The following is a 72,089-nucleotide window of genomic DNA, read 5'->3' as shown; positions in this document are numbered from 1 at the left end:
TTAACAACATCTAATTCCAAAAAACATCATATTGTTTCCTTTGTCAGGACAATATTAGAAGAAGGGTGAATGAGTCTAATCTCTGATGATCTGAGTCAGGCTATTATTGCAGGTTTAATGGATTTGGTTCACCTCTAGCTTCATATTTTTTATAGCCATATTGTGATTTTTTTTTCCTTTACAAAAGCTTGGGATATGAGCAATAGAGATATTCCAGACATCTCTTATGTTTTAAAAATGACATACCACTTTTCTGAATGTTGGCAGTTTTCACTCCTTTACAGATCAGCTCAAAGATTTTTGGTTGCTGAGGGATTCTCTGTGCAATACAGTCCCCACAATGTCCCCTGTCTTCCATGCTGTGAGAGATCTCTGTCTTCTTTGCTGTCCCATCCCAAATCTCCAAAGACAACTGCAATACACTTGTGAAAAGGGGATTTCACGCTGTTCTCCTGCTGGCCTTTGGCACATAGCTTGCTTTGCATTTCACAGGGAAATGAATTTTCTGTGTTGGTGTAGTAAACACTGTCTGTCTGGGATTCTCATCTACTTTAATAGTTCCTACATATATTTTATAAATTTGTAGAAAGTTATCTTTTTCTTCAATATCCTGGCCTATGTTGACTTTGTCCTTTGCAAGAGATTATAGGGTCTTGAGTTCCCCCCTCCCCAGGAAATGCTAATGGTTTTTGAAATTTTGTTTGTTGAATAGTCTTACTCATGTCTAAAGAGCTGACTGTTTCTCTGGTTAGGAAGAGCACAATGTCTCTTCCAAATTTCTTTATTATGCTTTTGGTTTGGTACTCATGTATATTTATTTCTAAAATTAAATTTCCCTAAAAAGTCCAGACTGAGATCCACCATGCTTTGAGTCTTCAGGTAACTACTGTTCAATTTCACAAAGGCAGTTTTTAACATACAAATCTGAGTATGAAGTCTAGTAAGTATTTAGGGGTTTGTGCAGTCTGAACTCTTATGTGCATGTGTTTGAGAAGTCTAGAAAACATGTGGAACTGTTCTCTTTCTGGGCTACACCCCCTTGGAGTTTTCCTTCTGACTGCTTAATCCACTGGCTCCTACATCTACTATGTACAGCTGATCCTGCACCTCTGAGATAGCCTGGACCTCTCTCCTTGACTCAGCAAGAAGGTTGAGGGAGTAAGAAAGAACCTGAAAGGAGAGCTAGCTAGAGGAGAGGAGAGGATAAAGGGATAGAGACAGAGAGGCAGAATGAGAAAAGCCAGAGAGAGTAGCTGAAACATTGGGCAGAGGAGACTCCAGAGAGAACTGAGGCAGGCTTCCTGGCAGAGCAGGAGGCTGGTGTAGAGAGCTCAGTAACTCTGTTCCCATGTGTCCTCAGGATCGTCTGTGGAGAAAGTCAGCCTGCGAGGGAGCGTGGGAGGCTGGCCCTGTTCCTGTAAGTTATTTCTGGATGCATTATTCATATTTGATAAATCATTTAGATGCAGCTACTTTATTAGCTTATAAAGCACATTATATGGTTTTAAATTGTTAATACAGGCTGTTGTGATGCATATTGTACCTCAGAAAAGCCATGTATCACTTTAATTCATAGCCTCATTATAAAGCTTGTTACAAAGTGCTGCATTATTGCATGAAGGATAGTGGAGTAACGTTTCTGCAAGAAACCTGAATGTTTTATTTACACCATTGGTGGCTTGGTATGGCCCATAGAAATGCATGGGAAGATGAAACTGGAGCATATGTTACACTTTTTGAGGGCAAAGACTGAACCATTCTTTCTCTAGACTTCTTTTCGTCTAGATCTAGCAACTGCTTCCAGTCTTGTTTCTGAATAATAAGTATTTAGAAAAGTCTTGCCTGAGCGATCACTTGCTTGGTGACCTTGGGTACATTGGCTTGCCCATTTCTTGGCAATACCTGAAAACATTGGTACAAGCCTGAGTCCAGCACCTGTTTCATACTTATTCATTAAAAGACTATTCTCATCACCTGTGTGCCTGGCCCTGTAGTAGACATTGAAGATAAAATGTTTACCAGCATTTCATGAAGTTTACTAGTGCTTGTAGAAAGAAGGAGACATGGAGTGGATTTGTGCTTGAACATTGAAATGGACTAAATTTTATATAATTTGTACAGGACAAGATAGTATACTTGAAACAAACAAAAAATGTATCTACTGAGTGATCAGTAGACCTTTATTCAAACTGGAGATCAAACCATCTCATCTAGGAAGCCTATCTTAAGAAAAAAGTGGAAAAAAACAAAAAGAAACACCTTAGTTTGAACCCTCATTCACTTGTTGGCTGCTGGTCTTTGGACCAGTCACTTAATTTCACTGGAACTCAGTTTTCCCATCTGTAAAATGAGAAATATTGTTGCCTTTTTCACTGAGTCCCTGTGTGTATTTAAGAAACAAATGCTTCGCTGAGACCCAACACGTTGCAGGTACTCGGGAAGCGTGGTTCCAATCATTCACTAATCGAAAGCAGAAGTGGAGGTGTTCCTCAAACACACCTGAACCACACACAGGTGTATGTCATGGCCTTCCCAACAGTAATGCATCAAAGATGAAATTATTGAGGCTAGTATTAAAACCTCTGAAAATAAAAATTTCTCTTTGGAGGATGTATTTAATATAATCCAGCTGCGTAGCCTGTGCCTTGGCATCTTTTCTCCCTCTTATGAACTTTCTGCCCAGGTTAATGGAGCATAAAATAATGCTCTCTCACTCAAAATCAGTGGAAACTCTGGTCATCTGGTGGCGAGGATTCATGATGAAGGGTAGGATGGTGTAGGCTAGGAGAGGGAAAGTCATGTGAAGTGTGAATGTTAGTCCCCAGGACGGAGGCTGATGAGCCCACAATAGGGAGCCAGTGATAATCCCTGAAGGTGTAGAGAAGGTGCTCCTCTTTTCAGAGCTTGACTTGCAAGTCATATGAATGTGTGTATAGAGAGAGAGAAGGGAGTGTTTGGTGCAGAGGCTGGATTAAAAAAAAAGACTGGTGTTAATAAGTTTAGATGATGGAACTGCCTTACCATCTTCTGGATTCTGCAATTTTTGCTTCCCCCAAATTTCCCTGAAATCTCCACCACTTCCAACTTATGTGGGACATCAAGGTCCCCTGTGAACACAGTTTTCCCTCCATACTACAGACGAAACAATGCCACCTGCGAGCTATCTTTAGGAAATAAGTGCTCCTGTACGTTTACTAAGGGAGTCTAAATAAAGCAGAGAAAACTTTCAAAAGGAAAGAAGAAAGAAAAGTAATACTGAATGATATTATTATATTGAACTTCGGAATTGGAATAATGCCTCCTTTATACGTATGGAAAATGTGCAATAGCATTTGCCTTTACATTTATTGTTAGCGTAAGGAATTACAAAATGTAGATGGCTGCACCCCAAGTAACCTGCATGCTGTGACTTCAGCCTTACTAGAAATAATTTTTCATAATTTAAGAAACACTTTTCTGAATGTTGAAAACAGGGAAAAAAGGCATCTCGCATATTTTAGAGTTAATAACATTCAATGTTAGCAAGTCATTTACATCAAAAATAAGCGTAGGAAAAAGAAGAGAGATACGTGCAAATACTTTTTTTTTTTTTAGATGGGATCTGTGCTAACAGGTGAATATTCAGACCAAAGAAACTTTTTCATCTGGTAGCTTTTGATATCTGAATCTATGAAATAGAGTAAGGGAGAGAAGTACAAAAAACCTAGCAATGCCCTCAGAAAAAGAGTTGCTAAAATTGACTGACTTTTCTCTAACTTTTTTATTTACAAAACTAGCACCTGTACATAGTTTAACTCTAATTCAAAAAATGCTGGCCTTGTTATTATGTAGGAGGCAAATAAACAATGAATTACTCCATTCCTTTCACTTGGCCTTAGATATGGCAAGTCGGAGGAAAAACCTGCAATCTTATGTGAGGGAACTCACGTGCCATGTAGAAACCATGATGTAATTAACAGTCTCAGTCTTTAACTGGGTATTTCTTTCTCCCTTGTCTAAAACCAAAATTCTTAGGCAGTGCGTGTCCTCCATCAACTCTAGGACCATATTTACCAAATTCAAGGAAAGCATCTCAGGAGTTAGCAGGAAATGGCTCTTATGGGTGTCCGGGAAGCTGTTGGAGGAATGGAAAGGCCTTCATTCAGCTTGTGAACCATGTACCATTTTTCAGTCTTAATTCCCTTTGCTTGCTCCTGTTGTTTAAGAAGTTGGGGAATTGGTTGCTGCCTGCTGCCCTACTCTGTTGTCAGGTCTCTCTTCCCTATAGGAAAGCAACAAAGCAAAACAGTTTCCCGGGTACCTCTTTTTGCTCCAAAAAATACCCATGTAAGCTCCTCTTAGATTTTATTAATGAGGACAGGGAAACAGGGTAAGAAGAGACATAAAGCACACACGACTGTGCGTGCAAACACACACACACACACACCCCATGCGCAATATCCCACGTGCACGATATCCTTTCCCTTTATGTAGATCTTTTTAGCATGTAGAGTCGTTCTATAGATAAGATTTCATTGGGAAGGGCTCATATTACTTGCATTCTATTTTATGCATCAGGACATGGAGGGCCCAGAAGTCTAAGAGATTTACGCTGCAGCTAGAAATGGTGGACCTGGAACTGTTATTACTGCGTGTCTCTTGGCCACCTGCCTCCTCCTAACACAGCATGAGCAATACTTAGAAATGCTAGTAAGAGCTTCTCCAGAATGTGATAAAATGTTAGTGGGATGAAACAGGTTTCTACATCATTATTATCATGTGTAAGCATTTGCCCTTGCCAAGTAAAATATTAAATATATCTACATGCATATGTTGGAATTTGATCTTAACAACAAACTCACAAGAAAGGCATTTTCCTTCTACTTTTAGAGGCTAGACTGTTTATTCTAATTGTCCGTATCTGAACCAAGTCTCAAGTCCTCCTGTTTACCTCTGGCATCTTTGCAACCCCTGTCATCGCAGGATCTGTGGAGCACTCCAGGGATGGTGGGCGCGATCATACTGCTGCTCTTCTAGGAATGATCTCCCCTCTCGGTTACTACCGAGAGCCGCGCAGTACAGACTGCATGTGGGTGTGTGGCTTCCCCCCCCCAGTCCTCACTATCTCCTGATCTTAGACAGTAGTATGAATCACTTTGACCCTCTTATATGAGGTCAGCTTGCCATATAAAGTGATGGACCACCATTTCCTTTTGTTTTTATAGCTGATGTGCACTTTTTTTTTTTTGACACAGAGTCTTTGTCACCCTCAGTAGAATGCCATGGCATCACACCTCACAGCAACCTCCAACTCTTGGGCTCAAGTGATTCTTTTGCCTCTGCCTCCATAGTAGCTGGGACTACAGGCACCCGCCACATTGCCCAGCTTTTTTTTCTGTTTGTTTTTGTTTTTTGTTTAGCAGTCCCAGGCCAGGTTCGAATCCACCAGCCCTGGAGTATGTGGCCGGCACCCTAACCACTGAGCAAGCTATGGGCACCTCTGAAGGGTACTTTTGGCCAGATAGCAGTGAAGTGTCTGGAGGAATGGGTGCCTTTTGCTCATTTGCACATATGGTGCTACTTAAACGTGGGGCTGGTGGTGTCACCAGTTTTACTGCCCACTCTGGGGCAGGAGCCATGATACCCCGCCTTGCTCCGGCATTATCCTGCTTCCCTTCTCAGTTAGCTGAAAGGTACATCATTGTTTGTTCCACAGAGAAGATCCACAGTCTAATTATTAGAGGTTGTAGACACATATTGCTTTCTACAGATAACTAGATTTCATGTTTTAGTCAAGTCTAAACAAGCAACTTGTTCTCAACAGGACCGATTGCATTGCAGTTGTCAAGTCTATACATTTTCTATATTTCTTCTACATTTAAGAAAATATTTCATAATAACCCAATTCTCTATAGTATTTGTATTGACTCTTGAACAAAAGAAAAATTAAAAAAAAAAAAAAACATTTCCTTCATTCCTTGACCAGTGGTAATGTTTTTTTACATCGTTTTTCCTATTTTTTGATAATTGACTATTTTAGCATGAGCCTATTTTCTCCTCTCTGTATCATTCCTTGGGAACATAAGTTGCTGTACTCTTTAGATAAACATTCTGAAATGGAGTCATCATCCTGTAGTATTAGACAAGTACAGTGTTTCTATTTTCTTTTTTGCTATTATAAATAGTGTGAGCATCTTTTTGTACATTTAAAGAGTATTTCTTAAGATGGATTGTAAGAAATGGAACCAATTGGTAAAACCGAAGTATGTTTAATGATCTTGAAACACAGAGCTAAACTGATTTACAAGAAACACTGTGTTGTTTTTTTCTCCTAATACAATCATTACAAAGCTCCTGCCATACCACACGATCACCAACCTTTAAACAATGTGATAGCAAATAAGTATCCACATGTCTTAACACCCATTCTTTCTTATTTTTGAGAGAAGACATTCTTTCACGTGTTTATTAGCCATATTACATTTGTAGTTCTGCTTTAAATAACATTGGTTCATGTTCATCGTCCATTTGTCTATGACTGTGTTAGTGTTCTTCTTGGCGTTCAAGGGCTCATTACTTGTTCATGACATTTTTTTTTTTTTTTTTTTGTAGAGACAGAGTCTCACTGTACCGCCCTCGGGTAGAGTACCGTGGCGTCACATGACTCACAGCAACCTCTAACTCTTGGGCTTACGCGACTCTCTTGCCTCAGCCTCCCGAGCAGCTGGGACTACAGGCGCCCGCCACAACGCCCAGCTATTTTTTTTGCAGTTTGGCCGGGGCTGGGTTTGAACCCGCCACCCTCGGCATATGGGGCCAGCGCCCTACTCACTGAGCCACAGGCGCCGCCCCATGATATTATTTTTTGGTTGATAATCTATTTAAAATATATTCTTGAGTTGGAATGTTAAATTGTCTTTCTTTTATCTAAGAAAATACACAACTCTCAAGTTATCACAGAGGTCAATGGCATATTTAATTAGGGTTGATTTTAGAATGGATATATAGCTTGAAAATATTTTCTCTCATTCTCTAGATTGTATATTTACATTGTCAATTATTTCTTTTGTTGTACAGAAAATTTTTATTTAATGAAGTCCCACTTCTCTGTTTTTGCTCTAGCTATATTTGCTTCTGGAGTATTCATACATTGTTCACTTAGGCCAGTGGTTCTCAACCTGTGGGTCATGACCCACAGGAACTGTGTTAAAGGGCCACGGCATTAGGAAGGTTGAGAACTACTGACTTATACTGATATGGAGGAAAGTTTTTCCTATGCTGTCTTCTAGAATTTGTATGGTTTCATGCCCTTCGTTTATCCATCTTGAATTATTATTTTTTAAACTTTTAATTTTTACATGTACACGTGTTTATTAGGTTTCCATTTTTTGCCTTCACAAAATTAAAAAGGCTTAAAATTTAATAACAATAACAATGTTTAAGATAAGGACTAGGAACAAAAACCTCGTAAAGAACAAACGAACATAAATACATTCAGAAAAGGAATCAGACAATTGCTACATCGAAATATTAAGCAATCATCATCATCATCATGCAAAGAAAGTAACGTTCACATTGTCAAATAAGAGTATGTCTATTATAGAATGCTTTGACTCTGAGATTCAGTATGGAGTCATCAGTTAACTTCTTCTTATTATTTTTTTAAGTATCAAAAATAGATAACCAATATTTATAAATAAAAGTAAAATATAATTTTGAAAAACAGATCATGCCAAATCTTACGGACAATAGAAAAAGAAGAAATACTTCAAAATCATTCTACTTGATCTGGGTACACCTGATATTAAAATCGGAGAAAATATATTATTATAAAGGGGAAATTACAAACATATGTCACTTATAAATGAGGATGCAATATCCTAAACAACATATTAACAAGTTGAATTAAGTTTGAATTATTTTTTTATATAGCAAGAAATATGGGTCCTGCTTCATTCTTCTTCGTGTGACTGATTTTTCCCATCACCGTTTATTGACTAGGGCTTCCTTTCCCCAGTGCCTGCTGTTTTCTGCTTTGTCAAAGATCAGTTGATTGTAGCTACATGCCTTTATTTCTGGGTTCTCAATTCTGTTCCTTTGATATATGTTTCTTTTATATCAGTACCATCTGTTTTGTTCACTATAGACTTAGTATAATTTAAAATCAAGTCATGCGATATCTCCAGATTTGTTCTTACTTAAGATTTCTTTGGCTATTTAGGCTCCTTTTTCATTCCAGATGAAGCTTGAAATTATTTCTTTCTAAATCTGCGAAATACTGTATTGATATGTTGATAAGAATTGTGATAAAAATCATCTTGGCCAGTATGGACATTTTAACGATGTTGATTCTACCAATCCATGAGCATGGGATATTTTCTCATTTTGTGTCATCTTTAGTTTCTTTCCTCAGTGTTTTACAGTTCTCCTTAAATAATACTTTAAAATATGTGGAATTTGTATGTCTGTGTGACATGTATGTATGTGGCATATTATAACAGGATTATCCAAATAGACAATTTCTCAACCACCTCTACTAAGCAGCCAGCCCTCCCCTTGATTTGTGACTGCTCCTCACTTCCTGGGGTATCAGCTCTCTCAGAGCTCATCTGCCACACTGACCTCTGCCCATTGCACCTCCAGCTCAGGCGCTAACAGGCCCCACCTTTCTTATCTCCAATTTGACTTGATCATCCCTGATAATCAACTGGGGGTTTTTTTGTGTGTTTTTTTTTTCTTTTTTTGAAAAAGAAATTTTTAAATATGCTGTGCATCTGAGGTAAAAATATTATAGCCCTCCTGGATGTTTAATTTCTTAAACATTTCATTGGATTAGCTTTGAACATCTAGGCTTTATTATCTCAATAATAATAATAATAATAATAATAATTCCAAACAGGATATGCAAAGCAATAGTAGTATCCAGGCAGATCAGGAAATAGCTATGAGCTTCTCTATCAGAAGGAGATACCTGGCCAAGTGCGGTGACTCATGATTGTAATCCCAACACTCTGACAGGTTGAGGTGGATAGATTGCTTGAGTTCAAGAGTTCGAGACCTGACTGCAAAAGACAGAGTCCCTATCTCTATTAAAAAATAGTCAAATTGGGCAGCTCCTATGGCTCAGTGAGTAGGGCACCGGCCCCATATACCGAGGGTGGCGGGTTCAAACTCAGCCCCGGCCAAACTGCAACAAAAAATAGTTGGGCGTTGTGGTGGGCACCTGTAGTCCCAGCTACTTGGGAGACTGAGGCAAGAGACTCACCTAAGCCCTGGAGTTGGAGGTTGCTATGAGCTGTGTGATGCCATGGCACTCTACTGAGGGTGATAAAGTGAGAGTCTGTCTCTACTAAAAAAAAATATATATATATATATATAGTATTTTATTTTAAAATGTGTTTATTTCTAAATTTTAGTTAACAAATTATATGTACATGTACATGGGTGCAGCGTGAGATTGTGGTACACATCTGTTACCAAAGTTGGCTTTTGTGGCTCTTATTTTCCTGTGGTATGGAAGGGAGAGAAAAGATACTCCTGTCTAAGCTCCACATCAATTCTAAAGATGGGGGAATTCTCAGACTTTCTTTCCCTAGTCTACTCATTGGAGGATGAAACAGTTTTGCTGTTGGTGAGTACAAAGGACATCCCCAAAACTGGCTGGGTGCAAACCGGAAGGAAGCCGGAGGCGCAGAGCGGGGCCCGTGGCCAGCCTTGAAGCCTGATACACCTGTGCCGCCTCCTTCCTCAAGTTCGCCAGCATTCCAGCTGCAAGATAAACAAAGCATTTATCCCAGTCAATGTTAACAGCCTTTGCTTTGCACATTTGCATACAGTTTAACTTTCATACAGCCATGGGAAGCTCATAAAATCTCTGCCTGTGCTGACCGTTAGGAAAAAAAAAGGAAGGGATTTTGTATATTGCTGTGTTTGTGTACCTACACCCCGCGCCACAGGAACTACAGGAGCCTTTAAAACTAATTAACAGCCCCCTGATGGGGACGTGGTGCTTGGCAGTGATTCATTCTATGTGGGAGCAGAGAGCGGTGCAGAACTTCTAAAGCTGTGAGAAGATCTGAGGGGACTTTGAAGTGCTGTTATTTATGACATATCTCCCACTACCCACTTTTTGGTGGGAAGTAGAACAGACGTATCTAACACACCCCTATCCTAATAGGACAGTAACGGCAGAAAATTCTTCGCTACAAAACTGCTCCTATGGTCACAGCCTCCCAGAACTTTCGGTTGCTTTTCCCTCTCCCTATAAATGTTATTGTGTGTTTTAAAAGACAGGTAAAAACATTATTCCTGTTGCAGCCTGTGGTGCTTCTGGCATGTTTTAAAACATGTGTGACTTTAGGACCTAGTGTAGTTATTGCTACTATAATGATCTGTAGCCCCAGCAATTTTCTTTTCTCTTGCTAACAGAATGATCTGACTCCATGAAATACTAGACTAACAGTATCTTTTCTCTCGGGTAATTTTCTAGCAGCAGAAGCAGAATGATTTGCAGTAGCTAATTTCCTCCCAGAAGTCCCCCAGATGAAGTGATTAAGAGCATGGGGGAGGGCATGGTTGTTGCTGTTCCCACAGATCCAACTTCTTCTCCAGCGCTCCCTTCTCAGTCAAAGGGGGTTCTTACCAACCTGCAATAGCCCTACGGAAACAGGATTAAGTAAGACAAATGGAATATAAATGCAGGAGAGAAGAAAAGCACATAAAGTTTCCTGAGGATGGGCTGAAGATCCAGAGTGACTGAAGGAAACGGGGATCCCATCTGCTTTTCCTGCGCGCTGGGATCCCATCTGTGTCTCCTGTGAGCTGGGTAGCCGCTAGAATTTACCACACATTTTCAATACCACACTTTTTCATCGATAAAATGAGAATTAAAATGAGATCATCTTCATGAGTCCTAGCATAGTGAAGATGCTACTAAAATGTGGAAAAGGTTGAAAATGGACTTACAAATGAAGGAAACTTTGTAGAATTTCAGAATTCTGAAATTACAGAATTATTACAGAATTATAGCACCTTGACCCATTATCAACCACTCCTTCCCTTCACAGTGCCAGTGACCCTTTGAGGCACCTAAGTGAAATCCCAGTGTCTGTGTGGCAAGCAAGCTCTTGGAGTACCCTTGACCTTGGGAGCTTGGTATTCAATGGTGGGCCTGGCTTTTGAATGCCCCCTGATCAACACTGGCATATAACACGCTACTTTTGTGGAAAAGATATTACAAGTGTCACTCACTACAATATAGCTCAGCTTATATAACTAGTCATAAATTCCAACCAAGGCCTTTTTTCTGGTTGGCATGGAGGAGCATCTACAATGAAATAAATGCTTTTAATAATAGTGCTGCAAATGCAATGATCAGTTCATCTCTGAGGATTTTACGAAGAACTTTGGTTTTTATTTGCTTAGGTAGGTTTTATAGTAAAAATTAAACGTATTAATTGATTATATTACTTATTTCATGAAATTCTTATATTGCAGAATTGCTTTGCACATTATTCCATGGCTCCAAAGGCAGAAATCATCCTCGATTTAGATGTATGGAAAGAGTTTGCATATTTTGCCAACATAGATTTTCTGCTAGTTCTAGCAAACTGCGTATGTTTTGTATGCAAATAAATAATATATCCATTTTGGAATACTTTTATCGAAATTCCTAATGATGTATGGGCATTGCAGTTCGGCTGCCAATGTGGCCCTTCCTAAAACCCTAAGTCTTTAGCTGAGGGAGGCGGTACTATAGAAGATTTTGATCAGTTATCTTTTGGTTTGGGTATTATCTCTATGTGGGGGGAGGGGGGCATCTATTTAGTTTTTGTTTGCTTTTATTATTTCGTTCAACTAGCTCGCTGGTTATTGCATTCCTGTATCATTTTGAAATTTATAGTCTATTTAATAGCATTTTTATTTTTTATGATTACGTCAGTCTTTCCCATAAGAGGGTCTTAGGGAATATGTTTTGAGATTCTTTCAATAGCAACCTCATCTAGAAACTACCTAACTGAATTATGAGTTTTATTTTTTTACCAGAGGGAGCTATGAAACAGAAATGATTTTAGATGTAGATTATAATAATAATTTGGAGGCATCTTTATGATCTGTGAGTTTCATATCACTCGCATGCCTAGCACTGTCTGTGATTATTACTGTTCTAATACAGCTCTGCAGAATTTCTATACATCTCCAATAACAATCTATCAGGGGTAGGTGCGAGGGAGCCAGGATACACTTAAGACTGAGTTTTTCGCCAAAATGTCAAAAATGGTTTGTTCAAACTATCCCAAAGGATAGCACAAACTGGTGTTTCTTCTTAGTGATGAAGTGTTTGCAGGAGCTACATCTATCATTAATAGAAGAGGAAAAAAGGTAATTTATTGGGAGCATATAGCGATGTTTTAGGGAATCCAAAGTCAGAGTTTCTTTATACTGGCCTAGATCAAGAACTAGACAGTTTCTGGGGGGCAAGGCATTCTCCTGTTTCTCCTCTGGCACTCACTCATGATACAGACTCAACACAGGTGTACAGACAGATAATAGTGGAATAAGAGGTCGGTCAGAATTAGAGACGCAATATAGAGAATGTCCCAGGATCTATGTCCCCTTCCAAACATTTCACATTTGCTGCCTCATTCAGATGCAGCCATGAAAGAAGAAACTTACTGGGGAGACGTTAAGCAACTTCCTGGAGGTCACATAAACTGGCAACTAATAAAAAGCAGAGTCTGACTTGGTCCCAGCAGCCTGGCCTCAGACCTGAGTTCCATTTCTCTTCTTTCTCTGCCAGCCTGCCTTTTCTTCTTTTGTGTTTCCACCGTTACTGGACTGCCCTGCCCAAGACTGCGCACGTTACCGGTTCAGTCAGGAACAAAGCTGTCTACTATAATTCATAGCATGTAACATAAATACCCATATCTGAGGAGCTCATTCACATGAATCCCAGTATATCCCTTATATCTTCAATCATCACTTTTATTTTTTTATTTTTTAGATCATGTATATTTTAATGCATTTGTGGGGTACAATGTGCTGATTTCGTATACAATTAGGAGCATTTACATCACACTGGTTAATATATACCTCGTCTCATTTATGTAACTATTGTGTTAAGACATTTATGCCCTATACTTAATAGATGCAACACGTACCCTTGCATTATGCACCATGGGTGTGATCCCACCATTCACCCTCCCTCGTTAATCCATTCATGGGTTGATGGGCACTTGGGCTTCTTCCATGACTTGGCTATTATGAACTGAGCTGCGATGAACAATCTGGTGTAAATATCTTTGTTATAAAGTAATTTTTGGTCTTTTGCATATACAGCTAGTAGAGGAATTGCAGGATCAAAAGGCAGGTCTACTTTTAGATCCCTGAGTATTCTCCATACTTCTTTCCAAAAGGGATGCATTAGCTTGCACTCCCACCAGCAGTGCAGAGGAATTCCCTTTTCTCCACATCCACACCAACATCTGTAGTTTTGGGGTTTTGTTATGTGAACCACTCTTACTGGAGTTAGATGATATCTCAAAGTGGTCACTTTTAAATTGATCTAATTTATATTTCTTGAAAAACAATTTATGACAAGATGTATTGCAATGTACATAATTGTAGAGTTTATTTTATTTCTTTTTGGCATCTATTATTCTCCAAATTTAATTTTGATACCAAATAAACATACTAAGGCTTTAGTAGTCTAAAATTCCTCTAAAGATAATAGCTAAAATAAATTTCCTTACTTAATTCTTACAACCAATCTATGGCACAGGATTGATACTATTCCCATTTTAACCACGAGGTTAAATGAAACAGAAAGATTTAAAATTAATACCCCAGTTCACATAGTTAAGAAGTGGTAGACTCCAGATCTAAACCCAGGCTGAGTGCAGGACCTGACCTTTAAATATTACACTACACCAACTGAAAACATTCACATTTAAGCCAGTATTTGTGGACCACCCTCATCTGAAAGTATTCTTGCAATCTCTGGCATGCCAGGGCTCACAAGTCAAAGTCTTTCCATTTGTAATTGGATCTGCTAACTCTCAGAAAAAAGGTTCTCCATGGATTCCCCATCACTTCAGGGATGCCTGGTTGCGATGACCCATCTCTGGGTAGCTCTGAAGGAAGTGTCTCTTAGTGGCTGAGTTGGTGATCTGAAACAAGGCCATCCAGACTGGGATTTTAAGTATGCTTTTTCAAAGTTGCATAAATATGGGCAATGAATAAAACCCCTCTGAACGCTATTTGTATAACTTCAGTGACAAACTCTGTTACTTACTCAGAGTCATTTAGCCTATAAAGGAAACAGCTAGCTGTGAAAGATACAAGACTTCCATCCTTTAGCCTGGTGACCATTTGCTGATCCTTTCTGCCCTTCAAAAACAGATTTTGTGTGTGTTTACCTCTCACGAGGAACAATATTTTGTAAAAGTTAGTAATTCTGAAGTTATTTCAGTCAAAGCTTGCAAAATAAAGTCTATATTCAAAATATACACCTTTTTCTTGGCTTTTGCACTATGGGCCATGTTGGAAAAAAATATAATTAAATGCAAATATTTAAAAATTAGATTTTACATAAAATCCTGTATTTCCAGCATCTCTCCACTCTATCTATAGCTGAACGACATTTCCAAGTCACATCAAGTGGCTAAACTGAAGACCAGGTATGAACCCCTCAGGTCTCTGGAGTCCCTCTAACCCTCTTTTGGGCCTCTAATGAGGAAACAAAGACAGACCAGTATGTTCATTTGTCTTCCTGCTGTGATGAAGCAGGGGTATTTGTGACCCTTCCTGTCTTATAGCAAGTCATATCCTGATGTTGGACTCTGGACGGGGTGGTGCTATAGTATTCCTTTTTTTCTTGATTTCTGATATTTGAGATAATTGTATGTTCATAATAGAGAGAGTAAAATGTTTCTTTTTTCTAGCTAGGTAGAAAAAGTATCACTTAACCGTCAGTCTGCCTGGCCATGATTCGTGTCTGCTAACTGCATTTGATCATGGCTGGGTATATAAACTTGATACCAGCTGGCCAGTGTGGTAAAGACAATGAAGGTGAATGGGGTATCTCTGAAGAGTATGCGGGTTGTTGTATGAAACACAGGCCAATTCAGCATAGGCTCATCTGTCACCAGTGCTTAGAGTTAGGCCGTTAGGGTACCATTGTTTGATTGAAGATGACAGACCCACCCCATCATTAAGTTAACAGTAAAGTAGGGCTTCTTAAAGGAGTTGACTTACTGTTTGCCACCCCCCTCCCATGTAAATATAATTAAATATGAAAGGTGGTGATGGTGGTTGAACATCTGTCTTTAGCTTTCAGATTTTTCACAGTCTGTTGATTAGGTTATGTTTTGTATTATTCCAATGTCCACAGCTGTCAAGTGAAATGGGAGCAGGCCTGCCCGAATCAGGGAGCCGAGCTCCGCAGCAGCTCTTCACGTTCCACGTGGTAATAGCTGGTGACAGCTTCTACTCTCAACAAATTGTTTTCCGTTGGTTGATGGGTCTCAGCTGCTCTAACCTGGGAAGTGATGAGTTTTGCTTTCATTTGGAAAGTACGATAAGATTTGTTCAAATAGAGTAACTGGCTTCCTTGGGTGTTACTGTTTGTTTGATTAAAAAAAAAAAAATTGTGTATGTGTGCACATCCAATGGGACTTTGGTCCATTTTTGACAGCAAGTTCTCATCTTACCAAAGCCTAATATCTGGAGCCTTCAAAGGTCTGTGCTGCTACTGACATGTGGGGGAGAGAGATTGACACTAGGGCAAAGGAGTGTTTCAGACAGTATCATTCCTCCCACACTCTCTGAATGATTTCTCATCTTGACTCAGGAACATTTGTTCTCAGGCTGATACCATTTCCTCATGGCCAATGTTAGCTCACACCAATATCCTTGAGTAATGCAAAACAGTGGTGTGCTAATTAAAATGGTGGGATCTGGAAGCATGGAAGTGCTTCTTTCAGAAGTGTCAGATCTATAGGCTGAATTTCAAATGCAGGGTGGCACCTGTGGCTCAGTGAGTAGGACGCCGGCCCCATATACCGAGGGTGGCAGGTTCAAACCTGGCCCTGGCCAAACTGCAACAAAAGAATAGCCGGGCGTTGTGGCGGGCACCTGTAGTCCCAGCTGCTTGGGAGGCTGAGGCAAGAGAAACGCTTAGGCCCAGGAGTTGGAGGTTGCTGTGAGCCGTGTGATGCCACGGCACTCTACCGAGGGCAGTAAAGTGAGACTCTCTCTACAAAAAAAAAAAAAAAATGTTGCCTGAATTTCAAATGCAGTGAGGATGTGTGCACATCGTGCCAAATGTGAAATGTGAATATGTTTGAAATGAAAAGGTCTGAGAGATTTTCCCCAGGACCTTCATATTTCCTTCCCCTTTCTCTATATCAAAACAGGGTCTTAGAAATTGCTTGGCGACTCGCACTTTAATAAACAATCAAAAATATCTATTGCTGTCAGTGGAACTTTCTGCCACGATGAGACTATAGCATAGGCACCTCCCGCAGCTCAGTGGGTAGGATGCTGTCCACATACACTGAGGCTGGCGGGTTTGAACCTGGCCCAGGACAGCTAAAGCAACAATGACAATTGCAACAGAAAAATAGCCGGGCATTGTGGCAGGTGCCTGTGGTCCTAGCTACTTGGGAGGCTGAGGCAAAAGAATCACTTAAGCCCACAAGTTGAAGGTTGCTGAGAGCTGTGATGCCACGGCACTCTGCCAAGGGCGACATAGTGAGACTCTGTCTCAAAAAAAAAAAGTCACATAATTGTTCTGTCCACATCTGCAGCCACTGGCCACAAATACTTATAAGTATTTTTATTTCTTTCCACTTAATTTAACTTTAAAATCACCACATGTGGTTGGTGGCTACCATAGAAAGTGCAGAAATGAATCATTATTGAAGAGATGTAAACATCTGGCTACTCCACATGAAGTATGTATTTTTTAGGAGGACATAATTATCCTGGCGTTCCTGAAATGGTACTTTTGCCACCTGAAAGGGTAGCACTATCCATTTCTAGTGTCCATACCAGGAGTGGTTAGATCATAGGCAACAGTGAGATCTTTAATGAATGAATGTGCACATGAATGCAGAGTAATAATAAGGATCAGCAAACATTGGTTTGATCCAGGTACCATGAGAATCATCTTTCTATGGAAGTTCTTCTTTCAGAAGTGTCGGATCTACAGGCTTAATTTCACATGTGATGAGTGTGTGTGCACATCGCACCAGGCAGGAATATGTTTGAAATGAGAAAGTCTAAAAGGTCTTTCTTTCTCCCCATCTATGCAGCAGTTCTATGAGGTCCGTATTCTTGCCATACTTGCTTTGCAGATGAGGAAACTGAAGTGTGGAAAAACAAAGGCCTCACTTTAGGCTAAAAAAATTAGTAAATAATGGAGTTTTGTCATCACCTTGGCTCTGTCTAGCTCTAAAACCCATATTCACAATTATAGTCACTATTGTGACCATGAGTTGTGTAGTCAGCTTACTGTAGGGATAATTATGCAGCAGCACAGATCTCCAGGGTCCTTTTCTGTTCTTTCCTTGATGATTATGTTTAAAAGAAAACATTGTCTCTATGTAGCTAGCATAGAGTAATTACTCTACAAAAGGCAGCTGCATTAATTTTTTACTCTCATCATAATTACATGACATTTCTATTTTTATAAACTCTACATGCATATGTGATATCAATCAGAAGCGTCACTGAGTCATAAATGAACCTTATATGGGACTCTGCCCTTAATGTCACCAATGACAAAAATATCACAAAATCATAGTTCTGAAGATTTAAGGGACCCAAAGAGAGTAGCTAAAAATATTTTGTCTTACAAGAAATATCTATTGCTGTGAGTAATTCTGTTCTCCACTCAAAATCAGTAATGGTATTTATGTACATGGTTACCAACATTACTGAATTTTGGATTTTTTAAAAAATCCTATACCTCATTGTCTGAGTATTGCATGGTAAGGCCAGATGAGGGATATCTGTAAACTATATTAAATTATTAATTGAAGCAGAAATTGCATCTATTGACATTTCCACTGAGTATGGTGATTACTTTCTGCCATTCATTCTCCCTGAAATGTGTTTCCTGGAATCCTCACCCATAGGACTGTCAGCCTACACCAGGCCCTGGAGCTGGTGAAAGCTGATCCACTAGTTGTATGAACACGAAAAAAAAAAAAATCTACCACAAAGCACGGAGCTGTCAGCCATATGATCTGAAGTCAATTCAGTGGAATTGATTTGCTTTAATTCTTCAGTATTTCTAATTGGTCCCATGCTGATTATGAATTAGTATTCATAACATTAAATTCAAGTTAACCATTTCATTGCTAATCTTTGCATTATCAATGGACTCTGCAATTTCAGGCCTCCTCAGCTGGGCTGTAACTTCTCAGTAGCCATAATAACACCTTTCTCAATTCCTCTATGACACTTTAGAATGGTTCTTATGACACGAAATATATTCAGTGGGTTTCTAGTAAATTAGCAAAGCAAATAAATGCCTGAGTGGATCAAGGTGCCCTTGAACTCTTTTGGTTCTGTAGCAAAGAATAACTAAAAGTGTGGTCTGCTCTGTGTTGAGATGGAAATAGGAAACTACAACGGGAGATACTGAAGACTCGCATGGCTGGGCAGACTGAGCAGAATGATCTGGACTGGTTATAGAACAGGAATATTGGCTGGGAATCTGAACCTTGAGAAATGTCAAACATAAGCATCTGAATGCGGCAAAGGAAACATCCCCAAACCCATGGGCATGATTAGGGTGAGAAATAAAGATGAGGCCATGAATCAAGGATGAATTCAAGTCTGCCTGTGCTAGAAAGATGGGTTTTGCCTCTATAAACCTAGGACAGCATCTGAGACTACAGAAGTAGGCCACCAGATTCCATGTATTTAGTACACTTTGTTGTGGTAAAAATATAAATGTCTATCCAATCATTTCCTTCATTTAAATTCACATTGATCTGTTAAGACAAGCAGTTGAGATGATGATGCTTTGCTAAATGAGCATATGTCAACATCATGCTAAAGAAATAGTTACTGTGCTGCACTTGCCCAGAAAGGGGGAGAGTGAATTTCCTTTGAAGTAAATAGAGTCTGTAAGAGAAGAGATGCTAGCAGGGAACAGGAAGGAAGGAATGGTAAACCTCTGAGACAAACTAACACAAAGGATGAGCCTGCGGGACAGTGGGCCTTTCTCCTTGTCTGTTTATCTATCGAGGCTTTTTCATTTGTCCTCATTTTAGTTTTTATTCATCCATGTTGAAAATATTACCCACTATTTGTCTGCATTTTAAAATTGCAAACAATTTCACTTTTCCATAGACTATCAATCATGGCTTCAAAATTTCTCAGAATGTTCTGCTCATTAGAAAAAAAGTAGTTATAAGAATATGCTTAAATCATATTTTTTACTAAAGCGTATTTTTTATATTTTCTAAGTGTGAATCCTTAAGGCATTTATTTTCCTTTCTTGGTGTCAGAGATTTACAAACCTCATTCTGTGTCCTCCCTTCTCAAGTATTTAGGTATTTTTAATGTATTTTATTCTTGGATTTGAAAGGATTATTTGACCAAATGCTGTGATTATATATATATTTTTAGCCTCTAAATTTGTCAACATATAGCTCTAGTGCCTTTGCTTGGCCAGACACCATATCCTTTAGTTATTATAGTTTAAAAAATACGACTTATTCTTTGGTAGATGAAATCTATCCTCATAACTGTGTATTTAAAATGAAAACTCATTTGCAATCCTTAGATATTTATTCTTCCATATAAATCATTCATATAGTTAGATATTGTTTTCATTTATTAAGGAAATCATGTCAGGGTTGCTTTCTTTTCTTTACCTTTTTGTTTTTTTCTTTCTTTTTTACAAATTTTACTATATCAATTCTTATCATTTTAGTGTCTTTAATCAAGTCCTTTACATGGACCTCAATAGAGATGCTCATTTTTCTTTGTAGATTCTGCACATTTCCTGAGAGTCTTGAGGATGGTCCCCCATCTCATATGTTGAATTATTAAAAATAATAAAATGGCCCTCTCCACGGGCTTCAGTGTATTTCTCCTCTTGTGACTTCTCAGAGTATGGTGGAAACAACAGCTAGAGTATCACCACAGAAATAAAGAAACAAAGATAATGGAACTGTTTTTCTTTGATGGAAACTCAGGTCCTGTTTTTACTGACACTGAAGGGTGATACTCAACGGGAACAGGAGAGGATAAGTTCCTGAGTAGACTAAGGGACCCGAGAGGGGGACTCAGAGACCACAAATTCCAGGATAGGTAATAGGTTAGACACCACCCAGATTATTTTTGTTTGTTTGTTTGTTTTTGTTTTTCTCCATCTTCTTTCCCCTAACTCCATCTGTGCTCCTTAGGATATGGAAAGGATAGGAGGTTTACTGCCTCCTCACCTATGGCAGCTCATGGAAGCAGGTGAATGACTCAGAAGAGGTGGGAAAGAGACAGAGAATTCAAATAAACCACATCAAAACAAAAGATCTGGTAAAGGCTGTTTGTTCGGCTGATTAGGAAAAAGTTGCATTTTCTAGGTGCTTTTACCAGTGGAGTGAGACTGTGTAACTAAGTTCTGGCCAATGGATGTGGGAAATAAGAGTAGCTACAAATTCCAGGAGTATCCTCAGAGGAAGTTCTTTTTTAGAGACAAGGTCCAGTTCTGGCTCAGGCTGGTCTTAAACTCCTGAGCTCAAGCAAGCAACTCTCCTGGGCCTCCCAGAGTTCTGGGATTACAGGCACGAGGCACCACGCCAGCTAGTTTTGCCATTTTCCTGCGTTTCTACTTATGGTGCGTGGGATTATCATCCTGGCTTCCACCAGATTTCTTCAACATGAGAGGGCAAGAAATTGCCTTGTTAGCTCACTGTTAGTTTGCAGTGTACTGATAAGTGCAACTGAACCCAATTTTAGGAAATTGGCAGGGTGTCTTTTAGAGGATCTACATACACACCACAGCCACCTCAAAACTTATCCTCTTTAAACTTAAACTTTGTGAATACAGAGGGAAGTTTTCAGTTATTGGAGCAGGAAAAACAAGTTTCCCTCCAAGGATAAAACAATCAGATTCCCTTTCTAATTCTCAGCAGCAATATTGAGTTTTTACAAAAGATCTAGGTCTAAAAGTTCAGCAGGCAATAGTAAATGACCAAAATATCGTAACGAAGCATCTTTCACGTTCACGTGTTGGAGAGAGAGGTTCTGAAAAGGGAGGGAGGGAAGGAGAAAGGCAAAAAGAGAAACAGAGCACTTGTCCATAAAATATAATGGGGCTTATGAAGGGCAAGGCCATTGAGGACTGACGTCATTTAAGTAATACACAACAAAGAATTGGCATGGGAAGAAAAGACAATTGTAACCGTAAGTAGTAAATGACTAACACAAATTCCACAGTGGTAAAGGAGAATAAAGGAGAAATCATCTGCTTTCTTTTCAGTTCCAGATTTATCCACCCAATGGGCTTCTTGCTATCCAGCTTGAGCATCTTAAATGCTTTACATATAAAACTAGATTTATGGCCTTTCTCCCAAATGTGGTCCCTTTCCATTGTTGCCTATGGACACGGATGCGTAATCCTGCCCTTCCCCCACTGACTTATTAAAGAAACTTCAGCGATCACTTTTCCTAGGGAACCCAAGTGTTCCTCGTTCTCAGCCGCAGGCACATCTGGAAAACACAGATGTTTTCCATCTGTCTGTGTCTTTCTGTCTCTCACTTTGCTCGCTTTTCTACTCCCCACCTCTTATGTAGACCTGCAATAAAGCAGACCTCTACTTCCTGGGTGGTAGGTTCATGGAGTCACGGCTCCTACAAGGCCAGGGGTTCACCAGGTGCCTGATGGGAAAACTTATTTTCATGACCCCAGTATAATTTTACCAAAATAGTCACTGCATTCGGCCTCATCTGTATTCTGGCATAAATTCTCACTGTGGTTCAGACAGAAGACAAAGAGGCTTACAATTAATCTCCACTCCCTGAATGCACATCAGCATCCATTGTTTCTGCCAATGTGGGTGAAGGACATTTTCCCACCCTCCTGTAATTTAACACTTTGATAAGCTTTCTGAGCCATTTGTCTGAAGTGTGCTTCTTGTATGAAGCATATGGGGTTCTGATCTGTGGTCTAAATACTGAGGTTTCTTTCCATTGGTGGTTTTAGCCAATCTACACATGCACATATGTGACATATATGATTAGCCTATAGAAATTTCAAGGAAATTTTGTGTTTTTTTTTTTTTGTTTGTTTGTTTGTGTTTTTTGTAGAGACAGAGTCTCACTGTACCGCCCTCGGGTAGAGTGCCCTGGCGTCACACGGCTCACAGCAACTTCTAGCTCTTGGGCTTAAGCGATTCTCTTGCCTCAGCCTCCCGAGCAGCTGGGACTACAGGCGCCTGCCACAACGCCCGGCTATTTTTTGTTGCAGTTTGGCCGGGGCCGGGTTTGAACCCACCACCCTCGGCATATGGGGCCGGCGTCCTACTCACTGAGCCACAGGCACCGCCCCATGAAATTTTGTGTTTTTTAATCTCTCTTCATGTAGGGATTTTCTTTCCTTTGTTTTGTGTATGTGTTCTGATAACATTTAACATTGGTAGATTTTCTTCTGATGTTTATTTGTCGAATAACTCTTTTTGTAACTAACCTATTCAGCAGTGATGCAATTTGTGTATATATATATATTTTTTCTTTTTACTTTCTAATTTTCTTGTTTCCTTAACCAGCTAATTTTAGTTGACTTTGGTTATAAAAGATTAAAAACATTAGTGCCTCTATTTTCCACCATTTGTTTACTTATAAGATTCCTACACTTTCAGTATTTATAACTAAATATTCTCTTTTTCAACCATAATCTCTACATTTGCGCCACCTGAGCTGAACAATCAAATGAATTTAATGGCATTTGATTATAGACTTAGTTTTACTTTTTAAGGTGTTAATAGTTTTAAAAAGAGTAAAGAGAGAGAGAGAGCCCAGGTGAGCTGTCTTTAGATTCGTTTAGGATGCTGGTGCTTAGTTACTATAGTGGAAAAGTATTGGAGTAGTACTTTTAATAAGCAATGTAAATGAACAAATTTATTTTAAATTTCTCACCTTGTGACCAGTTTGAGGATTACTCAGTGTCTACTGAGGAGGAAATGTGTTTGGTACTAACAGGCAGAATGGGCCTGGTGGGGTGGCTCACGCCTGTAATCCTAGCATTCTGGGAAGCTGAGGCAGGAGTTCAAGACCAGCTCTGAGCAAGAGCGAGACCCTGTCTCTAAAAACTGAAAAACTAGATGGTTGTGGTAGTGCACGCCTGTAGTCCTAGTAGCTCAGGAGGCTGAGGCAAGAGGATCCCTGGAGCCCAAGAGTTTGAGGTTGCTGTGAGTTATGACGCCATGGCACTCTACCCAGGGCAACAAAGTGAGACTCTGTCTCAAAAAAAAAAAAAAAATCCCAAACAAACAAAAAAATGACAGGCAGAATTCTAACAGAGAAACAACATGAAACGGTAGTTAAAATAATGATTTTTAGAGACAGACTGCCTGATTTGAAGCCTAGATTTTATCATTTACTATATGAGAAGATTACTGATATTTTCTATAAAATGGAGAAAAAGTTAGATCACAATTTAAATGGGGATTATAAGAGGAAAAAGTAAGTGCGTAGGGGAGTGTTGTCACATAGTACGTACTCAGTAAGGGCTGCCCGTTACGGTATTATCCATCTTCTTACTGTTTGCTAATCCATTCAATGAAAAATGTAGCTAGATGTTGTTTGCGTTTGAGGTTTCAAGATCAATAATAACTTAAAACATCTTTTAGAAACATGCTTATTAGCCATTTGTATGCTTTTTACGAGTTGCTTGTTAATGTCCTTTGTCCACTTTACTCCTGGCTTGTCTTCTTTGATTATATTTCTTGGAGCTCCTTTTTCATTGAACACAGTAACCTTTACTGGGAATTAAATAATTTTGCAAATATTTTCTCTTAGCCTCACATTTATAACTTAATTTTTTTTTTTATTAAAGCAACACATATTCAGAAAAGTTGACAGTTAGAAGAACTTTTATTATCCGGACGCATCTGTGTAGGTAGCACTCAAATCACTGAGAAAAGAAAATATTCCAGCAGCTCAGAAGCTCCCATTTGGTTCATTATGGTCCCCACCTTAGCCAAATGTAACCACTACCCTGACTTCTGAAAAGATACATTAGTGTGTTCTCATGTTTTTGTACTTGGAATAAATGAAGCCATATGGAATTATACTGTTTTGTGTCTAGGGTCTGTTATTTGTGATTTAACCTTGTTTAAATATAGAAACTTTCATTTTAGAATATTTTCATGTTTTAAATAATTTATTTTATTTAAAACTTAGTTAAACAAATAAAGGAAATGCCTTTTACCTGTGGTTGTAGGAAAGAATGGACTGATAGCCACCTTAAGATAATGAGATAGTGAGTAATTTTACCTCCTACAGTAATGTTTTTCAGAAAAGGGAATGAAAGGCCTTTTAATCGTTGGGATTCTAATTTTCAGCATCTCAGCTCATCTCTATTAACTAGTGTTTAGTGTTTCCTATAGTCTAGTTCATCTGATCTTTTAATCCATATTACATCGTCTTCTCTGAGGCAGTCTTACAAGGGCAAGTATGTTGTTATTGTCTAAACATGATAGTCTCTTTTTTGCATCTAATTCTCTCAGAATTGCCCTCTTGATGCCCCTTCCCAGGTCAGGTCCACTTCATCTCTGACACCCAGTTACATGCAAAATCATCCTGTCCTGAGTCCTGTGTTTCACTTAACACTTGGGTCCCGAGCATAGAAAATACGCCATTAAGTCATTGTTATTAATGTGATTACAATCAAGTGGAAACATTATTTCTACATGTAATGACAAGTAAGTTTAGAAATATAGCTAGGCTATCAAATTTGTGAAAAGTGAAAGATCTGCTGGTTCTGAAGAGAAACCAGAGCGTGAGATGTAATTTGTGTAAAGGGAAGAGTGATGTGCATTCCCCAGGTCAGAACTCATTGAGGAGAAGTTAAGGCGAGACAGTGAGAGCGACAGGTGATTTCTGTTGGGAAAAGGGAAGGGGTTGTGCAAAACCGCCGAGGAGTGACATACTCTCACGGCTGCTTGTAGTTGTCATTGTATCATAATTTGTAACATAGAAATCATTCCTATTGAAAAAAAAAAAAAAGATCTAGGAAGCATTTGAGCAAGATTAGGCAAAAGAGCATTTATTAAAAAGTGAGAATGAGCAGGTAGCTTGGGGCCATGCTGCGAAGGGAACTTGCACATGTCCATAGGGAAGTGCTGGGGTTTTATTATGTTGTTAGTAAGGAGCCAACAGAATTTGAGGGGTGATTCTGTTTAGGGTAGATGACTCCTCACTATGTATGACAGGTTTGAAGTGACAAGGGCCAGGGGAATAGTTGTGCTGCCAACTGAGTGAAGTGATACAGCGGGACTGTTGTCTCCCCAGAACTGTCAGTTACCTTGCAACCTGCTGCCTCTTCCTAGCAACAGACGCGTCCCAGGTGGATGCTACAATCTGGACTCTATTTGCATGCCTGGGTGGCTGAGGACTCCTAAAGAAAACTCCATCACACCCATGGGACACACTGTAAATCCACAGCCACCTACCCCTGCAAGGGACTCAGCATCATCCAACAGGCATTCCTGCTTCTCTTCCTAGGCAGAAAACTCTGATTCTTTTCAATTACTATTTTACAATTTAGATATTCTCTTAAACCTGATTCTCCAATACACTCTTATTCTCAGCAAATTTGCCTTTTATTTCTTGAAGACGGGTTGAGACCTATGAACAATTTCTCTAAATCCTTTCTCCCACCAGGGTAAAATCTGTTGAATATTTATAATTATCTTTACCACTTTTTCCTAAGGTTCGGAAATCAGATGTCCCTTTTATGTGAAAGTCCTATCCATTTATGCCCTTGCCCTTGTATCCCCATATTTCCTCTCTCACTCATGGTTTTCTTCCCTCGCTTCAATTTTGTGTCTCTGCTTTATTCATTTCATATTTTATTTTTTGAAACCACTTCCGTAATTAATGCTAGGACCAGCCTGGCTGTGTGCACTGTTGGATTAGAATTGCAGTTTTGTGTGAGGAGGAATCATGAGGTACTTCCCTCAGCCGAAGAAACGTTCTTCCATTTTTCCTTTGCTCCTAGGATTGTTGGATATGGCCTCAGAAATGCCTTACTCTTCAATTCACACCATATGTACTAAAAATTACCTGTGCAGAGGACCATGGTTTGCTGTTTCATTTGTATGTATCTGATTAATTTTCATAATTCACCGGTTAAATGTTTCCCTGTCACTGTGTCATGGTTAGATCGTGAGCTCCAAACATGGAAAGTACAAACAGATACCATCATTTCATCCTATTCATCTACCTCTGAGGAGCTCTTTCTTTATTTGTGAATAATCTTGAATCAACTGGCTCTTTCTCAAGCAGAAACTCATGACACTTTGTTTTTCCCTGATTTCAAGTACTAAAGAATATTTTCCTAGTCTTTATGTTATTTTATTTAAATAATTCAAATCTATGAAGGTTTTGCATTGATGAATATCAATATGATCACCTTTAAAGTACTTCCTTGGGAAGCTCTGCACTAATGCCAGCACCTAGTCTACCCTTCAAAGCAATTTTAGCACTCTTCTTTCTGGAGTGACCATCAGAGCTGTCATTGTATTACCCTGGACATCCTAAATGTCATAAAAATATCTTCCTTTCAATATTTTCTTCATCTTTGAATCTTTGGATAAAGAAAAAAGTTCCTAGGGGCCAGATCAGGTGAACAGGGAGCATGTTTCAGTACAGTTATTTGCTAAAAACTTCTTCAGAGACCGTGATGGGTGAACTGGTGCATTGTTGTGCTGCAAAATCCGTGAGTTGTTGAAAAGTTCAGGTTATTTTCATCTAACTTTTTTGTGTAGCTTTTTTGAACTTACAAATAGTAAACTTGACTAATTATAGAGTTGGTACAAAATGAAAAATCCCTCTGCTATCAAGAAAGGTTAGCAATATTGTTTTGATTCTTGATTTGGACTCATGAAACTTTTTTGTTCCTAAAGAATGGGCTACTTATCATTGTGTACTTTGATGCTTTGTTTTAGGGTTGTATGGGTACACCTGTATTTCTTCATAAATGACAAAATTTCATCTTTCCCCTCCAAAAGATCTTGGAAAACTTCTTTCTGCTTTTTCTCCTTTGCATTTGTTCATTGGTGAGTTCCTTCAGGTCCATTTTTTCACACACCTTTCTCATGCCAAGATTTTCTATTAAAATTTTCCTAACTATTTCTGTATTGATATTCACTTGGCCTGCTATTCTTCTCAGTTAGCCAATTATTTTGACACACAATTCAATGAATGTTTGCAAAGTTTTCATCAGTGCTGAACATTATTGGCTGCCATGACCTCTCTTCATTAGTGATAATTTCTCTACCCTCAGAAAAACATTTTTTTTCCCATTTGTACACTGCTGTTTTCTTTCTTTTTTAACTCAATAAACTTAGATTAACATATCCCTGATTTCACCTCCACTCTTGCCAAGTTTAGTAGGAAATTAAATGTTTGTTCATTGTTCTAATTCAAGCCCTGATACTCTCACAAGGGCACACAGAAACGTGCCACAGTCATGAATGCCACTCAGCAAGACACCGTCAGGGGTCAACATGAACACAACTTTGAGACGCTGATATACAAGATTATGAACCCTTACTGCATTGTTTATACATGACTGCCAACATAAGTGCACAGTGGCAAGTTCGCAAACTTAATTGTCACAAACAAGTTCACATAATTCCTGGAAGCTTAGTTTATCTCGTATCCTGTTCTATATTCCGAAATTATAAATGTCAATAAGAGATACAATATACCTGAACTTGTGGGACTTATATTTGGGATAGAGGATGACAGTGATAGCATGGAAACAGGCAATATACAAATTTTAAAAATAAATATGTGAATGGATTTTTTAAAGAAACTAGAACTAGGTAGGGGTTGTTAAAAATAATTTTTTCCATTGTCTGCTGCCTGAGAAGACTTCACACCTCTGTGTGTTTAATCTTCTGTCTTACTAGGTAGTTGTTTGGCAGACTTCAGCACAGCTCACATCTATAGCCAAAGTTTTTTGTAGAAAATGTGATCTTCTTGTGACTTTGAGGCTTTGAGAAAACTGTTCTATAAAATCATCTACCAGGGGTCCTCAAACTACGGCCCGTGGGCCACCTGAGGTTGATTGTATTTGTTCCCGTTTTGTTTTTTTTACTTCAAAATAAGTATGTGCAGTGTGCATAGGAATTTGTTTATAGTTGTTTTTTTTTTTTTTTTTTAAACTATAGTCCAGCCCTCCAATGGTGTGACGGACAGTGAACTGGCCCCCTGTTTAAAAAGTTTGAGGACCCCTGTCAGCTACTTCATAGTGTTTTTGTTTTGTTTTCTCATCAATTCATCTATATGGGTTTCACAATATTGAAACTCTGTCTCATTGTATTAGGCTCAGTTGGGAGGAAAGCCCTTCTACCTATGGGACCCTCACCACCAGATTCTTGCCATGGACGTTTGCTTTTCTGCTTATGGCCTACCATTGGTCTAAGGACAATATTGGTAGTGTCATGCCATTTTGTTGCAGTGTTGAGCAAGGTCTGCTGATAGATGGAGTGAAAGAGTATCTTTTCTAAATAATTAGATTGTAAAGAGAAAAGAACTTCACATTGGAAGCATGCAGCATCTGTGACTCTTACTTGACTAATAGGGCAAATTCAGAAATCAGTCAAATCAATTATGCAGCAACATGAAAACCAAATCTCTAGCTTGTTCAACCACCACATTTTGTCTTCCTACCATCTGTGTTATCCTCCTGTGTTTCTGGAGGAAAAGATTCAAGTGGCTTTAGGAAGCTTTTATTCCTCTCTTATTTTGCTAATAGTGAATGAAAGGGCTTTGGCAAAGAAGTCAGGATGATAACAATGTGCTCAGGCACAAATTTATAGCCTTCTCTCATCATCTCACCAATATGAGTCAAGCCATGCAGTGGAAGAAGGAAATGTCCAAGCAAAGGTAATACACATGTAAGGCTTGATAGATGATAACCCCACTAAGCATTCAAATAATGCTTTATAGACATTTCTCTCCGGCCTTTAATGAGCTGCTGCTGAGACAGGTTTTGTCATCTCCACCTGAGGCTCACAGTAGGTACTGAGAGGCTAGCAAAAGATTAATAGGATGCAAGATAAGAAAATTGACTATTTTAAGCTAAAGCCCCATATCCAGGAGAAAATAATAAGTAGATTGTAAGGATGTGGTATTTCACAACATGGTAAGCCAGGGAAAACACCTTTGAAGACATTGGCATAAAACACACTATGAAGTGATGTGCATTATTCCTTTGTTTTCAGAGCACCTCTGTCACCTGCTACTGATTGTATGTCCATGGCTCTTTACACATATATGATGGGTAATTTTATGCATCAACTTGACTGAGCTTTGGGGTGCCCAGGCATTTGGCCAATCATTAATCTGAATGTGTCTGTGAGGAGGGTCCCAGGTGAGATTAGCATTTGAATAGGTAGACACAGTAAAGCAGATTGCCACCCTGCCCACCCATGTGGGATAGGACTTACACAGTCAGTTGAGGGTTTAAATTAACCAAAAAGTCTGACTATCCCGTGAGTGAGAGAGCTTTCTCTGCTTGACTGCTTTGAGCTGGGATGCAAATTCTTTCCTACTTTTGTACTTGAACTGAAACACTGGCTCATTCTAGGTCTCAAACTTGCTGCCATTCAGACTGAAGCTATACCATCAGTTCTGATTCTCTGGCCTTAGGACACACAGCCACATGCACATATTTTATGTAAATATATATATGCATGTGCATGAATATGTGAATGTGTGTGTATGCATTGATTTTATCTTTTCTATGTGCACATAGACATACACATCCTATTGTTTCTGTTTCTCTGACTAATATAGTGCTAGAAGCTCTGCCCTACCACTGATCTGTGTCCTTTCAAGGGAAACAATGGGCAGGAGGAGACAGAGGCACATTCTTTAGCTTTCAGAAAGCTCTTTCCTTCCTTGGCTTCTTCCTTGGTTCTCTTCTCTCTTGACAGAGGACTTGTGTTAATCTACATAATGACCTTCAGGAATATCTCTGTTTTCATTCACTTCTCCCCTCCAACTTCCTCATCACAAAACTATATAGCTTTTTGGAGTCACCAAGACTCTATAACTGAATTCCCTCTGTTGCTTAAAAACCCTAAAATTACACACAGAATTGTCAGGAACAAGTGTATCCAGAAATAACACCATAGCAGATTTCTGTACAGACCCAGAAGCCTCCATTCTTTTTGCCCCCAGAAGGACAATTAAACATATCCAAACAGTTTAACAATCCAAACACTGATGTGGCAGAGTAGGAATTCACTAAATATTGAAAAAAGGAAGGAAGGAAGTGAGGGTGGCAGAGGCGGGAAACAGGGAGTAAGTGGGAGGGTGTGTGTGTGTTGCGCTTACGTTACTTCTCTGATGCAGTTTCAGTAAGATAAGACCTTACCTTCAGGAGTTAACCCACCAGGGAAGGACGGCAGCATGATGTCACATACTTTTTTTTATTAATATTAAATCATAACTGTGTACATCAATGCGATCATGGGGCACCATACACTGGTTTTATAAACAGTTTGACACATTTTCATCACACTGGTTAACATAGCCTTCCTGGCATTTTCTTATTGTGTTAAGACATTTACGTTCTACATTTACTAAGTTTCACATGTACCCTTGTAAGATACACCACAGGTGTAATCCCGCCTATCACCCTCCCTCTGCCCATCCTCTCACCACCTTCCCCTGCCTCCCTCCTTCCTCATATTCTTAGGTTATAACTGGGTTATAGCTTTGCTATGAAAGCCATAAATTAGTTTCATACTAGGGCTGAGTACATTGGATATCATTTTTTCCATTCTTGAGATACTTTACTAAGAAGAACATGCTCCAGCTCCATCCATGTAAACATGAAAGAGGTAAAGTCTCCATCTTTCTTTAAGGCTGCATAATATTCCATGGTGTACATATACCACAATTAATTAATCCATTCGTGGATCGATTGGCGCTTGGGCTTTTTCCATGACTTAGCAATTATGAATTGGGCTGCAATAAACATTCTGGTACAAATATCTTTGTTATAGGTCACATTCCTGAGGAATTCTGAAGGTCCATGTGCTTACCACTGAGTCTATACCATTCCTAGCTTGCATCAAGGTAAATGTTTCAAACTTTCCAGCAAAGCTCTGCTTCCCTAAGATAAGTAGATATCTGTAAAAAAATATTTCATGCCACATACCAACTCCAATAATAAAGCTGAAGGTCCATGTGCTTACCACTGAATCTATACCATTCCTAGCTTGCATCAAGGTAAATGTTTCAAACTTTCCAGCAAAGCTCTGCTTCCCTAAGATAAGTAGATATCTGTAAAAAAATATTTCATGCCACATACCAACTCCAATAATAAAGCTGATGATTTGAGGACATAGTACTTGTTAAAAAAAAAAAAAAAAAAGCATAGGAAGAAAGGAGACTACTTTGGACGGAATGCTTAGATGGCATTCTTTGTTCTTCTGTCTATGAAAACATGATGATTGAAACCTTAACACAAGCTCTGGTGTCTCAGGAGCTTGGAGAGACTTCAGACGCTGCCTTCCAGTGTACCCAAGTGACGCCTGCCAGAATCCTCCAACAATTATTCCCCTAAGCAAGGATCTATATAATTCAAAATAATTTACATTTATCATTGTAACTCATTATGGACGGACTTTTATTTTTTCAAGAAGAATTATTTTTTTCTAGTATGTCTAAGTTAAATACTCAATCATAATGTCTCAAGCAATAGAATAAGTACTAATCCTTTTCTATCTGGGTTTCATAATAAAATGTTAAAATAAATAGTATTATTTTTATTTTACAGATGAGGAAAACATAAAGCTTAGAGTGTTATAAAACTTACCCAAGGTCAGACAGCTCATAAGCCAAACAACTGCAATTTGATCTCATATTCACAAGACTCTAGGAAAGGTTCTTGATAGCAAACCATGGATGTTGAGGTTCCATTCATGTAGTGATGGACATCAAAAGAAAGGGTGACATGTAGACAAATCAAGATGAAAAAACCCAGCTCTCTTTTCATTTAATCATCCATTCATCCATGTGTTCATTCATTGCATATACGTAAGGTTCCACTTGGCACCAGTTATGAGCAGTCTGGCACAGACACCTGTATTAATCCCACTTCATGGTTTGAAATGACTCACAGTCATTGAAATGGGGACACTTTACTTGTACATTTCACTCTCCTTCTTCTCCTTCGAGTTCTTTGTTGTCTTTCCTGCCCTTTCTCACTCACAGGGACCACTTGCCTCCCTTGTCCTCTGACCCTAAACCTCCAGGTAAAGTCCAAGCCTCCTCTCTTCTAGCAAACCTGCCCTGTGCATCCCTGTCCTCCCCAGACACTCAACATGAGCCATATCCTGGGGATCAACTGTTACGTAAATACTTCTGTTTGCTTTCTTTCCCAAATAGACTGCAAGTTTAGGGCCAACAAGATCTATGGATAAAACTTATTTATGTCTCTCTTCTAATGAATACATTAATATGTTACAAGGCTGGCTTCATTAGACTGTTAAATAAATTCACAATAATTTTCAACTAGGATTTATTTCCTGAAAGTCAGCCCCACATTACTGGGACACCCTTTAAGTTGTCTCTCTCAAGACTAGCCCTTTGTTTTAGATGCGGATTTAACCAAGGTCCTCCCAATCGAGTAGTGTTTTTGTTCTCAGTAACTTTCCAATTTCCAGCCTTTTTGACATCTCCCAGTACCAGGGAGAAGAACTTGATTAATTTGCACCCACATTTGTTTCTCATGATAAACTCTAGAATTCCACTAGAAAACAGATATCAGAGTATTGAAAAGATTTTTAAGGCTTGAAAACATAATTTTTAATTTGGATTTTTAAAAAATCTTATATAAGTTGACACTCTAAACACAAACTGTTGGTATGCATCACTTTTTTCTTTAATTTAGCAGAGAATTATCCCCACACGCAGTGCCACGATTTGTGTGTGTGTGTGTGTGTTTCTTTGCTAGCACTCTGGAACCTTGTATCTTGTTGCATTTTGATGGTGACCTCACAGGTACCTTATTAATAATGAACCAGAGGGGCTCAGCAGAGCTCAGCTTGGCAGTAATAAATCATACTGTAAGTAAGTGCAGTGTTTGCAGTTTTAGAATGTAGAAGAATGTAATAACCAAGATTGAGGGTCTGGCGGGTGGTGAGAGTGACTGGAGGTGGGGACTGGCTTTGCATGGGGCTGACACATGCTTATGGTTATTAATTACTTTTACATTTTACATTGCTAATTGATGTTATTCTTTCCAGTTACAATGTAATTGAATTTTAAAAAAATGAAGCCTCAAATGTCAGGTCGAGATATTATGTTGTGGCTCTGCCTAAGGAAGTTTATAGACACAGTTTAGGTTATTCAGAATGATGGATAATAAGGCAGGCTTTAAGGTGACTAATGATGCCCAAGGCAGCACATTTGCAGCAGGGAAGATTCTAGGGGCTTATAAAGGAGAAATAAGATCATGGAAAGTTAACATGTGGATTTTAACTAGTCAATTAAGCACCACGCAATTGAGCTATCTTGTTTATCAGAAAACTTCTTTAAGTCAGCAAGGATGATAATTGCTACTGCAGTCCCAAGTCAGTATTTTTTTTTTAATATATTATTTCCCATGAACTTTGTGCTGAGCGTTGTGCTCGGTGATGAAGGTGGTAGAATTTGTCTAACACAAGCGTCCTCAAACTTTTTAAACAGGGGGCCAATTCACTGTCCCTCAGACCGTTAGAGGGCTGGACTATAGTTAAAAAAAAAAAAAGCAAAACTATGAAATTCCTATGCACACTGCACATATCTTATTTTGAAGTAAAAAACAAAATGGGAACAAATACAATTCACACTGTTTCATGTGGCCCGCGGGCCACAGTTTGAGGACGCCTGGTCTAACACATGTCTTCAGTCACACAAGCATAATTACCTGAGCCAGTTGGCATAGTTTAGTGTTTTCTGACACCTAGGATCTGGACCGCTGGGGGAGTCTGAAGAAAATATGAACTTTTTTCTCATACACATGAGTACACAGTGCATCCGTTAGAATTTATGTAAAGATGGAGGTCTAGGAGAGGAAATGAATTCTTGGATCTCTGCTTTAATGGATCCCCAGAATTAGCAGTCTGGTGCAGGGGCAAGTTTGCTGGTGACCCAGAAGCATTGCCACCATAGCACATATTGGTGGGGATGTTAGTAATAATGATCCCTGGTTACTGAGAAAGATTAAATGTCATTCTTTGTCCTTTCTTAAGAAGCCAAGTAGATGCATTTTGTAGTTGAAATTTTCAACCAAAAGAACTATTCTTTTTTGATATGTATGTATTTATTTTTTTATTGTTAAATCATAGCTGTGTACATTTGTGCAATCAAGGGGTACAATGTGCTGGTTTCATGTACAATCTGAAACATTCTCATCAAACTGTTCAACGTAGCTTTCATGGCATTTTCTTAGTGTATGTAGACATTTGTATTCTGCATTTAGTAGGTTTTGCCTGTACCCATTCTAAGATGCACCGTAGGTGTGGCCCCACCTATTACCCTCCCTCCACCCTGACTTCCCCCCTCCCTTCCCCTCCCTTGGCCCTTTCCCCATATTCTTGTGCTATAGTTGGGTTATAGCCTTCATATGAAAGCTATAAATTAGCTTCATAGTAGGGCTGAGTACATTGGATACTTTTTCTTTCATTCTTGAGATATTTTGCTAAGAAGAATATGTTCCAGCTCCATCCATGTAAGCATGAAAGATGTTTGGAGAGTACTTAGAGATCTAAAAATAGGCCTGCTATTCGATCCTATAATTCCTTTACTAGGTATATACCCAGAAGACCAAAAATCACAATATAACAAAGATATCTGTACCAGAATGTTTATTGCAGCCCAATTCATAATTGCTAAGTCATGGAAGAAGCCCAAGTGCCCATCAACCCACGAATGGACTAGCAAATTGTGGTACAAGTATACCATGGAATATTATGCAGCCTTAAAGAAATATGGAGACTTTACCTCTTTCAAAAGAACTATTCTTTAATTAAGCTTTATGGAATAATATTCAAAAGTGTGAATGCTGTTTATTACCATTATACTTTATTACTGGATAGTAAGGAATTCCTATAAATGGGAAGACAACCCCCCCAAGGTTTCCTCCCATACTTTTGAACAGGAGCGGGGAGCTGTCTTGGCAATCCTACCGCTGTGGCTCTAGAAGTTAGAAAGCTCTGTGTGGCCAGTTCTGTACACATTCTTGATCAAGGCCAAGTTCTCCCTTAATTCTATCATATACCCACTGAAACACCATACTTTCACTGTACCTTTCTCCCCATCAAACACACACTTTCTGGGACTTCATACCTATCCAAGAGAAATTTAATTGGGAGCTCCGATTTCACATGTACATTTCTTGAAAGATTAGTGGATCAAGCCTGAGAAGGGGGAGTTTCTTCAGAGTCTCTAATCAGCATGGGAATAGTGAATGAAAGGAGTTGAGAGCTCCCAGAGTTGAGCTCCATTTAACCACTGGGAACATAGTTTCTTGGGACTCAGTAAACCTACCATAACAGCTTTCGGGCAGAAAGCAGCCTGCAAACCACATTACTGACCTCTGATAGAGAGTAGCCTCCTGGTAGATCTAACAAAGGTTCACGTCTAATGGATGTATTCTTCAGTGCCTCTCGGTAAGGTAAGACACCTTTAACAGCATCTTTGAAATTACAGGACTTTGTTCTAGTTCCCCAGTAAATGCTCTGATGGCTGTGCGGGCTGTCTTGGGTTTCGCCTTTCTTCACTCTGCTGTGGAAACACACGCTGCATATACATTGTTAGTATCGCTGTTGTTAAGAAGTGAGAGAGCCTAAGTTTCTACCTTATTATCTGTGCAGGGCAGAGGCAGTGAGTCCCGCTGGAGTATAATAACAAATTGTAAGTAAACTAGTCATGGTAAAATCTATCTAAAATATGGCAGTTTATGAAAATATGTCCCTCAAGCACACCGAAGTTGTCATCGAAGTTAGTTAGCTGCCAATTAACTCCTGCATCTTAAACAAAGGGCATAGAATTCGAGTGTAAAAGAATTCTTTTACACTAGAATTAACTGCATAAACCAGTTAATGCATATCTACTGTCTGTGGACAATAAATCAGAAACAAAAAATAATAAACCTGCCCCAGGTACTTTGCAATGTACATTACCATCCTCTGGAATGCTGCTGTTCAGGCTTCTGATTTACAAAGCTTACTTTCAAGGGAGACAGTGCAGAAGATATTTGGGCCTACCTATATTTAACTTAAAAATTTCACTGATGTGAGCAGTTCCTGAGTAGCCATTATGTTCTGGACGTTGACCCACAAAATGTGGGGCAATTTGTTGAAATCTGTGAGCACTGCTCTACATTTCTCTTACACATTATAATTGGTTTATGTCTATTTATATGTTCTACAAATTATTTACTTTGCACATTGAGTATTCAGTCAATTAATTATTGCTACCTATACCCCCAAATAAGAGTGTACAGATAGATCTACATACACCTCAGAGATGGAGAGTGAAATGGCCAGGAAAGGAGGTGACACTTTGATTCACCCATGAAAGAAACTTAGGATTCTACCATTACCAGCCACTTGTATCTGCTTTACATACTCAACTGTTCCTAAGGAACAAAGAAATTAGACAAAAGCCACCTTTGAGCCATGTCTCCCGATCTAGAACCTAGTCTCTGTTGAGTTCCTGCAGCCTCTGCATTTTGCAGTACAGAAGGTTGCATGTCATTTCTGTCCTAGGATTTGGGGGGGCATCTCTTGAATCTTTTTGACTAATTCTGAGGCAATAATTTTAGGTCACCTTCTAGAGCTTATGAGCAAATAATGCAACCACTGAAGATACAGAGTAATTTTTCTCTGCAGAGATTCATCTGCCCAGCTCTCAACCAGCCTCTCCCTCACTTACCTTCATGGCAACACCGTGCTTTGGTATGCTCTTGTGCTCTTCCTGTTGAGCCTCTTTGTGCATGAGAGAGCCTAATACCTTATCTGTCAAACCTCCCCTGACTTCCCTGCCTTTGAAAGTAATACTCTCTACTAAAATCACATAATTTAGCATGTCTACATTTTGTTATGTTTTGATAATTTTTTTCAGTCATATAATTCAATGAATATTTACTGAACCTGTGATAGTCCAGGTATTATTGTGAAAATTATGGAACAGCAGTAAATTGAAAAAAATATTTTGCCTTCTTTGAGTGTACAATGCATTGTGTGTCTTGAGACAATAGGCAAATCAGTAGCATAATAGTTGTAAGTGCTCTGGAGAAAAATATATTGGAACAAAGAGAAGAAGTGTTTGATCACTGTGAAATATTAAAGTGGGTAATCAAGGGATCCTTCATGAGGAAGGAAATATTTAAGTGAAAATATCAAGGAAGTATAATCAGACAAACAATTATCCCACAGGTACTTTTTCCCTCGATTGTAAAACAAACAAACAAATAAAATCTGTCCCTGTGATTTCTATCTTGCAGTAAGATAGAAAGAAAGAGTATCTTTACTATTTTTATCTTTAGCAACCCATACCAAGGAAGGCACACAGTGCTCATAAAAGATAAATTTGCAAGAGCAAATAAATATTTTTCCCATATTTTCTCAAGACCTTAAATCTTAGTTCACCTTCAGCAATAATGTAGAAGATAGCATTGTAATCAGATGTTTCAAGAGCTCCCCCTTATTTCCCAGACCCCTTTGCAGTTAACAGGGACAAAGAGTTTTATCCAAGAAAACATGAGCAGATGTGACAGGTGTGTGTGTTGAGCTGAGGCTTTTAAGAGACAGTGCATGAGCCTCCAGGTTCCTCTTCCCTACTTCAAAGGCTGTGTGCTGAGATGAAAATCCCAGAAATGAAGTATCCTGGGCCACCAGATGGACAAGAGTCCTACCAACTTGTAATAATATTTGGAGAGAGATAAATGAACTTTGTTTTGCTAAGTAATTAAGATTTTAGAAATTACTTGCACTAGAACCTTGTCTAATCTACTTTTATCAAATGAGAATGTGAGCATATCATTGCTGGTAGCATGTAATCACTACCCTGTTTCCCCGAAAATAAGACATCCTCTGAAAATAAGACCTACTTACAGGAAAGATAAGACATCCCCTGAAAATAAGACCTAGCACATCTTTGGGAGCACACCTTAAAATAAGACACTGTCTTATTTTTGGGGAAAACAGGCTATTTTTACTCATTACTCTCAAAAGTGTAGTAGAAATAGAAGTGAGTACATTGGGAGCTCTCAAGAACGAAACTGATCATCTTTAGTTCATTGAAAAGTCATAAGGTTGATGTCAGGTCAGTTCTAGGAAGTTAAACAGCTTGGCCAACTATTAGCCTGTGGCTTCTACAGACCTATAATAGCAATGAAGATAGATAGCTCCAGCGAGTTGTTTTGAGCCTTTAGCTCCTGTTCCATCCACCCTGGGTACATGGTATATTGGGGGTCAAGAAGCACCTGCTTTGACTTGCTCAAAATCCTAAAGTGCTGCTAAAGAATTTAGGGGATACAGAAAACACAAATGCTTACTTCCTCTGGACAGCTCCCATCAGGTATGCACACAACAATGCATAGTGTATTCTCATAATTTGAGCGGTCTACCTGGCTGCACTGTGAAATCCTGGATAGTAGCAACGTTGATCTGTTCCTCCCCATTTACCTCAGAGCACTGAGCAAGAGAAAGATCAATAAATAACTGATAACTGCATTTGTTGGTTGGTTCATTAGTTGGTTGGTTATCTGGGTAGTTGAAAAGCAGTGAAATAAACAAAAGAAAGCAACCCAGACTGGCAGGAATATGGATTTCCTTCTGAATTATCTAGACCTTAGAGTTTGAATCAGGAGTTCCCAAATCCCAAATTAATTTGTTATTAAGCTTTCACTGGTCTAGAGCCCGAAGACCAAGCTCTCAGGTAGAATACCTGTTTGCAAACAAAGTCAAATAACTCTGGATAATTTAAGCAGGAAAGATATGTGGATGGAAAAGCAGAGTTAGGAATGAATAGTCAAGAACATACTTAATTCACCTGAAGATCTTAGCTAGTAAAAACACCACCCGCAGGGACACTGGGCGTGACAGCTGATGCCACCAATCCTGCTAGTCCTAGAACTGGCAATCATCCCCAGCAGCTGCCCTGCTGCCCAGGAGGCCATTCTCTCTGCCCTTTATTCCTGCAAAGCAGTGCTTTGCAGCCTCTTTTTATCTCACGGCACACTTGAACCTATGGTTAAACTTCCGTGGCACACTTAAGTTGTGACAAAAAAAAAAAAAGTGTTAAAAAAAAAAGAATGTACTTACTGTGCTTTGAACTTCTTTTGAAAATAATTTAATCAATCATCCTTAAAAATTTTCATGGCATGCTGGTTAAAAAATCACTGCTCTAAAGTCCTACTGTTAGCATTTCTTAGTATGCTCTTTATGGCCAATCTTTTAAGAATATTACATTCCATTTTCTGGATTAATTAGTTCACCTCATCTTCAGTTTGCAACCCCCCAAAATTCTACTGATGCTGCCTTTTGAATAAGGTCTTCGGGACTTTCTAATGGATAAATGCAATGAAAGTTTTATCCAACTAAACTCTAGACCACTCCTTTCTTTGTTGGCATCTGTTTTCCTATCCGTGTCTTAAATGCTAGCATCCCAAAGGTTTACTTCTCGGTGCCTAAATCCATTCACTGCATCTTCCCACAACTATTGTGATTTTCACTACTATCTTACATGGTTAATGACACAACTGTAGTTACAGCCTTATCTTCTGATCATCGTATTTGTATTTGGAAATTGCCGGTAAATATCTGCAATTGGATATATCATAGGAACTTTAAACATTACATATTCTAAATTCAACCTACCAGGCACACCCAACATTGATTTTCTTTTTGTGTTCCCTGACTCACCAAATAACACCATTGTCCACTAAACTCTCCCATCCAGGAGCCTGAGTGCCACGTTTTCATTTTTCATCCTGATCAAACAAGTCTCGTGTACTGTACTTTGCACAGTCTCCTGAACCTGTTTAGTTCTAACTAATAACCTCTTAGTTCTGGATTTTGTCATAATTTTTATTCCTTTTGATGTAGTCTCTATTCTAAAGGGTCATCTCTGGCTCTGATCTGGAGTATCATTCCTCCCACCTCCCTTGCTTCAATTCCTGACGCACTTCCTCTACTCACTTGCAAAGATGCTATAATAAAAAGTGAAGTCATGTGATGTTTACTCTCACATTTATAAGCATTCAGGGTCCCCCCTTAGCTTCAGGAGCATATGCACATCCCATCTCCTCTCACTGCACCCCAATCATCAACACTCTGCTCACTCTGTTTCCATGACTTTAATGCCTTGTCTTTGATGTTAAGCAATTTTTAACCTAGTTAACTGTTATTCACCTTTCAAAGCATAGCTCAAGTATTACTTCCTCTAAGAAGCCCTCCTGGAACTCTTCAAAATGGTTAGATTTTCGTCTCTGTCTGCTTCATCCTGCATATACCTTCTAGGAACGCGTGTATTTACTCACAAGTGTCCATGACGTGACTATTAACTCAGTTTGGAAAAAGTAGTTATCTAAGAATAGTACAGCCCACATCCTAGTGCAACTAGTGCACATGATATTCCAATCTATATTCTTTTTGTTGTTGTTGTTCTACACTTATACTCTGTGGACCAGGAACAGAAAAGCTGGTGGTCAGGAGGCCAGGGTGGCTGCTCCCGGCAGCTCTGGAGGTTTGGCTTCTTTGTACACTTCCCTGAATAGAAAACCTAATACAAATAATAATTGGTTGTTACAATTCCCATATCTCCCATAAGTAGCAAGGAAGTATATCAGGAATTGAAGCAAGGGTGGTGGGAGAAATTATACTCAAGATCAGAGCCAGAGAAGATCCTTTAGACTAGAGACTACGGCAACATTTAGCACACAAAAATTGAAAGCAGGATGTCAGGGTTTCTGGAAAGCAGGGCCCAAGTTAATGTGGGTATCCTAGCCTGGTCTGTCCCATTTTCTTTTTTCACATTTACTTACTCTACTTTTACCTACTTCATTTTTCTTTCTTTCTTTCTTTTTTCTTGAGACAGGATCTTATGCTGACACCCTGGCTAGAGTGCTGTGGCATCATAGCTCACAGCAACCTTCAATTCGGACTCAAGTGATCCTCTTGCCTCAGTTTTGTTTTTCTATTTTTAGTAGATACGGAGTCTCGCTTTTGCTCAGGCTGGTCTTGAACCTGTGAGCTCAAGCAATCCACTGCCTCGGCCTCCAGGAGTGCCAGGCATGAGCCACCGAGCACGGCCTACTTCATTTTTCTTTCATGCTATCAGCTCTGTTTCCTGTTCCTTAGTCCACATGGAAGAACAGACTGTCATAAAGGTATACATTTAAATAACCTATGTTTTAGCTAGTGAGTGCAAAATACAATTTCCTTGAATTTGGTTTCAAAAATTTCAGAGAACTTTGGCCTATTATAAGTCAAGTAGCTCTCTTGAGGTGGGAGGAGAGCGTAGGGGAAAAGGTATGCTATACTCCCATGGTGTCAAAAGCAATGTTGAGTATTGAATGAGGAGATTTATTTACTGGATTAAAGAGGGAGGTAGTTGTTCTGGGCAGAGGAATAATAGCTATTCACTATAACAGCAATCCTTCACATGTGTGCAGTATCCTTCATAGCTTACAAAGTTATTTTTATAACAGAAATTCACAGCTATTTTCTCATTTATTTCATGTACAACCCCTGTGATTTAAAGGATACCATCCTCATTTGACAGATGAGGGAACTAAGACTCAAGGAGAACATGAAATCTAATGTGATTTGAATAGCTAGTGAGGCTGGAGCAGAAGCGTGATTCAACTGCCTTCATTCTTTAATGTAGGTGCCTTGAAATATCAATTAGCTTGTTGTGGACATCTGGGGACTTTGGAAACTCCGTGGGGTTTCTCAGTGTCAAGGGCTGAGCCCTCTCCTCGGGTGGGGGGATGCGTCCTGCCTAATGGAACACAGCTTTCTCTGCTTTGTAAAGAGGAGAGATTGATGAGATCTTTGCTTCTATAGAACCGATGTCTCTGTCCATACTTCTAGGTTTGGTCTTGAGAGTAGGCAGTCATGCTCATCAATTCTCCCTGAGAATAGTTATACCTCTAGAATTGTTCATTCACTTGGCAAGAGTTTTATGAGCACTTACAATGAACAAAGCCGCATGCTTGACAGTTGGGAGAAATAGAAGACATGGCCCTTTGACAGCAAATAATTCATAATTGGTTGGTCCAGGAATGGATACATGTAATTATAAAAAATATTGTACATGTAATAATGCATGTATTATGTGCACACGAAATACTGTAGGGGTTGTGAGGAAGGAATTTCACTGCTACAGCAAGTCAAGAAAAGCAACACTATGAAAGTGTCACCAGAGTGGAGTGGAGGAAGGGGGACTTGAGTGATGTGTTCCCTGGGAAACAGGTTTGTCTGGAGCTGGCTTACCAAGGACATTACACTGTGGCCTGGCTAGGTCCATCAGCTGAGGGCCTTACGGTTATGTCCCCACCAAGGCTGTGTATTCACAATGGCCTTGGAGTTCCTTCTCCCACTGTCTGACCCATTTGCCCTCCTAGAAATGACCAAAATCTTGTTACCTACACATGTCAACAGTCCTGTTTTGCTCACTAAGTGTAATCACCCCTCCCACAAAGGTTGGCATTTGTCATTGTAAGTGATGTTACACAATATCATAACTCACTGTCCTTTTGTAAATAAGAAACTGATTTGATTTTCAGTCAAGGAGGATCTTGTTACAGAATTGTGTATATGAAATTTTAAAAAGGGGTGCATATTTCTACAGAATAGTCTTGTCCTCTGTGCTGTTTTTCTAGTCACTCCTGCTTCTCTAGGACAAAGTTGGGATGGGTCATGTTGTCTGAACCTGGCTCAGGCGTGGCTGAAGCCGGAGAGAAAGCTGGGGCTTTCAAAGTGTCTTCTGAATGCATATTTTACATGTAAATATATATATGAATTTTTAAATATGTAAACCTATTTAATTTAGCCATGCAACAAATATATTAACTCCCAGGGATCAGCAGAAAATAGGAAAAAAAGTCCTTCATTAAGCTTGCATTTTAATGGGAAACTGGCATTAAATAAATAACTATATATATAATAAATAATATAATTTCAATTAGGAATATGTACTATCAGAATTAAAATGTGCGAAGAGAGTTTATTTTATATAAAGAGGGTAGGAAAGACCTAGAGGTAAAATTTGAGAGGAGATGTGAATGAGGACGTGGACGATCTGGGGTCTGAGAGCAAAGTCTAACAGCAGAGGACAGAGAGTGAACATGTGCTGGGACTGAGGTTACCTGGTGTTTTGGAGAAGCAGCAAGAAGATTACTGGGGCCAGAGCCCAAGGGACACAGAGAAGAGTGAAGGAGTAAGGTGGGGGCCAGATGATGTGAGCTCTCGTAGGACCAGGACCAGCAGTTGGCAATGGATTTGGGACCTGCAGTGGAGCCAAGGAGACAGCAAGGGTAATGCCGTATGAGGAAGCAGCTACTCAGAAGATGGATCGGAGTGAGAGTGGAGCGGAAAGCAAGGTGTACAGCAGGGGAGATGCAAAGTCACAGTATATTTTTGAACCTAAACTTGAAAGTAAATGGGAAGAGTGGAATTAGAGACGAAGAGTTTAAGAAGGACTCACTGATTTTCGACTTGAGAAACCGGAAGAATGATGTTATCCCTTACTGATACCGGGGATGTGGAAGAAAGTGCTGAGTGTTGGAGGGTGCAGCTGATGAGGGAGGTGCGTAGAGTAAGACCCCTGTGGGGAGGTGGGGATCTCTGAGACCTCCTCCTGGACAGATCAGGTTCACGGTTGGAGCTCAGGGAAACATCAGGGACCATTTGGGAGTCAACAGAATGTAGATGCTATTTGTAGCCATGGGACTGGATGAAAACATCTGTTCAAGGACTGGTATCGAAGGTACACAACTGCAGATGACTTACTAATGTCTCTGAAGTCAGCCTGGTTTAATGACGCCTTCCAAACTCCTGCGGGATGTGTGAGCTGTATACTTCAGTTTGCCTGTCTTCACCCTCTCCTCTCCTGATCTGAACTCCACAAGGTTGCTATTAGAGGACTCATTTATCCAGGCCTCCCTGCTCTCTCGTGTTGTTTGAATTTAACCATGAAAAGGAGCCAGCAGGAGGATGCAGAGAAAGAGAAGAGAGAACTTGGGTAGTTGATTTCCCTCACTTTCTCAGTGCAGGGCTGTTGGCTGCAACAAATGGTTATTCAGAACTAGAAGTTTTATACTTCCCATATGTTTGATATGCTATTAATTAACCCCATGTAATGCCATAGTTACATGTAAAAACACTTGGAAAAATCAGAGCTAGCACTTGTCCCCACTTAGAAATTGAAGGGAAGAAGCAAATAGTACTTTATTCCTGACTACCTCAGTAGCCTAAAAATTCAATATTCCCTGCTGCTCGGTGCTTCCCATGCATCAATTACTGTGCTTCTTTAATATTTTCTGTAGACCCAGAAGTTAAGTATTTGCGAAACTTGGTAAATGTAGAATGTAAATGTTTTGGCACAGTAACCGAGATAACGCCGGAAAGGCTATGTTAACCACTGTGATAAAAATGTGTCAAATGGGGCGGCACCTGTGGCTCAAGGAGTAGGGCGCCGGTCCCATATGCCGGAGGTGGTGGGTTCAAACCCAGCCCCGGCCAAAAAAAAAAAAAAAAAAAAAAAATGTGTCAAATGGTTTATGAAGTGAGTGTATGATGCCCCATAATCATATCATTGTATACAGTTATGATTTAATAAAAAAAATTAAAAAAAAAAAAAAGATGGTATGGATGAAAAAGCAAGTGGGAATAGGGACTGGAGTTAGGCGGCATAATTTCTAGGAAGTTGGGGAGAGAAGATGGGGAAACAATATTTGCTTGAAAACATTTCCTTGACAGAATTAGCCTGCAGGGAGAAATGACTCAAGGCTACAACATGGCCTGTAGATACAACTTGGACTTCTACCTACTACCAGATTCTTCAATGTTTTCTGGGAAAAGAACACTAGACGGTGTTTTATTTTGAAACTGATTATCTAAGACAAAAGAACTCTAAAGTCATGGACTTGAATGTCTTCTACTGCCTATGATGTTCACACAAATCTACATGTTTCCATGGCAGGTAAGAGGTGTTGAGTAAACCGACAAACCGCCCTCTTGTCCAGTCTCACACACTGTCCTTGTGACAAAGTGATGGAAACCTGACCAAGTGGGAAACAGTAGTGGACATTTCCTTGTGTCCTTTACACTAGATCTTGTGTTAGAAGAGCCTCACGGGTCTCTGCTATCTGGCAATAGTGGTAAAGATAGTGGTCAACATTGCCTCTGGATGTCTGGAGACCCAACCATGAATGTATTCATGTTGATGGGCCCTGGCCTTCAGCACAGAGGCTCTCCAAAGCAACACTAACTCTGTTGTACTTTCTGAAATTCCAAAGAATCCCAGCTGGGCCTGTGATCAGTTTCACACAGCACTGCTGTTCAGCCACATTCCTTTGAGCTGTGTTAAATTCTCAATGTCATAGAAGATGCTCTCTGTTTGAATGCTGGAAATATGTTGAATTTTTGAACAAAAATCACTTTGCAAAGTGGATGCTTAGGAAAACCATAAAAACTCACTCTACTGTCAGCTATGAGTGTGTCCCCATTGCTCAGAGACGGTGCTATCTAGCAAACAAACCAGGTAAAGTGGGTGAAGTGACTTTGATCTGCATGCAGAATCTCCTCTTTCTCCCATTTATAAACTCTATAACATAGACACCATCTCCATTATTCTGGCAGGTTTTTGTTTACATGATATATGTATGTATGTATGTATGTATGTATCTGTGTGGAATATCCAATATTTGCCAGACCACAAGGGTTATCTGCTTTTAACTTACATTTCTATTTGATTCTTTGAGAGGATTAACCAAAACAGCTGTTAGCTCATTAGAGAAACAGAGTGGAGGGGCTACACTTGGATTTGAGTTCTGTCTCCTCCATGGGCTGGCAATGAAGCTTGGTCAAATGATTCCCTATCTTCATCTACCTAACATGATTATAAAAACAATATGCATAACTTATGAAAATCCATGCTGTTGTGAATATTAAATGAGCTATTTCATGGGAAAGCAATTTTTGCAAATATTACATTTTACTTATATTTTAAAGAATCTGTGATGATAGTAGCATTTTTTAGATGAAATTTTAGTCTATAAAATACTAGAGGGCCTCTTCTTTTCATTATTTAGAACAGAGTGATATGTAAATAGAGGGAAGTTAAAGGAACTTGATAAAGTATGGAAAATGATCAAGCATCTTGAGGGTTATCAGATACAAGGAATTAAATTTATTTTGTTGTTGTTAATGTTTTGTTTGTTTTTTGAGACAGAGTCTCACTCTGTGCACTGGGTAGAGTGTGGTGGGGTCATAGCTCACAGGAAGCTCAAACTGTTGGTCTTAAGTGATTCTTTCGCCTCAGCCTCCTAAGTAGCTGGGACTATAGGCACCTGCCATAATGCCTGGCTATTTTTTTTTTGCAGTTGTCATTGTTGTTTAGCTGGCCAGGGCTGGTTTTGAACCCGCCAGCCTCAGTGTGTGTGGCTGGCAGTGTAACCATTGTGCTACAGGTGCCGAGCAGCTGGGTTTTGTTTTGTTTTGTGAGACAGAATCTCACTCTGCCCTGGGTAGAGGGTGGTAGGGTCATAGATCACAGCATCCTCAAACTCTTGGGCTCAAGTTATTCTCTTACCTCCCAAGTACTTGGAAATATAGGTGTCACAAACACTTGGCTAGTTTGTCTATTTTTAGTAGAGAGGGGGGTCTCATTCTCTCATTCTTGTTCAGCCTGGTCTCAAACTCCTGTGCTCAAGCAATCCACCCATCGCAGCATCCCAGAGTGCAGGATTACAGACATGAGCATGCTGGGCCTGGAATTAAGTTTTTCTAAATTCTAAGATTCAGCAAGATTTGGATGGTAGAAAGGGGGCCATTACCCCAGCCTCAGACTGTGAGCTCAGTAAGGGGAATATGAAATTAATTTTCTTCACCTGGATCTTTAACTTTTGACAGAAATGTAAAAAGACTGGAGACTTCCACATTGTGTTCTGACTGGAGAATGGTGGCCTTCAAACAGGGATCTCTTTATTTCTCTTGCAGCAAAGAGCACAGGAGAGTCACAAGGTGTTTGGTGACAGCCTGTTGATCAACTTGCTTGCTTCATTTTGGTTCCATCTCTAAATAAGAATGCAAAATGCCATTTTGTGCCCCAAAACAACAGCACGAAATATTTTTATGGATTGGGTTCAATGTATCCCATGAAATGAGGGCCAAGTCAGTTCCTCTAAGGACCCTTCCCATAGCGTGACAGTGCCTCTGGCCTGCTTTGGCTCTTATTAGCGCAAACCCCATTCTCCAACACCTACGATTATGAAAGATGGATGAAATGACTCCATGTACTTGCACCCAAACCAAAAATTGCTGCTGCACTACACAATAACTGTCTAGCATTCCTTATTTCTTTTCTTCTATTAATAATATATTAAACCTCAGTTAGGAAAAAAAAAAACCTCAGAGAAAAAGGGAAAAAAAGGATGATAATGATTTCTTGACAGATCTTGAATGAAAGGCTTTCACACAGCTTTAACTGAGCTTGACACACCATTTTTAACGTGCAAGTCCCTTCTATTTCCCAGTCTCTTCATACTTAATTGAGAAGTCCCACTTAGGGCTGAGCAGAGTTTAATGAACCTCCTCCCTCAAATCATTAATTCAAAATATATGATGTTGATTATGCAGTTTTGGTTGTAAGTACTTTCCCTGTTGATGTCTGCACGGAAATGGGCTGAATAACTGTGTTTTGTGAAAAGGACCCACACTGTTCGAATTGAAATGTTTTATTAATCACAGTTCTTAAAAGTTATTGAACATTGGAGGGGGTAGATCAGAAAATAAATAATACATACTCTTGAAATGTCCCTGAGATGAGTAGCTGTTCTCTTTATAAATATTATAAACCTCACATAATCCCTTAGGTAAAGACACAATATTCAACAAACATAATGATGAACAACAACAAAACAGCATTTTAATTTGGACCAGAGTAGCCCTGGGTATGGTTTGCTCATCCTGTTAATACATAGTCCCTTGAGACTTGTGAACTAGGCAATTAGTAGCCCCCCATAATAGATGATTATCCTGAGATACAACAATCGACCCACATTTGGTCACTAGCTGTTACTAAGTGATATAACATAGGAGAGGTAATCCCTTTGCACAGAGGGTTTGAATATCATTTTAGTACCATGTCTAGTACTTGCTGTACATTTAACAAATTTATTTGAGGCATACATATGTTTACATATTTTTAATCATTTAGCTACAGAAACAAAAACTAGGTGTTTATGAAATTTGGAAAGTATTTTTATTGCATTTATTCTTTAATAAGTACTATCATGGCATACATTAGCACTGTAAGACTAATTGCTCTAATTAGTGAATGTTATCAGTGACAAACGAACACAGAGCTTTTTATTTCCTGCAGCTGTCATTAATAATGTTTTTTTCCAAAGGGGAGGAAAGAGAAAGAATAGAATTTCGAAATAGCTGTGCATGTTCCCATAAAGCCATCTTGCACCAGATCATTCAATATCCCTTGTTTCCCGACTTTTGAGTCTAGTTACTGAGATCAGGGATTAGAGTATTTGGTACCTCAAGTCCCCAGAACCCTCTTTTGTCAGCAAATCTTACATCTCTGGCTGCTATTTTCACAAAATGCCCACTATTTCAATAGCTAATTATCTGTTGACATATTTCAAACTTGTCTTTTCAAGTAGAAAGAGGCTGGAAATTATGTCTTATTTATGTCTGTATGACTGACATCTGAGTCTGGGACAGTGTCCCTTATAGGATGTCTTCATACAATACTAGGTTCAGGAAAAAGACAAGTTAATTGAGTGGCAAATCAATTTAAGGACAAGCATGGTTTCTTTTTTTTTTTTTTTATTTGTTCTCTGCAAAATAAAAAAATGCACATCTACTTATATTTTGTGTAAGTAAAAATGATGCATCGTATATTTTCAATTCTTAACCTTGTTAAGATTGTAATAAAAGTAAATGGTCTTATGATTTTCTCTTACACTGAATCACACTTAGGAAAAGACATATTTTGCTTCATTTTTCTAAACACTTTTCAGTGCCTGTTCTGATCAAGTCACTGGGAATGCAAAAATATATAAGAAAAGGCATTCTCCTCAAGGGACATTTTTGGAGAAAATAGAGATTTATGATAGAATGGAAGCTAGATATAAGATAGAAAGAAATGAATTTTAAATAAACTCACAACAGACATTGTTATCTGAAATTCAGGGCTGTTACACACCTTGTTGAACTCACAAAGCTCCTTGAGTATAAGGTCTATATTTTTATTTCTTGTTATATTTCAATTTCAGCAAGTCATATAAAGAAAATCCTATGAACGATTATCCAGAAAGGACACTCTCTAGAAATATTTTTTTTATGATATTTTCTGTTGTAGTTCTATAGGCCGGTGACTGGCTCATAGAGCCAAGCTATATGGAACGATCAACAATAGATTTATGTCCTTATTTTTCTTGTCACTGTGTGACTGGGACTGGAGGGGGAACAATATGTGGAGGTCAGGAGATAAATGTCCTCGTACAAAGTGCTCAGCTCATTCAAAATGAACAAGGTATTTAGAAAGGGATGGAGTCAATTCAGCAACTTAATAGTATTCTGAATATTTTATATCTTCAAATACTTTATTTTCACATAAGTTGAGAGTTCTATAAAAGTAAAAATATCGACATATATTGAAGGAGTAGTTAAAAGGAGGAGCGTGTCCTGTCTTGTGTATGAGCACCAACAACAGCAATAGCTTGAAATGTTTGCAACAATAAAATGGGCTTGTTTAATTCGCTCTAAATATGCATACCTGTCTTGCTCTTTTATGGGGGAAGAGGAGAGAGGTCTAAATGGTTTTTTTCTGAAACTGGTCACACTTCCCAGTTTAGTAAGGTTGTTCATGTATTGCCGTTTCATGTTGAGGTTAGCATGAAATTTGGTTAAAAACCTTCTCCCATCCTGTGTGTGTGTGAGTGTGTGTTTACATGTGGTGCGTGATTTAGAATGAGTAAAAGTTTCCAGGAAGAAACTAGGCCAGAAGACACGCACAGAGAGCCCGGGCAGGCCTCTGGAAGGCATTGTTCCACAGCATGGTAGGGAGGTGACCGAAAATGAAACCAATTCCAAAGTGTCTTCTATGAAGTGAGGGCAGCTGGGATCAGCAAAATTACCTCCAAATCTTTGGTCCAGTGCTTCTGGGATTGTGCATAAAGTGCATGACCTGGTGGACTGTCTTGTGTTTTCTCAGTTCATGCATTGTGCCAGGAACATAGGGGACCTGGGCAACCACTCCTCTCAGCTGTATGGTGGCTTGGAACCTTCTGGAATCTCAGACAACATTCCCACCATCTTCCACCCCACAAAATACTTTGTAATCCTCAAGAAAAATTTTCAGGGGAGCCCCCACAGCAAAGACATCAGAGAATGGAGCCCTAAGCTTGTTTGGATTCAAAAATCTATAGTATCTAAAACTTTAAATAAATCCAAGTTTCTGCTGCCTCTGGCAGTGCAGTTAGCATGCTGACCTTCGGCATGTTAAAAATCCTCTTTGCACCTCCATTTACTCAGCTATGAAATGATGCCAATGATGTCCCTGCCTTCCAGGATTATTGTCAGCCTTAAATGAGTAAGCAAATGGGGAGGCCCTAGAATACTCTCTGACCAATAGATACCATCCAATATCATCTAAATTACAGTGTCGATTCTGCTAACTTATCTCCTGGTCAGGAGTTTGTCAGGAACCCACTGGATACCAGAAGCTTATCAAGAAATTTCTAGATTCCTGCCTGACTAAGCAGCACCACACGCTTCCCTGGGGTCATCCACTTGATGAAGCCATCTTCATCTTCTCCCTTAGGTCTTCTCTGGACCACTCTAGCCAACGCCCATCTCTCCCCCACTCACAGTGCAGGTGATCTGGGCCGCGTAGCTTACCATGCTCTCCCACACTTTATTGTTGTACGTGCTTCTGACCTGCCATTCCCACTTAGACCACGAGGTCTCACTAGTCATTTTGTCATGTAACCTGAACTCCTTAGCATTGTGACTCACCCGTGCTGGGTAGATTCAAGACTTGTTAAACCAGCAAAAGGTGGGATGCGTGTGTGTGTGTGTGCATGTGTGTATGGTGTTGGAGCAAGGGTGTCACCTCTCTTAACCAATCTGGGCACTGTGACTTGACAATAATTGCATGCTGTTATTCTCTTTGTCCTAAAATCTATACTTAGCAATCCTTAAAGGGCTTCTCAGAACCATGTAGAAAGGCAATACAGATTCGATAATAATGGCTAACTCCAATGTCCAGAAATAACTCCATAAAGTTTTCTAACCTAACTAATTATATATTTAGCAAACTACAAAGTGTGCAGGGATGAGGGATGCGTAGCACTACAGAGGCTTCCAACTACTCTGTTTAATTCTCTTTGTTGGTATTTGTTTTTACCAACATGGCTCTACTAACAAAATCTTGTGCCGAAATACAAATACATAAACAAAAATGAGCAAGAGGAGTGACGGTGAGAGAGGGCTTGATGGAGAGCTGCTCCATCCAAAGATGGAGTGCTGAGAGGAGGTCCCAAGACTCACCAGACAGCCCCCTGTCCACCTACTAGACGCCTTGGAGCAAGGGTGTCAATATGGATATTTAGAGATCAATGCAACCTGCTGACTTTAAACACAATAAAGTGTGGGCTGAGACAGGTCTGAGTTAAAATCTTCATTCTGCCATTTATGTGCAAGAAAATTATGGGCTTGTCTTTAACATCTGTGAGACACAAAATACAGATAACAGTAACTAATATTTAATATATCATTTTAAAGGCTGTGAGAATTACCAAATATAGCTGCACAGAGTATAGCGTGTCTTTCTACAAGGCAGACGCGGTTACCATCTTTTCCATGGTTCATGTCAGGTGTACCTGGGGTCAGTCTATGTCGGAAGAGCTGCTGCTTTGTATGAGATGATTTTCTCAGGTCCTTACAAAAAAAGACAGAAATAGATCCATCACCATTTACACCAATTGTCTCCAAGTCTCCACTTGCTTTACTGCCAGAAGTTCAGGATTTATAGGGTTACCTCCCCACAAGACTCCCAGATACTCTCCAAACCAGGGACGAGCCCTCTGGCTGTTATTCCCAGCTCTGACTTATGCTTCACCTTGTAAGGGGGCTCCTAATGTATTCCTGTGCATTTGTACTTCTGCCCAGTGCTTTTTAAAATTTTCATGGTACTCTCATCTTTTCCTGAAAATATTGCCAAGTTGATGATCAAAGCATGCTATACATGAACCTTGGTATAGTAGAAAAGTTTCACTACTTAGACAAAGGGAGACAAGTAGTTATTCATTATTAATCCTCACTGGGTTCCACAGAAGACTTGCCTAAACTGAAAGAATTATAGTGGCTCTTGACATGGGGTTCACCCCTGAGGATCCCAGGCAGGCCAGGGACTCCCAGTCATGTTAGCAGATACCCTCATAGGTCAGACTTTGGTGTTCTTCACCATTGCTGTCTCTGGGCACCCACATGCCCTCCATGCTGTTTGCAGACAGAGTAGTGTGCTTGGCTGAACAGAGATGGGAATGAGAGCAATGTTCTTTGTACTTCGAAGTGTCAGAAGATACAGCTCTTTCTATGGTCATACACAGCTTCCTCCTCCTGGGCACACACAGCCAGCTACAGAGGTCTAGATGATTTCTGGTGTGAGAAGATACACCGTGCCTGGTTTTGTAACTCACCTGGGCCCAATAGTATCACTTGGTCTTTCCTGATAATGAGTTTCCTGTTGGGATCTTCATCGTTCCTCCCTGAAATCTGATGCCTGGTGCCCTTATGTAACTCTAATCTATGGTATGAATGAGTTAAAGGACATATTCACTTGTGGGAAGTATCTAAGCCAAGATTTTTGCCTACTTAAGATACTGTGTTATACACTAGATTTGAATTCACCTATTAACTACAGATAATTCTCAATCTCTATATGCATGTTGTTAGAATTCACAAGTTTAACATATTATAAGACGCTCCACCTACAGCATTTCTATGATTCACTTTTCTCTTACAGAGATTTATGCAAAAAGCTATACAACACTGCTCTTAAGTCTATTTATGTTGAATGCAAACTATATCCCAGGCACTATACCTTGTTCTCTAAATGCATGTCCATTTTTTATCCTCAAAACAGTCCTATAATGGAAACACTTTGATTTTGAGGCTTTATGAATAAGAAAAACCAAGACTGGAAAAAGATAAATAAGAAGTCCACGCTCACAGCGTAATGGGGAGGCTGGGATTTAATCCCTGCCCTTTTTGTAAAAAACTATTAATTAGTGGGAAGTGAACATTACATAGGGGTGGACTTCTCTCTCTGGGCGTTGCATCAGCAGTTGCGCTGGCCGGTCTGCAAGTTCTTTCAGAATTTGCTTCTTAAGTGCTCCTTGATGACACCTCAATGCGTGCCCTGGAAATACAAAGAATGTGAGTTCACATTACCAATGCTGCTACTTTAAAGTAGCTCTCAAGCTTTAATGTCATCAGAAACACCTGGAGGGTTAGTAAAACTACACAAACTGGGCTTCACCCTGAGTTTCTGGCTGAGATGGTCTAGGGAAGGTCCTGAGGATTTACCCTTCCAACAGATTCTCAGGTGCTGCTGCTGCTGCTGCCCCAGCACCCCCTCCTTTGTGAATCGCTTCTGAACACTCAGTAGAAAAGCTGGCACTGTGATGAAATGGGCCATGTCATTGCATAGTCATTCTCATAAATACAGCACACATCTAAAACAATGGTCTTTATGCAGATTCTTAAAAAATGAGCCCTGAGCAGGTGATCACTTAGGACATCCCAGCAGATGAAGCACTTTATCCCTGACCCTCAAGTGTGCATCAACCGGGTTTAGAAATACGCAGTTGAGGCTTCCTTCCCCCCTCCCAGGTAAGTTAGCTGGGAGGGAATTTGGGGAACCCCATGCACTGCCCATGTTCACTCTAGTATTTTGTTTTAAACTCCTAAATTAACGTTTTCCTCCTTTGGACCTGTTTACAAACCTAGAACTGTGCCAGGAGTGAACAGAGGTGGAGATGAGCCAACAAAAAGCTCCAGCTGCTGAATTTTGCTCCAGAAATAGGGAGCCTTTGTCCATTTCTCTGGTTTGTGGAGGTGAGGGAGTGGGCAGAGAGCCATCCCGTGCCCAGGACTCCATCTTATTTCCACTGGGCCCTTTCCTTCTGGCTGCAATTTGCACCTCGCCCAGGTGTGAAAACCCTTCCTGGGGAGAGGAAGATGTAAGTGTCTCTGTGGGCAGCAGGGTGATGTTACTGCCCTCCTTGTTACCAAGGAAGTGAGTCTGTGGCTCGGCCTCTGATTTTCCTCAGACACTTGAACTATTCATACTCTATTAGACACATATGAAGGAAGGAAATTGGACTTTCTCAGGTTGCAGAGGTATCAGCGGGGATGTACGACTGAAAATTAATTCCCTGACACAGACTGATGAAGCCAGTGGCTTCCTGAAATACTAAGATATAGTTTATATTTTTCATCACAGACGATCTCAATGGTACATGTTTCCTCTAGTTCAAAATGCTGATGTTTTGACAATGGTACCCAAAAATCTTCCGTTTTCGTAAACAACTTTCCTGCTAATTAGTCAAAATGTCAAGAAATTGGTCAGTGTGTCTAATAAGGAAAAGAAGCTAATAAAAATCTACATATTTTTTAATGAATGCAGAATGTCATTTAGCTTCAGAGTGCTAGATGAACCCACACACAATTAGATTCAGAGTTTAGCTTTAGCTAAAAACTAAAGATCCTTTCTTGTTGTGTTATTATCTCTGAGGTCTGCCTTTTTCACAGATGATCTTTTCTTTATTTAATTTTTCCTTCCCTATATAAATATTAGTTTAAGCATTGCTAATCCTGCATATTTTACTTGCTATAGATGGACGATGATACTCTTCTTACGCCAATCTTGTTTATTTTTACATATGATATTGTTTTTTCTTTTATTTCCTTTTCACTTTAATTTACTAAAATCTCATACAAAATCTCTGTGTGTTAAATCTTGATGTTACTTATTATCCACACCTTCTAGAACAAGGTCCTTTCTTTTTCTGATCTTTATGTCTACTTACCTGAAAAAAACCACCAGCTGGTTTATCTCACATGATTATTTTGATTGAACAAATGACTGATGTGTGTTAGAGAATTTCAAAACCTATGACATATTATGCAAAGTCATAAGACCGTTGTTATTACTATGTGATTACATGAACCCAAATTGAACTTTGCAATAGAAGAAATCATCTAATCAAGATGAGTGTAATCTATTACAAGAACAGCATCCACAAGATCTTCAATATATTAACTAAAAGATAAGACTGAAGGATTTAATAAGAGTTGGCAGGACTCTCTTGAATGTACATCAAAGCCAAATAATTGGGATCTCTCTGTACTAGGAACATCTGACATCAGAGCAAACATCTAGAAACCAAGACATATATTGGAAAGAAAAAACACAAAAGAAGAGTCAACAAGACACAGCAGTTACAGACATCCAAGAAGTGCATCTTCAGCTCCAGGAACAGCCCATCCACGGCTGAATTCAGAGATTAGAAGCAGCAGCTTTGTGCCCTTAAAAGACTGAGCAATATTGGAGATATGAGGCATGTAGTCACCTATCAGCCAAATTCCTGAATCCCTCTGTGTTTTAAACAAACTGCTTTGTAGAGTGAGTCTTTAAAGGGCTTTGAGTAGAGCAGCCAATGTTATTACAAACCATTAAGGATCTCATCACACACCCAGTGCATGGCTTTTCAGAACTCACTTTGAGGAGGGGATTGTGTGTGTATGTGTGTGTTCTTTTCTGAAAAAAACAAAGACAGTATAACCAGAGACTACAGTTTCTGGGAGCAACTTTCTCTGTCACTTAATTCCTTTTGTTAAAAATGAAACCTGTAGTAGCAATTAAATGAAGCAGCCTGTGGTCTTTGAAGAAATGACAGGTAACTTGTGTTGGTTTTATTGGTGGCCAGGATCAGAAAAGAAGCTAGGCATTAGAGAATGCCAACCATAAGGACGGGAGAAAGCTGTTGACACTGTTCAGGGTGCATTTCCTGGGTGCCAAGGATCTCTAGGAGAACCAATAGAAAATGGTGATGGATAGTGGAAGAGGAACCCTCAGGAAAGGCCATCCATGGAAATATTTCTAGAAAATAAGGTACTTATGATTAGAATATGAAGGCTTATAGTGGTTTGGATACCAAAGGCTTACTGAATCTAAGACCCTAAAGCTTGAAGATGCATTTGCCTTGAGCATAGAGTGTGCCGGTGGCAGGGGTGGTCAGTGTTCCCAGATCTCCTGTAGGGAGGAGCCATTTGGAAGTTCTTAAAGGGACCTCCCACTTATAAGCAACTCCTTAAACATTATTTTTTGTTCGAATGGTTAATCTGAAGAATGGATATAAAAATATAACTGAACACTATATTCAAACATCAAATATGTTTTGTTTAGTCTGCCCTTCTCTGTTCTATGCTAGCGATTGTGGTTCTAGACTTGAAGATGTATGTTACAATAGCAGTGTAACAAAAAAATTTCACTTCTTGAGCTTGAGGAATTAATGTTATGTTGAAATGTTTATATGTATTATAAAAATAAAAGGGAATGCTACAGCACGTATTACATACATAGTGCCCCATAAATTAAAGGTTAATAATACCTACTGTGGGATATGTAAAATGTGGCATGACAGAACAGGCTTCTGTTCTTATTTGGTAAATAAGTATTTACAAAATGCCTCTCCTATCCTCTTCCTGAAGACTTAAGACATGGAGACGAGTCAGACACAGCCCTTGTTCTCCGGTTGCTTATAAATCTTCAAAGAAAGATTAATCAAATAGAAAAATGAAAAGAAAAGTATAGGTTAGTAGTCAGGCTATTATTTTTATATGGGAAAATTAGAAATGAGCTAAAGTTAACTCTGTTCTGGAAATAACCTGTCTGCAACATTTTAACCCCAGCGTCATTGCATTCATACATGAAATATCCAAACTGCCCATCATTTCTATATGACTTCATATTGAAAGTTGGGAAATAGCTGGGCTGAGTTAGTTTGATCTGATAACTCACTTGGTTTTTTTCCTCCAAGGCTCTAAAGGCTTTTTGAAATCTTTCTCTCTAGGATAAAGACATTCTGAAAGGGTGTTTTTTTCTGTCCTCCATTACAGCAAAAGATCTTTTGTTCACAAAGGGCGAGAATTGGAAAGAAAGAGTTTGGAAATCTCACTAGTGTGGAAACCAAGACCTACTATTACTCTTCATTTTACTCCACTTGACATGCCAACAAAGGACTAGTAAGTACTATTTCTCAGAGAAGTGAGAAATCATGCCTGGTGGGTACATTAGGGAAGCCTTCACAGAATGATTGGAATTTGAAAAGAAGTCTAAAAGCAGATTAAGATTTTGATGCAAGGAACAGTGCAGAGATAGGGCATTCCACTTGAGGTAGGAAATATCAATGGAGGCACAAAGCTAAAACAGCGTAGGACATACCGAGAGCTGTGTGTAGTTATATTTTATGGGGACTTAACATGTATTGATACAAAAAGTCTGAGGTAAATCTTGGATATAGTTGTCAACCACATTTTGGAAAACTTTAAATGATATATGTTCCAGTTGACAGTGGGAGAGTTATAAAATGTTTTAACGGAAGGTAGTGATGTCATTGAAGTTTAGCTTAGCAAAATGAATATGGTTGTCATGGGTGGAATTATCTTGAATAAGGCAAGTAGACTTTAGAGAAACCAAATAATGAACTCTTTCTTAAAATAGCCAAGGAAAAATATAATAAATGGCTGAATGGCCGGTGAGAGGTGTGAGCAAGTGAGACAAATATTGTGAAAGGAGAATTATGTGTGATTTGTAATCTAGTGAGTTGCTCTGATGAATTGCGAACAGATATGACTCCAGGAGTATGTGTTTGAGCCATTAGAATATGAGGGTGCCATGAGAGGAAACTAGATAATAAGAAGAGAAGTTGGTTGTTCCTGATGATGGGTACATGGGTCTTGGAGGTCATTCGGGGTGTCTTAACTTTCGCCTTTTCTGCAATGAGTTGCCTTGGGCCACACATTAAATACTTAAACACTAAAGAACTCTGGTGAGAAAAAAAAAAAGAAAGACGGAAAGTTCTGTGCATAATTTTCGTGATATCCACCATCACCGCAAAGTACAAAATTCTTACATAATCCACATGTGGCCTGTGGTTGGACACCCCCATAGATGATTTAGAAGCAGGTGTATACAATTTGCAAAGCCATATTTTAGAATCATGAATCTGGTGGGAGTAAGAGGATGGCTTGAGGAGGTTACTCCTTTGAACAGTAGTTGACTGATCATCGTTAGAAGCTTCAAAATGACCCTCACCAAATGGCAGGATACACAGGAAGCGGTGGGGCAACACACTAAATTATGATGATTTGTGATTATATAATTAAGAGGACTTATATCTAGCGCATGGTCATGTAGACAGATTTTTAAAAACAATTTTGGGAAGCATAGAGCCTACATAATTTAAATATGGAAGCCACTTTTCACCTAAGAAAGCAGTCCTTACTAATTCTTCTGGGAGACATGCACACAACCAAAGGCAAGGAGGGGGGAACTCCATGTATTTTCATTGAGGGCCCCCCATAGTCAAAGGATAAAGACAAGAAAGACACATATTGATAAAGAAATTTTAATAACTGGAAGGAAAGGATAACACTTTTCAGCTTACAGAACTTGAGTACAATTACCTGACATCTATTTTTTAAGAAAGAGAAGGAAATTTAATTGAATGCACAGTTAGACATCTATCAAAATGATTTTTCTTTAAAAACCTCATATAACAATATCCCATTTCTCTCTCAGCATAATGATTTCTTACCAACAAAGCCTGTCAATGTTTCCTAGAAGCAATATTGAAGTGACTTCTTGCTGGAAATTCAGCAAATGAACTTTTTCTGCTCCCAGAATCTCTCTCCTCATTAGGCTAGTTAGAAATTCGCCCGGGGCTTCCAGCCCTTCTTCTCTCTGATGGATGCTAAGTGTAGGGAAGCTAATGGACACTTTAACTGTAAGGAGACTTTCGATTCAATCCCTTGCAGCCTGGCAGCTCACTCCAAGTCCTTTCAGAAGAGCTGCAATCATATGCATAAATATGATGGTTAAATATGGGCTAGAAGGGAAATAGCCTTTTTTCCCCTTCTCCACAATGAAGGAGATACTTGTTAAATACAGGAAATAATTCGTGAAGAGGCCCCTCCCATTGGACTGTTCTTTATAGCAATTATCTCCTTGTAAGGAGCAAGTGGGCATGTTCCAGTTATTCTGACATAACCTCTTCCTATGGGCTATCATATTATATAATTGTTCTTTAAATTACCATCAGATAGCAGGGACTAATGGAATAAAATGGGCTTATAATAGTTTGAACTTCAAATAGAGGAAAATTGTGAGGACCTTATGAATGTGAAACATGTTTCCATGTAAATATGTGTTATCTAAGAATAGGTGTAATTAGCCCTTTTCTCAATTATGTTAATTTTCTTGGATTTTCCCTTCCCTCCCATCTACTTTTTTACCTTAATATCAGCACCAATAAATTGGTCAGTAATGTTCTCTTATTTTTGTGACCCTTTTTTTCTCTATTTAAATGGAAAGTTTTTATGTGACAATTTCTTTTTCTTCCACTTCTCAGTTCTCCCCCACCAACAATGGCTCTGAAGCTCTGATTTTACAATTCTTGATTGTGTTCTTAATGTACAAGTCAAATTTAGTTTGGAAAAACACTGGCTTAATGTTTTAGATTCAATAATCCCCAAATGTCTAGACATTCAAATGAGGTCAGAGGAAAAGAAAAAAAAAAACAAAACTATTCTCTGAAATTTATTTAGCAATTCCAGGCATTGATTTGGAGAAATTATGAAACTGAAAATTTGTTCTGATTCTAAATATGAATCAAAGCGGCCAGACCTAGAACATCTTATTTCTTTGATGTTAGATCTTTTTGAAATTTAGAAGGATATTTCTGCAAATGTGTCTGGTGCTGAATCGTCAAGGCACCATTTATCCAGAATGACTGCCATCACTAAGAGTTACGGGACAAATGTAAAGAGGCACTTCTGTGACAACATGTGGAGCTCAAAGTTCAATATTGATGGGTTTGTTTCTTCTAGGGTGTTACTACATGATTTCTTTAAGTCTATTGCCATTTTTTTTCTTGGAAAAATATGACGTCTATTTCATATGGTGGCTACAGGACTTGGTGCTGTAAGATCCACCTCTGCTGTTTCCCAAGATTTTCTGAATCTGTGGCACCTATGTGCTGTTGCCCTGGCAATAGCATGTCTCATTGTTAACCCCGATGGCATGACCTAACATAATGTGACACATACTAGAAGAAGTAACGTGACAAGTTAGATCGGGCAGACAAGGCTTCACAAGACAAATATGACATCTCATCTGAAACCAGTCCTGCTGTAGTAAATCCTACTTCAAAGGGCACATCACTTTTGTCTACATCTGTCAAGCCTTTTGGTGATATAAGGACCACATAAAGGCAACATTTCTTACAAGCACAGAAGTAAGCAGTGTCCAGGCTGTGACAAAAGGCAGTCATTCAGAGGTGATATGCCCGAGAAATCAGCTGGATAAGGAGCGGTTAGGTGGTGAGTGTGAAGATGAGCCATCGATCTCTCTCCTACAGCACTTGTTCTGTAAGACTAACTTCTACAACAGAGCAGTTATCTTGTTCCTAAAACAGATCTAATGGGATGGGTCCAGTTGAGAAAGAATTAACCCGTACCCCTAATAAGTCACTGCAGAGAACTTTACAACTTGGTTTGAATTTATTTATTCAATGCAACTAATATACTTTCCATAAAGGTGGTCCTAGTTTGCAGTCCCACCAACAGTGTAGAGTATGGAGTATTGCCTTCTCTTTGCAGCCACAAAAGCTCAATTGCTTTGGGGACTTGTAATATGGGTCATTCTTATTGGGGTTAGGTGATATCTCAAAGTAGTTTTGATTTGCATTTCTCTAATAATTAGAGATGATGAACATTTTTCATGATTTTGTTGGCCATACATCTGTCCTCCTGAGAAAAGATTATTTTCATGTCTCTTGCCCAGATTTTAATGGGGTTGTTTCCTCTTTTTTTATTCATTTGCTTGAGTTCTTTGTAGGTTCTGCTTATTAGCTCTTTGTTATGTTCGCAGCATGCAAATATCTTCTCCCACTCTGAAGGTTGTCTCTTTGCTTTGTTGATTGTGTCCTCAGCTGTGCAGGAAATTTTAACTTGATCATATCCTATGTCTTTATTTTTATTGTTGCTGTGAACAGGTACAATAGATAGTTAAATGATACACTTCCCAGGTGAAGGTCACACCTACCATGAGACTTTACCTTACAAATGCAAACAATGAAACCTGATCATATGTACCCACATAGTAATCTAAAATTTTGAAAACATTAATATAGTTCATGCATTTATATAGATAAATGCCAGAGTGCCATCAAAAATTACAGAAAAAATCCTAAGAACTTCAAACCAAAGAAAAGTTGGTGCAGAAACGTATTTACAAATTGTTGGAAAGGGTTACAGGGAACGTGAGGTGGGCTACTCAGAGATCAGAAAGTTGTGGAAGTACCTAACCACCTCCTCCAGAAACTAGGGAAGCAAAAATGAGAGGGTAGAATTAATTCCTTATCCCAACCTACAAATGATATTCTGGCCAATATTTTTCATTGTTTTTCTGATACTTCTGATGGCGTGATATAATCAAAGTCCAATCGGTAAAAGCACACCCCCCAAAATAGTTTGCAGTCTTCCAATCCCTGTAATACGGAGCAGATAACAGGGGAGGGATTGAAGTTTAATATAAGCAAGCAATATTTAAAATACTATGCTTTACTTATTGCAATAAAAGATGAACAAAGCAAGAATATAAATATACACATATGTACACAAACATATGCATACATATATGTAAACAAATAACTGCAACAAATGGTGGTAATATGCTAGAGATAATTATAAGTGTGTGTTTAATCCTATCTATGTTTGTATAATGTATCTAGGACTGGACAATACTATGGATATGAATTTTTATTGGTGGGATATAGAGAATGAAATGCTTTTTAAAGATGGGACATATTTAGCTACAGTGCCCATCAAATATTTTAATATGGCCTATAATTTAATCTCATTTGGTAAAGGTTTTGCAAATAATATTAGTACTATAGTTATTCTCAATTTAGAATGGATTTGAAATACTGTGTTAAAACTGATACTTTACTACTTACTATCTTCTCAATTGTGACATAATAAATATTTGATACTTAAATTAAAATTTGACCCTGATACCCATGAAGCAGAGACACATGCATTTACTATGTTATCACAAATCTTATTTAAAAAACTACAGTTCTCTGTACAAAGAAACATAAAGTGTGAAAAACAAATTATGAAAAATTAAAGAATTTACAGCCTGATCTCCAAAGAATTTTCTACAGCAAGCTCTTTATTTTTTTCTTCATGGCACAGAAATGCCTCATTATATTGATCATCACTGGGAAGTGAGGTGTTCTACTTAGCTGTTATTTCACATAAGTAAAGACTACCTTTCTAACTTACTTTTAATCATTGCAATATTTTAAAAGTAACACTTATTGTTTCCTGCATACAGAATTAATATATGATGGAGGAGTTGCATCAAGATTGCAAACTGAGCCCCCCTTTTTTTTTCTTTTTTTACCTTTCTTCCTACTAAAATTAAACTGAAATTATGGAAGACTATTAAGAAAGAATACATTTATATAATCATGAGAAAACATTAAAGGGTACAAAGCATAAACTTTTAGGAAATTCTGGAGGAGAGAGAAAGTTGGACTAAATTTTCGAAGGAATTGAAGCATGGAAAATTGCCAAATAACAATAATAAAAGCTCTCCTTTTATATCCAACTGAGAAAAATCCAAACTTTATGACAACAAATACAAAAGCAGTAGAAACCTATAGTATAATAAAGTTATTGAATTTGGATTAGCTGGGCAATTTGACTGTTTTCACCTCTCCTGATTTTATGTCTTGTTTCTTTAATTTGTGTGTTTTAATTTTATTGAGAAGTCAACATTGATGCTGAGATTTTGTCTGCTTCCTAGAATAAATACGTTTAAAGCTAGGTTACCCTTTAGAATCTGAATATAATTCTATGATGTCAGATACTTTCTTAGGTATTCATTTTTGTAATTTAGTCACTCAATTAGAGGTCAATTGGGGTTAATATTTGGCAGTATATGGTTGAGTAGGGACAGATATGGATTTGAATGGGCCTTTTAAACTTGTCCAACTTCTATGATCCTTAGCTGGAGGCTCAGTGGATAGGCATAACTATTTACTAAGTTTCCAGGGTCTTTTGCTCCTGATGAAAATTGTTTCTGCTATATGGGTTTGCTTATATGGTTGTTGTTGTTGTTGTTGTTGTTTTTAATATATGGAAGAGAGCCCAAGGAATATGCATTTGGTCCTTCACCAGAATTAATGTTCAAAAATCTAAAACCAAGTTTTCATTACTCCTACAACTCATTTAAGGGCTACCACTTTAAATCATTCATTATCCATGAATTTACTTGAAATTTCAGTCCCCAACATAAGGTGATATCCCTGTTAGAGAGTGGCAAGAACATTTTTCCAGAAGTGAAATGACCCTGGACACTTTGGAAATTACCTCCCAGGGAGTAGGGTGTTTATGATGGTAGAAAAACAGAGGTTCATTACCTGCTAAGTGGTTTGCAAATTTATCAGGTCACAGTGAAAGTGGGTAAAAAAAAATAATAATTATATATATAATTAATATATAATATACTTTTAATAATAAGTAATATATTTAGTAATATATATATATGCTTTTTCTGTCCAGGCAAACTCTTATTTTTTAGAATCAGAAACGTTATTTTTTTTTTTTCCTTTTTTTTTTTTTTTATTGTTGGGGATTCATTGAGGGTACAATAAGCCAGTTACACTGATTGCAATTGTTAGGTAAAGTCCCTCTTGCAATCATGTCTTGCCCCCATAAAGTGTGACACACACCAAGGCCCCACCCTCCTTCCTCCATCCCTCTTTCTGCTTCCCCCCCCCCCGTAAACTTAATTGTCATTAATTTTGAATGGTTCATCCTTGGTCCTGGTAGATTTTAACCAATAATCTCCAAAATTCCAAAAGAGTTGAAACCCAGCATCCCTTATGCATTTTCACATTTACTTTAATCAAATAATGCTGTATAAACACCTCCTTAACTCTAAGGTACAAAGTGGGCATTACCTTCATTCTGAAGAGAAAGAACATTTCCCCTTTAGAGCAGTATCACAATTTTAAGCAATTTATCAATGACTGAATTATTTGGAAAGTGGTTGGTCCAAAATTCAGGTCTATATGTTTCTAAAGACACTTCCCTTTCTTTCTCATTCACAATTTTTTTTTCATGGTGGAATCATATAATCATCAAAAAAAAAAGTGTAACTTATACTAGGGTCTAACAGGTAGCAAAGACAGGTAGAAATTTTAACTTCAGATATGACAGAGATAAGCACATCCAAGAGGGAGGATAGTTACCAAAAAAATTGGAAGCAAAAAATCACATAACCATCAAGGACACCTGTACCATCCCGGGCAAGTAACACACATAGAACAGCAGTGCACAGGAGACAAGGACGTGAAGGTATTGCCCTCCAAGCTACTGAGGGATCTGTGTGGTTTCGGTAGGAGCCAAGTATCATTAACCTTAACTTAAACTTGTGTAATCTAGCACTCTGTGCTGCATACCGTGGCACAGAAGAGATTGTAGAAATGGTCAGGCAAGTTAAGAGCATTCTGTGATTAGAGGTAAGTTGTATGTGGAAGACAATTAAGTTCCATTAAAGAGAAATTCTTAGAAAATAGTTGAATTCAACACAAAGATTTATACATTGAAGATTGAAATAACCTTTCTAACCTTGACCTGAGTAAGAAGCAGATAGAGTTTGTTTTTTCAGAGTAAAGTGATAAGTTTAATTTTAGAATGATGAGAGTGTGGGTTACCCAGGAGATGATGACTAATAAATGCTTGTGGATCAGATCTGTGATGGAGCTGAGGGCTAGATATTAGAGTCTTCTAAATCAAGGCGATAGTTGTATCCAGTGCACAGTGATTACTCAAACAGTAATTGCACTGGATTAAATTGCATTGAACTAAATCCCATTGAACAGGGTCATCAAATACAACAGAGAAAAAGAAGTCAAATAATTATAAGGACATGAAGATAGTTAATTTGCAGAGTTACAGGAATACAAGGGGAGCAAGAGGAATCTTTTGGGGCAAAACAGGCAAGAACTGAAAGGAAGACTCTGGCCAGAGAGGTCAGTATGGTAGCCAGAGTTCAAGGGATCCTGGAATATGTGAATGGCTTAAAAGTAGAGCCATTTATATGATTAACTTGAACTTAAAATGTTTATTGAATATGTACTACAGTAAATATGCCCAATATAATGTGGGAGTAGTTGTTTGAAGCTTGTAAGTCAGGGAACCCTGCCAAACGCTATGGTAGTATGGATACGGATCCTATGGAGAACCTACTTTTGAGGTGCTCACGTTTTCTTTTGGGAGGTGAAACAAGTACACACGTAGAAAAGTGAAAGTATTCTAAGAGAAGCCAACAATTTTGCCTTTTTCTCAAAGACATTCTCATTCTAGTGACATCTGATGCTTCTCATTAATTCTTGATGGATGAATGAGTCTATCAGATCCCTCTTCCTTTGCTGAACTAAAGTTCTACGAGCTCAGAAACTGTGTCTGCCATATTTACGCTGCTTCTCCAGCTTCTAGAACAGAACCTCACATGCACAAAGTTTACTCATAAAAAGTTTTTCAAAAAATATTAATGAATAGAAGGAAGGATGGATTCGTAGACACATGGATCCCTAAGTACTGTTCCTGTGGAATACTTCTTTAAGTTGTTGCCTTTTTTTTTTCAGTTGTATTTAACCCCCCTACATATTTCTTTTATTATTTCAATCTCTTTTTGGACAAAAGAAAATAATGAGGTATTCATATCTCTGCTTGGAATCTGCTACACTTGGTCTTGCAGCCTTACATTCTTAATATGCTCCTTCAGCATCAGGGTAGCAGCCAGGTACCTTACAAATAACTATAAAAGATGCCGTTAGATTCTTTCACAAGATAGAAAAATGTAATTTTCTACACTTTATCAAAATGGTAGAGGTTTTGAAAATATTAGGCTTTTGACCAACTTCTGATCAGAGCTAAAGAGCTACCTTTCAATTACTTTCCACACGAACATAATACGATCTGATATTGTCACTGGTTCAGGTAAGTGGAAAGTTACTTGTAATTAGTCTGAGAGGTATGGAAGAACCATTTGGAGAATTGATCAGGTTTTTCTAGACTTTGAAATTCTTGGCATCTCTGCAACCAGCTGGTATATCAAATTATTTGAGAGGGTGATGAGAAAACTTGTTCTGATTAAACTGAGACTATCCTCTGACTTCCTAAGCCTTCGGATAACTTAGAAACTAATGCACACCGCACATGTCTTTTGCTGAAATGTTCTCCACCTTAGTTTTTATGAGAGTGATAGAACAGTTCTGTAATATATGAAAAAAGAATCTGTGGATTCTGTAAAGACAGGAGCAGTATGACATAAATCTCAGGAAGGCATCTTATTTCACAAATTTCCCATTTGATTCCTGCTATTCTGTGAGGCTGGCTCTTCATCTCAATCAAAATCAGTGTGGAAGCCTTCTGAAATTGCTTCCTGGGAAGCAATACTCCTGCAGACTGGCCCACAGATGCCATAGTCTGAATGTACATTTAAGTACTGGTGTGCTTTAAATTTATATTGCACATGCATGGCTGAATTTGTATGCATATATAGATAGAAGTGATATCAAGTACTAAGATAATTCTTGAAAGAAGAAACATTTTGCCCATTCTTAAGGACAGTTTTGTTTGTTTGTTTGTTTGTTTTGTTTCTAGGGAAATCAGATAATCATATCTTTAGGAAAGTGTGTGGTAAGGGCCAGAGAATGTGATACAGAACTTAGTATCAGAATTTTCGTTCAGTAATTCCCATGGTCTGGAGAGGGGAGAGAAGATTTATTTGGGACACTTGACTTACGAGTGTTGAAGCCCAGGTGTAGTCTAGATGAGTAGCAGGAAGGATTGACACTAATAAATAAGGACAGCTTTGGGGCACAGATGTAAGAAAGATGGGAAGTCTGTGTCTAGCAGGAGCACCCAAGAGAAGTGCTGCCGGAGGGCTGGAAGGTGTCTGGATATGGCCATTGACAAAGAATTGTATGTTTACAGTCTATAACAGGTGAACTTTCTGCTAAGTGGAAGCACTTTGATTTAATCTCTCTATTCTTGAAGCCCATTCTATGTCATCGATACAGAAGAACATTATGATAAAAGTAAAGGGGAAAGGGAGGGGAGGGAGGAGGATGGTTGGAGGGAGAGTAATTGGTGGGACCACACCTACCGCGCATCTTACAAGGGCACATGTGAAATTTACTAGGTGTAGAATATAAATGTCTTAACACAATAACTAAGAAAATGCTGTGAAAGCTATGTTAACCAGTGTGATGAAAATATTTCAAACTGTACATAAAACCAGCACATTGTATCCCATGATTGCATTAATGTGCACAGCTATGATTTAATTAAAAAAAGTAATCTTTTAAGTTAAACCTATAATACTTACTGATAGCAGCAATTTTTTTTTAGAATTTAATGCCTATTAGGCACTATTTTTTTTCATATGTATGAACTACTTTATCCCTCAGAACAATTTGAAAAGATTGTTACTTCTGTTTTAGATGACTAAACTGAGAATCAGAAAAGGGAGATAACTTGCCTAAGAATGCACAGGTACTAAAAGGTGGAGTGGGGAATTGCCTGGTCTTCGGGCTCCAGAGCCCGCCGAACAGCTTGGCCAGGCTTTCCCTTTGCCCAATATCTGTTTGCCACATATTTTTCGATAACTAAGTTTTTTACAATAACTTTTAATGGTTTTAAATGATTGCTTAGCAGTGATCTATCCAAAGGTGCTCAATTACCTTTTCAGTAAACAGTTCATTTTTGAAAAGATGCTATGGTAAACAGAGCTGCATGCATTTTTATCTTTACAAACACACCTCCAGGTATAATCACTTCTTAGCAGTGAAATGACTGGATCAAAGAATATGCATATTTTTAAGGATTTCGACATACACTATCCTAAATCACTCTACAGAAAGATTTTCCAAATTTGCATTACCCCATCAGATACTAAGATAGTCACATTTCCTAAACCCTCACTAGAGATTACCTTTTTTAAAAAAATTTCTGACAGCTTGACAACTTACGTATTATTTACTATAGCTTCAATTTGAATTTTTGATTATAAATAACAAAGTTAAAGATTTTTATATATTCAGTGCTAATTTATATCTCCTCTTTTGTGATTAAGTGATCACACTGTTATTTAATTTATTGGTAATAGTGTTATAGAGAGTACAATTACCACTTCCTTTATTAAAGCAAATATTTTCCTTAGAGATTTTATTTTATATGTTTTAGTTTAAAAAAGATTTTTATATTTCTGCAGTCATATCAATTTTCTTTTAGAATATGTCCATTTTTGTTTTGACGCTCAGAATAACTTTTCCTACTCCCAAGATTAATTTTTTGCTGTTATTTTATATTATTCTTTATGGTTTTAATTACAAAAACGTATGTGTGAAATAATTTGGTAAATTATCTCAAGTAGGGAGATTGTTTTTTCCCCTCAAAGAATTAGCCACTTATCCCAAGTTTATCAAGCGGCTTTTCAGCCACTAGTACCATTATGACCATAAATTTTTCTTTAAACTGTTAACATGAAGTATAACAACAATGTATTGAATAATATTGAATTATATAACTAATTACTTAACATACTAATATGTCAGCTCTTTTCTTTGAGACTTTATCATAATTATCAGAGGGGTTTTTGTTTGTTTTGTTATGGGAAAATAACTTGTTTTTAATTACAAAAGTAATACAAACTTATTACAGAAACAAATCAAATAGTAGGAAAAAAAGAAGAATGGTAATAATTACTGTTAGGTTTTTAGGTTATATTCTTCCCTCTTGGTTAGTTTTTCTTTTTTTTTTTGACATATGTTTTCCAAGATAAACAGTACATTTTGATTCATGGTTGATTTTTTTTTTTAATTTAATATATTTCACTTTTGGGGAGCTGCATTAGACTACAGGAAAGTTGTGAGACAGTCACAGAGATTTCCTATCTGCCCCCTTTTCTAACACACATATGGTCTCTTCTAGTGTCAGGTGTCCCCTCAGGGAAGTTCACTTGTTACAGTGGATGAACTAACACTAATACATCATAATAACACAATTCCACAGTTTACATAAGGATTCATTTTTGGTGTCGTACATTCCATGGGTTTGGACAAACCGTATGATGACATGTATCCAGTATTACGGTAACATACAGAGTATTTTCACTGCCTGAGACATCCTCTGTGCTCTGCATATTCATCCTCCCCCATCCTACTCCTGAACCCCTGCCAACCACTGATCCTTTTACTGTCCCCATAGTTTTGCCTTTTCCAGAATGTTACATAATTGGATTCGTACAGTATGAAGCCTTTTCACATTGGCTTCTTACACTTAATAATGTACATTTCTGGTTCCTCCATATCTTTTCGTGGTTTGATAGTTCATTTCTCTTTAGTGCTGAGTCATATTCCACTGTCTGGATGTGTATCACTTTATCTAATCACCTGCTGCAGGACATCTTGGTTGCTTTTCAGTCTTGGCAGTTATGAATGAATCTCTCGAACACAGATTTTTGTGAAGACATAAGTTTTCAGCTACTTTGGAAATTATCACAAGCATGATTTCTGTATCATATGGCAAGAATGTGTTTTCTAATAGATATTTGATTCAACAATGTAGTAGAATTTTCTATAGCTATTAAATATACATCCATAACATCAAGTGTAATGAGAATACAGTTTGGCACCAAAAATGAGCATCACAATTTATTCAACCAATGACATATTTTATTTTAGGCATTTTCTAAATGTTATTTTATAAACAATAACATTCTTATATTTAAATATTTGGGGAAAGATATGTGTGATTGTATGATGCTAAAGCAGGTGTTTTCTGGGTGTTCTCCCCCTTCATTTGGTGTAACACACATCCACCAAAGTCCTCTTCTTAAACAGGATGCTTTACATTGATGAATAACTTACATGCATGAGGTGCATAAATCTTAAGTGTATTGCTTTGAGATTTTATTTAACTGTAAGCCTATGTAGCCATCACAGAGGAGACTCCATCCTGCCTGTATCACTTAAGATCTACCCACCCCCCCGCCACTATATTTGTCCCTCACCTTCCCTGGTCCACTCCAGTCTTCCTTAGCTGAAAGCCTGAAATGCTAGGCTGAGGGTGTTCTCCATCCTCCTGCCCCACCTTCAGCCCAGAAGCCCACCGTGTCCAGGATGGGTTTCTCTTAGCTCCCCTGGTCTGGCCCTTACTTGCTACTCTGCACAGGAGAATCGCCCCAACATTCAGCACTTGTCCCCAGGGCTCTGTGAAGCCACCTGTGGGAAGGTGATGGGCACCGCTTGGTGGCAGTTTTGGGAGGTTTTACACTGTCAGGCCACGTCAGTTCACTCCTGGGCAGAGCTGGGTGTGTGTCCCGCTGGCTTATCCCTTCTTAGCAGATTTCTTTGCCTTCTGTGTTGCACAAGAACAGTGACCACTTTTCTTTTCATGGAAGATTCCTCAGTTTCTATTAATTTAGCTTATTTTGGTTTCTTTGCATTCTCAGTCCTTTGATAGGTTTTCAAAAACTATCCTATTACAGCTTTTCAGGCTTCCTTTCTTGTTTGGGTGAGTGCTATAGGATGTTGCAATTTTTCTGTATCAGAACCAAATACAGGACTCCTGTTCTAGTGGTTTTTATCTTTTATAGACATATGCAATAGAAGCTCTGTAAGTTGATTACCCAAGGGACTGTAACATAAGGAGGTGGTCAACATAAGGAACAAGACCTGCTGTGCTGACATTTGCATGAGGTGCATGTCTGGTCTCTGAAAATTAGGTCAAGTGAAGAAGGTGGTCAGTATAGGAAGGTGGTCAAGTATGGAGAGTCTACTGTGTATATTTATATATGTGCATTTTATGAAGTTGTTCCTAACTATGTTTATAGCCTCTTTTTCATTTATGATGCTAGAAACAGTAAATTTATCATGTTTCACCAATGATGTTCTGTGGGTTTTAAAAAATTTTAGTTATTGAGTAAATGGCTTAACCTATGACTTCTTCCTTTAATTTTACTATCATTCTGTCTTAAACTCATTTCTTCAAGTTCATAGGATTTACTGTATTGTTCTTTTATAACTTTGCTTAAGTTTAAAGATTGTATATAAACTTTTAAAATGAAAGTGAGTAAAGTTATAAAATTTCTCTAGTTGTTTTTGTTCCCATATAAATATGTTGATATACAATTTTGCATCATCTTTATTGATAAATAGTATTTTTAATCATAATGTC

This window comes from Nycticebus coucang, chromosome 4 (genome assembly GCF_027406575.1).
Source record: "Nycticebus coucang isolate mNycCou1 chromosome 4, mNycCou1.pri, whole genome shotgun sequence".
In the NCBI taxonomy this organism is placed as follows: domain Eukaryota; kingdom Metazoa; phylum Chordata; class Mammalia; order Primates; family Lorisidae; genus Nycticebus; species Nycticebus coucang.
Note: the sequence above shows the minus strand (reverse complement) of the source record.